Source organism: Ammospiza caudacuta, chromosome 2 (genome assembly GCF_027887145.1).
Source record: "Ammospiza caudacuta isolate bAmmCau1 chromosome 2, bAmmCau1.pri, whole genome shotgun sequence".
Classification (NCBI taxonomy): domain Eukaryota; kingdom Metazoa; phylum Chordata; class Aves; order Passeriformes; family Passerellidae; genus Ammospiza; species Ammospiza caudacuta.
In genome coordinates this window covers 86,559,376-86,620,323 of record NC_080594.1, presented here as the reverse complement: position 1 = coordinate 86,620,323, position 60,948 = coordinate 86,559,376, and the positions used below count along the sequence as shown (strand labels likewise).

At 40.8% G+C, this 60,948-nt stretch overlaps 1 protein-coding gene across 2 annotated transcripts; it reads right to left on the bottom strand.

Annotated features, from left to right (window-relative positions):
- Positions 1-4,349: 4,349 nt before the first annotated feature.
- Positions 4,350-38,173, bottom strand: P2RY8 (P2Y receptor family member 8). Of its 2 annotated transcripts, XM_058799993.1 has the most exons (4): positions 38,144-38,173; positions 34,565-34,650; positions 8,215-8,384; positions 4,350-8,082 (listed from the first exon to the last, which is right to left on the bottom strand). In XM_058799993.1, the coding sequence occupies exons 3-4, from the start codon at positions 8,314-8,316 to the stop codon at positions 7,243-7,245; spliced, it is 942 nt and encodes a 313-aa protein (XP_058655976.1). In that variant the 5' UTR covers positions 8,317-8,384; positions 34,565-34,650; positions 38,144-38,173; the 3' UTR covers positions 4,350-7,242. The 2 variants fall into 2 exon arrangements, with proteins under 2 accessions (XP_058655976.1, XP_058655975.1); XM_058799992.1 differs by having other exon boundaries at positions 4,350-8,384.
- Between the last annotated feature and the right edge of the window lie 22,775 nt (positions 38,174-60,948).

The following is a 60,948-nucleotide window of genomic DNA, read 5'->3' as shown; positions in this document are numbered from 1 at the left end:
TGAAGATGTCAAAATTCAAAAACAGCTGTCAAGAAGAAGATGGTAACAGCTGTGGGATACCAAAATTTCTTTTGTAGTGTTTGTCTACAGAGAGATCTGCTGACATTGGATGTCTGAATGCAATCAAAAACCAAAGCAGGTATTGTTTAGGAAATGAAGGAGACAGTCACCAGTCATCATGAGTGCTTCCAAACAATTAGATGCTTAGGGCAACACTTGATTAGGTAAGTTACACCTTTGTGCATGGCAAGCCCACATTTTCAGAGGTTTGAGTCACTCTGTGAGATGTTTGTTCTGTATCTCGATAGTGTTTGTTTGTCTGTTAATCACATTTCTTTCCTTACAGCAGAGATCTGGAGATTTACTGCTGCTCCCAGCTTTTCTGCTGAAAAGGTACCATGTTTGTAAAATGAAAGTGGCCATTTATGAAAGAACTATTTACAGACATTCTCTAACTGCAGATAGCCTAGTGCAGAAACTGACTTCCTGTGTCTCCTCTCCACAGACACTTATAGTATTTCTCTGCCCAGCTGCCACAGAAGTTACTTCTTTAACCCTTCTTCCATTTTCTACTTATACTTCATATGAGTCTGTTGTCCTTTCTCCTTTGATAAAGCTTCTCAGGTACACAGCAGAGGAGAAAAACCTTTTAATTTCCTCATATTTAAGGCACTCAACAAAACACGTCTCTATTTTCCTGGGTACTTCACCATACCCAACAGCAGCAGTTAAGATTGTGGAACATACTGGGAAAAGCTCCAAAGGACAATTAGCCTGGGAAGCTCTCAGCAGGACAATGGCACTTTTCTTTCTGCAAATTGGGGCATGCTAGAGCCAGGTCATGTGGGCAGTGGTGCAGAAACTGGGGAAAGAGAACCATCACTGTCCCTGTGCTGAAAATTTCTGCAGAAGAAAAAGTGTGACTGCAAGACATCATCCCGAGATAAGATAGTCAAGAAGGGAGTTGAGTTATTTATTTATGCTAAAAGCTAGAAAGGTAATCTGTCTGGCAGCTCTGAACTTCATATTTTATAATTAAAGATGCTTGAGAGTCTCTTCATTTGATAACATATCAGCTGTTTAGACTTTAGGGAAAAACACTAGAAGACTTGCAACTAAGTCATGAAAGACCAGGAGTTCAGCGGCAGTCCAGACTTCAGTTATGCAGGGTTGTGGGTTTTTTGTCAAATAAAAAAGAAAGCTTAAAAAAAGATATTTCAACTAAGCATTATGCTGTACTCTATTATGCACTACATAGTTACACTTTACATGTTCAAGAAGAAAACAATTACTTGCAAAAACTTAATCCAGAATGAAAGTAATCCAAGCATATCAAAACTAATAGTATGACTGAAATTTTGCTCTCAGTAACTCCTTTTGAGACTATGAACTGTGGCATAAATGAAGAAAGCACATTTATTCCTATAAAAGATTCTAGGTGTTTTTTTTTTCCCCAGGATGGATTTAATTGCTAAGAACAATAACCAAGTCTTATATCCTAATCATTCTTGTAAGTGTTATTTTATATTAGAATTTTCATTTGGGGCACTTAAAAAAACTATGACTTTAGATACATCTAAAAATTTTACCAATAAAACTGATTATTTTAATGGACTTTTCCAGGTCATAGCATCTTAAATTAGCTTTTTTAACTTATCAGGTTATTGAAAAAGATTTTGTTTCCTGTTTCCTATTTTTTTTTTCAGAAAAGGTACACTAGAGTATATTTGCCAATGCATTTGTGACAATTCATGCCAGAGAATTGTGTTCTTCCCTAATACAGCTGTGAGTTTTAAAGAGTAGACTAGGCTGCTGTCTGAGAAGTTAAAAAAAAATTCAACAGTGAATTTGCATGCCTCAAATGCACAAGAAGGTGCATGCACAGGTCTGCTGCTAGTCAGCTCCAACAGCAGCAGCCTTTGAGAGAGATAGGTGATGGAAAAAGTGAGACCAGAGGTGAGACAATATGTCAGAAATGGAATTAATAATTATGTGTTTTGAAGCAAAATGGATGAACTGTTACAAGCACCTGGAGAGATCTGTTGAAGAGCAAGACACAAGTTCATCTTTGCCTGATTGTGAGAGATGGCTTGGTTAGGGGGGTTGGACACGGTGACTTCTAGAGGTCTCTTCCAGCCTCAGTCATCCTGTGATTCTGTGATCTGTCAAAAGGACTAAATGACAGCTGTTCAGGTTTGTGCTCCAGGCTCCCCTGACTATGGAATAGCCTCTTCCACAAAGGTAGCTGGCTGAATTTCCTGCTGAATCCCCCTGGCAGCCCTCCAGCAGGCAGGGTGGAAGAGGCCAGGCTCCAAGGTGGTTCTGGCAGGGCTTAACTGGGAGTGTGAGGGGGACCAGAGGGGAGCCAAGGGGCTGTCTTGCTTATGGAGTCCTGCCTCCAGGGGGCCACTGGCATTTCAAAAGAAAGGACAACAGGGCAATCACACACTATGACTTCCTCTTATTACTTCTCCAGCCTTTGACAATTTTAATCCTCAAGGTCTTCTTGGGCCTATGGTGGTTTGCCTGTTTAATAACCTACAATGGATTTCTTTTCCATGTTCTTTTCCAGTTTCTCTGGACCAGTACTATGTGCATCCACAACATTCTTAGCAAAGTGTTTTCCAGTTATCCTATGTGTTGTGAGAAGAGATAGGAACTTGATTTTTTTAACCTCAGATCTCATCAGCTTAATATGTTGTTCACCAATTAGTAGGCAAAGGCAGTGTAAATCATCTAAATCAGCTTTTGCAACTTCATTGAAGATTTTGTACGCCTCTTTCCTACCTACCTTATATTGTCTCTTTTCTGAGATGAGCAGTCCTAAACTATTTAACTTCTAAGATTTTAAATTAATTTCTTAGAGGATACCATGTGCTCTTACCTTGGTCTTTTCTAATCTTTGTTGATCCTCTCTGTGCCAGAGGCCAGAAGTGCAGAGAGTAAACTATGAATGGGTGAACTGTGGATTTTTATGATGCTGAGCTGATGAATGGACTTACAGATTGTGATTCACTGTAGTCACTGATAAGCAACATAATTTTATACACAAAGCTGTGACTGGGTTTCCCTGTGTGCATTAATTCACACTTACCAATACTGAATTCCACACACAAACATTTGTGCTATCCCTCCCATCTTTGGGTAAGCACATATCCTAACCATCACCTTAGAGAAATAACACTGTGGTGGGTATCAATGTAGATAGCACCTCATGTTATTATAAACTCTTTGAACTGGAAAAAATGACAAAAAGTGATGAGTTGACTTCAGGATAATCTCTGGCCCTCTCATGTATCAGCATATATGTAGCCAAACAGACAATGAACCCAAAATGGAACGTAGTCAGTCTAGGGAACATTCATGAAAGCACAACATCACCACCACTTGAGCAAGGTGATTGTCCTGCTTTTCTCTGTGCTGCTGTGGCCTTACCTTGCATCCTGGGTGCCACAATGTAAGAAAGACATGCAGTTGGTAGAGAACATCCAAAGGAGCATGCAAAGATAGTGAAGTGTGTAGAGGGGAAGCTTTATGAGGAGCAGCTGAGGCCCCTTGGTCTGCTCAGCCTGGAGGAGACTGAGAGGAGACCTCAGTGCAGTTACAACTTCCTTGTGAGGGGAAACAGAGGGGCAGGCACTGATCTCTTCTCTCTGATGACCAGGAACAGGACCCAAGGGGTTGGCGTGAAGTTGTGTCAGGTGAGGTTTAGGTTGAATATCAGGAAAATATTCTTTACTCTGAGGTTGTTTGGGCACTGGAACAGGCTCTCCAGGGATATGGTCACAGCACCAGCCTGACAGAGTTCAAGAAGTGTTTGGACAATACTCCTGGGCACATGGTGTGACTCTTGGGGATGGTCCTGTGCAGGCCCACGAGCTTGACTCAATGATCCTTGTGGGTCCTTTCCAACTTGATATATTTTATGATTCTATGATTCCATCACAACTGACTCTGTCTGTTCCCAGTTTCCTCCAATGCCCTGCTCCGGACTGGGGGTGGAAGAGCCTCTGACTGCTAGGCTCCTTCAGAAATGAATAGAAATTAAAAAAAAATATATGTATTGGTGCACTTCTTGCATCAGGAGAAGGACTCGAGTTAGCCAACATCTCATTAAAGTATTGATACTTTTCAAATTTGTGTGAAGTGTCTATGATAATGCCAACTTCTAATATATATATCTATCCTGTAAAGAAATCTGAAAAAAAAAAATTAAAAATCCACAATAACAATGAGAAATAGATGAATTTTATTTCATAACTTGGTTTCCTTGCCCTCTGCTATGCTCGGAAGTTTTTCCCACATGGCAGGTAAAAACACAGGAATGAATCTTAAAACATGTGCTTTTTTTTCCCTTTATTATTATCATTATATTACAAAAAAGTTCAAGAACATTCATAGACTAAATTTATATACTGTCATAAAAAACAACACCAAACACAAACTCTCCTACCAACCCTGAAAACAAACAGAAGACTTTACATTCTTTTCAGTAAAATTACATTAACTACATAATAATGCTTACAAGTAAGCAAGTTGCCCAGGACCCATATTCCCCAAATTGTACAGAATATGGACATGATCTTCTCAATAACTTCACAAATTGCACTGTATATGTATATATTTATATGTATTTGGATGTCAACTTACACTTACTGATCAAGGAGGGTAGAAGTCATTATTCTTATGGTGCTCCAGAAAGATGTATTTCCAGGATGAAAGAACAGTATGATGGGCCTCTTTTAATAATAATTTATTCTCTTCCTCTCAAATAAAAACTCTCCAAGACTTCACAGTATATTCCATCGGACTCGAAGGACTGGTGTTAATGGGTGCATTTTTCATTCCTTTCTCAAGGAACAATCTCACTGACCCAACAGGAGTTAACTAGAAGCTAGTTAGTGAAATGGCATGAAGTGTACTCAAATGAGGTATCCTTCCTGTTCCTTTTAAACATATTCAGAAGAGAGATGAAGGGTTAGGAAGAGCTGCATGAGTTTGGAGATAATATTTTCTGTCCATTGTGAGCATCTTTTTTCACTTGAAAAAGGAGCAATTCACAATTTTTCAAAATATAGCAGTTGATATCCAAAGTGCAAGGTTTCTGCCCTCTTGGCTCTATTTTGTGTCAGTTATAGTTCAGGCACTTTGCAGCATATTTTAGGAGCGACTATGCACTTGAGGACCATGTTCAAGATAAAACAGAGTCAAAGTCTGCATTAAATGTAGGAGAAGTAAAGGCTTTCAATGTAAAAATATTTCCATGTTTAAAAAAAAAAAAGAAAAAGGAGAGAGATTTCAGTATAAACTTAAAAAAAAATTCTGCCACAACAAAATGCAAAAAACAATTAAACAATTGTGATAGTGAGAAAGCTGGAATCATGTGAAAGTGAATAGTGAAGGGTAGCTTCCAGGCAAATTGATGGGAGGGTTTGGGTAAGTTACGTATCACTAAGATTTGCTTTGTACTCAGAAAATGTGCCGATCAATTAAAACTAGCACTGTGAAATGCCACAAAGCATTGAATGTTCACATTGGCTTGTAAACAGTAGTGCTAGGTCAACTCACATTTATTCTATTCCAAAAACTGACAATACTTTAGCAGAAGAGAGGACATTCAAATATCTCACTGTGCATGTTGTGGTTTTCCACCCTCCACTGTGAAGAAATTCATGGTAATTAGTGGTGTAAAATTGGTTTTGAACCATGAGATGCCCAAAGAAAAATGGGACATTTTAAGGGCCTTGGGGGTTGCCTAGGCACAGGAGCTCAGGAATCAGTGCAGCATGAGATGTCTCAACCAGCTATCTACAACATTGCAGACGGCTTCCTGCTCAGTGTTGGATGGAGTCGAAACGCAGCAAAAGGATATTGTGTATTTTTGTCTTGCTTGTGAGGGGGTCTTGTCTGGTCTTCTCAGGTGGTTTGTGTCTATCCTCTGTCAATGAGAGTCAAATGTAGGTAAAAAGCTGTAAATACTACAGGAATATCTTCTCTTTTTTCTGTCCCCAGTGCAGGTTCTGCAGCAGCTGTCTTTCCAGGCATGCAGGCAGTTGTTGCGAAGTGAGAAGGATTAAACATGGCACACAGTATGCAAACTGTAGAAAGACATTTCAGAGGAGGGCTCCAAACACAGGACTGCTCAACCTACCTGCCACAACTTATTTTCAGGATGTTTTATACAACTCCCATTCTCAAGCCTTATTTTCATCTTTCTTCTTTGTTCTTGCCTGCCTGAAAGAAGTCTGTTTCTGACATCTTGCCATCAGGAAAAGTTTTCATCTGGCTTCTGCTGGCAGAGAATGACTCTCCAGTCTGTGGTTGAATTTTCATTTATCCAGCTGAAAATCTGGTTTATAATCTACACTATCTCTGTAAGGAAGAAAACATCACTCCCCAGGCACTATGTAAAGCTAAATTCTGCTGAGGGGGATGGTTCTTCTATGTGTAGCCTTTTCACATTGGTGAAAATGACCAGTTGATACTAACCCCATACAAGCAGCATTGGTACTGTAATAGGTTAATGTGGGAAGGTCCATTACTTTCAATAAAGTGCTCCCCATAGTCCTGAGAAATTAATAACTTCAAGAAGTGCAGCTGTATTTGCAAACATTGTTAGCTTTCCTTTCATTGTATGAGATATTTTGCTGTATAAGATTGAAATAAATAATAATATGAGTCAACCTAGCCTTTTCAAGTGTCAGTGTGGTTTGACTGAAAAGCAGTTGGGTGATTTCACAGTGGCTCTGCATTATGCATTAATGGTAAAATACCATGCTACTTTTATTCTTTCTTTTATAAAAATACAACAACAGAGAAGGAAATATAATCAAAAAACAAAAACAAAGCTTAGCACATTCTTTAGAAAAACAACTCCGTTACTCCCAAACCAGCTTTGGTGTATGCTCTAATTCATGTACAGTAATATTTCACATTCACTGAGAATTGCAAGTCTTTGGTTAACTATAGTACAACCTGAGAGTAACTGTTCTAAACCTATCCCTTGGTCTTATGCAGCAAGGCTATTTCCAGGCTAACCCTGCTTGATTTGCTTCAGTGCCTTCTTGAAGAAATTCAGTTCCTTTAGCACTTCCATGCCCAGAAAATCCTGAAATGCAATTTAAGTACAGCTTGAGTTCTGTCACTGAAGCAAGGTATTTTCAGCATGGCCTTTCAAAAGGAAATGTTTTCTGTGTCTACTCCTGAGTTTCACAGGTGTCTTTCTTCTGGGAATATCTAACGCTAAAAAACACTTTCCTGCCTTTGCAAATTGATCCTTACTCCCTCTAACCCATCCATGGGTCCACTTGACATAGATCTGGCTGACATGGTCCTGCCAGAGAAAAAACTTTCCCTTCTGTTTTCCGAGCTGTCGCTGAGCGGTACCATAGGGCGAAACAATTGCATGAATTTCTGGTAAAATTCTCTCGATGCAAAGTAATAAATGAAGGGATCTATGCAGTTGTTGAAGCAACTGAGGCACAAGGTGAGCTTGTAGGCAGGGTACAAACTGCGGTTGTAAAATAGGCGGCTGATCATATGTGCAAGTAGGATGAAGTTATTGGGGGCAAAGCAAGTGATGAAGGACAGAAGGACAATTATTGCCAGGTATATGGATCTAGTCTTTTGCCTATTGCCATATCTGCTTGATGTCTGAATTAGCTTCCTAATGATACCAATGTAGCATCCAACTGTTACAACAAAAGGGATCAGGAACAGCACAACAAATAAAGTGAGGAGAAAGGCTACCCAAGCTGCAAAATTGGGCAGCATATTCCATTTAAGGACATCAAAACAGGTTATAATCCCTAATTCTTTCACTTCATAGGTCAGGTCTGTAGTTTCTAGTGGGTAGAAGGCTAGTAGCAAGGCAAACCACATAGCTAGGCAGGCACCCAAGGCATATCTTTTTCTTCTCCACTTGACCGACTTCAAGGGGTGTACCACACCCATGTACCGCTCCATGCTGATAAAGGTCATGGTCAGTATGGAAGAATACATGTTGGAATAGAACATCACTGTCACAAGGCTGCAAAGAGTCTTGCCAAATGTCCAGTGATTGCTTCGGACGTGATAAGAAATCTGGAAGGGGAAACATAAGGCCAGCATAAGGTCTGTGATGCTTAAGTTGATCATGAAAATAACAGAAGGTGTTTTGGGTTTGATGTGCCAGCAGAGCACCCAAAGGGAGAACAAATTGCCAGGGATGCTGACCACAGCCACTACTGTATACACAACTGGGAGGGTGATGGACACTGTTTTATTCTGGAGCATTGCCAGTGTCAAATCGTCCAGGTGGGATTCGTTTTTAACCATTTTTCATAAGTGGATTGTTGATCCCTGTAAGCCAGCTGGATCATATCATGAACACTTGGCTTGAAAACCTAGAGGAGAAATGTCAAGTGAGAAAAACAATGAATCATGTATTAATCAACTAAAAAAATTCTTTAGTTTGACAAATTTTCCTTGAATGCACTCAATTCATTAAAATTACTTTCTGAAAATCTTGCCTCCCTTCAAATCACCAATCTGACTTCTTCCTATTTTGGAGCAGCTGGCTTTTCCCTGGTGAATGGTTTTCTGATGCTTAGAATCACAGAATCATTTAACTTGAAAAAGACATCCAAGATCATGGCATCTTTGAGCAAACATCACCATGTCAATTAGATCATAGCTCTGATTATGAAGAGCCCCTGGGTTCTTCTCCACTGGACAATGTCCCAGGCACTCTGCCCCAAGCTTGTAGTGCTGTGTGGGGTTCTTGTGACCCAAGGGCAGGACTTGGCATTTTGCCTTATTGAACCTCACACCATTGACCTTGGCCCATCAATCCCTCTCACATGGACTGCTCTGTAGTCTATTCATTATGTTACTGTAACATAAGGAAAATCACATATCACAAGTTGACATTCAATTGATGTCTGCATGAGAACACTAGTCCATGGATTGTCTGTGAGCTAAATCCATTGCATCTACTCTAGGTGTCATAACCTTGATTTCTGTAGTGCACAGTATCTTCTGACATTTCTTCCCCACAACTAAACTGTGATCCATTTCAAATACGGTGTGGATTTTAAATTTTTTGCTTTTTTTCAATTTAGGGAAAGGAAAACATGCATTCAAATGACTCTTGCTATATTTATAATATAAAAAGAATATAAGGAAAGAAAAATGAGAAGCAGGGTCAGATTGCAATTTCTTGGACTGGTTTACAGGCTGGAGAAGCCCTCTTCTACCCAGAAAAAAAAAAAACTATTGAGCTTCAGTTTTTCCAAAATGCAAGTTAGTTAAAAATATTCTGTTTGCAGCTGTCTTATTCGCATAATCTGTAATTCTGCAAGATTACTTTCAGTTTTGCAGTCTGCAAAGCAGACCCATGCTTTCACTGTCTGCTTTTCATAGATCTTTCTTGGCAGATGCAATAGCTCATGGTTTAGTGTATTTATTTTAAGCAGCATGGAAGCATTCAGCAGCTGCAGGACAGAACTCACACCTCAATGTGTGTGCTTGCTTTCTTAAAGATGTGAGTACAGGGAGGCAATTTCACAAAAGTACACCATTGAAAAAGTGAAGAAATGGCAACAAATACCCATAAAGGCAGAGGACAGATCTACAGTAGGTTCTGCAAAGAGTTACAATAAGGGCTGAAGAGGTGCCAGGCCAAGTCAGCCGATAACTGTGGGCACATCTCTACTACTTAATTACAGGCAGAGAGTGGGTTCAGACACACTCCTGCTTGTGGACTCTCATCACCTGCATGGTTTATTCCAAGCACCTTGTTGCAAGGCAGCCCTGCTGTAGGAGGTTAGGTTAAAAAACATGTTGGTGTCACTTAACCTGATATCTTGTTTAAAAAGAGCTTTAGTTTCTGTGCTCATAGGCCATGAGCAGTGCAACCAGTCAGTCCTCAAAGAGCTCATCCCACAGTGCTGAGAAACTCTATAGTTTCTGGAAATCATAATTCTGACAAAAGCTGTACTTTCTGAGAGAGGCTTTTACTGAAAAACTTGTTTTCTGAACCATTGATGATTCCTGAGACCTGGCAAATGTGAAGTCTCTACTGGAGGCTGCAGTGCAGTAAAGAGATAATCAACTGAGAAAAACCCGAGTGCAGATCCAGAAAAAGGTACAGCTACAGCAGCAAGCAGCTCAGTGGGGGCTTATTAAAGTTCTTTCTTGATCTGATATATTTGACAATAGTGCTTTAAATGTCAGCTACAAATATTCAGAAGTGGTGAGAGTGAGTATCAAGGCAGTTGTATTGATTAAGGTTGCTTCCAGCTGAGATGTTGGAATCCTAGATAAAGGAGTAAGAAAATAGGAATTTCAGAGAAATCAGAGAGGGACATATATCACGCACATGACACAGAGCAAGCATGTTTCAGATAGTGAAGTGATCATCATATGGGCACAATTGCAAAAAGCCCTTTGAGCCAAATCTATTGCAAATGAAATTCAAATCTTATCAGGGGAGATCTATCAAGATTGGAGCTAATTCTTCATTTTTCAGGCTAACTTGAAAAAGCACTCACTGTCACATAACTCTGGGAAAAAAGCCTTAATGCTCTCTATTTCAACTCATCTGTTTGTGACTTAGCATAGCAAATGTTTATTCATTAAGTCTGTTACCTCAAAAATCCTGCTGAAGTAGCATCCCTGTGTGCCTAACAACTCTATACTTCTCAATCCAAACAGAAGATTGTTGTCTATATCAGAGTTACCACAGATCTCTAATAATATAGAGCAAATGAAAGATATTTGCTATCACTGGCCTCTAGAAGCTACTCCTATAGAAATTACAGGTACTTGGGAAGGTAGGAATATAGGTAAAAATTTCCATTAAATCTATCACACTGGTCATAAAGCTATCTAATATGTGTCACATTTTGGTTTGTGTTATTCTCAAATGTATTTTCTTCTGTACTTGCTTTTTTCTGAGAGAACATCTTGATAAGAAGGAGATAAAAAATGCATGCCTGGATGCTGCCAAATGCAAAACAATGTCAGCATTCACGGCCTGACTAAAGGCAAATTTTATGCACTCGTGGAACACTACTGTCAGTAAAACAGAAGTGCCTCCAAATGCAGGCACCTCTTGGAGTTGAAAGACACCAGACTTACTGATTATGTGCCTACAAGAGCTTTCCAAAAATGGTATGTCTCCTCGACACCGTTTTTAGTAATGCAGATGTCCATCACAATGAGCAGAAGGAAGAGGGGTGGTTCCTTTAGAGTCTTCTGCAGGGGAGAAGGGAGCATGCAAAGCACACAAGACTGATGTTGCAGGTCATTCATGAGGGCAGATAGCCTCTTGAGGAAATGTGTTGAGGAAATGTGGAGTACAGAAAATCCTCCTCCCTATTTCATCTTTCCTTTTGCCAGATTCTCTGACACTAATCCTGAATTCCTTGTCAGGAAAGCCTGGACTAGAAGAAATTCCTGCTCTGATTCACCCTCACTTGTAATGATTTGCTTTTTAAATGCCCAGGTGCGTGGAGTTTGGCTGGAATAGAGCCAATTTTCTTCACAGTGGCTGGTATGAGACTATTTTTTGGATTTGTGCTGAACACAGAGTTGACAATAGAGAGATATTTTTGTTATTGCTGTGCAGGGCTTACACAGAGCCACCACACTGCTTTTTGTAGTGCCTTGCTGGCAAGGAGGTTGGGGGTACACGAGGCTGGGAGGAGACACAGACAGGTAGCCCAAACTGGCCAAAGGGATATTCCATTACCTGCATATAAAGTAGAGGGAAGAAGGAGGAAGGGGGACCATTTGCAGTGATGGTGACTGTCTTCCCAAGTCAGCCTTGCATGTGATGGGGCCCTGCTTTTCTGGAGATGGCTGAACACCTGTCAGCCCATGGGAAACAGTGAATTAATTCCTTGTTTTGCTTTGCTTGTGTGCATGGATTTTGTTTTTCTTATTAAATTGTCTTTTTCTCAACCCACAATTTTTCTTCCTTTTACCCTTTCAAATCTCTCTGCAATCCTGCCTAGTGGGGGAGGTGAGCAAGTGACTGTGTGGGGTTTGGCTGCTGGCTAGACTGAAACTACCACAGCAGGTTGAGCTGCTGGAACCACAATGTACCACTCCCATTCCTGCGTCTGCTGGGGTTTAGTTAAGGCTGTGTTTACATTTTCATCTGGGTCAGGCCAACTGTGTCCTTCCCCCACTGCACCCACAGCCTCTGTCTGTCTCTTGTGGTTTGATTTGTAAATGTAATACATCAAGAGAGAAAAGAATCCCTCTTTAGTGGCTTAAAATTAGACTCCTCTTTCATTTTATGAGCTTTTTCCATCCAACTACAGCTTTACAACAGAATTCAAATCAGTGAAGCTTGCATGGATTTTAAAACATACACTCTAAGCTATGGTTTTGTATGCATAATTTTTCAAAATATAATTCTGTTACATAAATTTCCCTGTTAGAAATACATGCTTTTTCTTTAATTTGGGGAGACCTGTATTTAAAATAAGACAGACCAATGGACATACTGAAACAAAAACTAAATAAGGATTCTTCAAGTGACATGATCCAGTCTTAGAGATATTTACATCAGTCCTCAAGCTTGTGACATAGAAGGAGAAATGTTAAGCTTTTCTGCTTGCCTGATTCTGAAACATTTAGTAGATGGATGTATATTAGTCTCATATTAAGTACTAAGCCTCTGGAGTAATGCTCACTAAATCCATGTAGGATTTTTTTTGCTATTCTTTGTACTCACTGGCTCATGGCACTCTGCACAGAAAACTCACTTGGAAATTCAGTGGAATCATGTTTTCATCCAAGCTGCAACCATAAGCTAAGGTGACAGCTGCTTAATGCTTTTCTGATAGGAATAGGGATTTCATTCCCTTCAAAAGTTGATAAATAAAACATTTAAGGTTGTACTGAAAATCAAACAGTAAAAAAATCGCAAGAGATGTGTTGCTTCTTTGCTGTGGAGGAGGAAGAGTAGAGATGTCTCTATTTTTAGAGAACTGCTAAATTAAGCTGATGTGATTTCTCTCTTACATCTATTATCTTCCTGTTCTCAGTTTCAAGCACACCTGTGAAAAAGACTGAAAAGCCCATGAGTGAAGTCAAAATGAAAATTGCCGATTTATAAAAAAATTGAGATTTGTTTTGTGATTTGAGATGGAAAATACCTCTTAAAATACACCCTGCAGCAGAAAGCCTTTCAAAACTCATTGTGTTTCATAATTTTTGGTGCAATACCTGCCAAAGCACTATTGCATAAGGGAAAAAAGTTCTTATTTCATAAAGTCTTTGATATTGTTACACTTGTAGAAAGACACCCTTCTAGCTGAAGAATGCAGGATGGCATGTTTCAGATGTTTCAGGTAAAACAAGCTGAAATGCAATTTCAACTCAATTGCAAATAGATTTAGAATGAAGAAAAGTGAAAGGACAGATTTTATTGCAAGCACTTAGAAAAACCCTGTTAATAGTTTTTCATCAATGCAAATGTAGCTGAAGAATGCATTTTGTTTTCTTTTAAAAGACCACTTTTTAGTATGTTTTAATTTGACATTATTTTTTGCTTACTCAGTTTGATTACAAAGCAGTAACAAGAGATAAAGGGTTAGGATAGTTTATGTCTACCTAATGGTAGATAAAACTAGAGACAACTTGGGGGTTCTCAGTATGGAGTGTTCCTGCTGGGTTTTCAACCCCTCCTGGACTGTGTGAATAACTACTGAGATGAGTAAAAGCCCATAAAACAAATGCTTAATTTCTATTGAAGACTGAGTGTGAGAAGAAGGTGTCAGGAAGGTAAAGAGCCAAGAGTCGATTATCTTGAGCTGTGGGAAAAGTGACAAACACTTCGATATTTCAATACAGTAAGGGGTTTTAATGTGAAGAACAAGAAGAAAAATTGCCCTTTTGTAACACATCTCAAGTACAGTTCCTAAAGCACCATTCATGCGATTCAGAGAAACACTTCTGCAAATGTTCAAGTTCAGCAAACTGAGCAATGCAAATGAGTCCATCGCTGTCTGAATGTTTCCTAAACAGAGCATGGGCCTTACCGAAAGGGGCTGCAGGTTTTGTACTGATGGTTCTTTCTCACCCTTGCAATAAACTTTCATGCAAATTTTAGCTGGCAGTGTTACATCTCTACATCTCTAAAAGCCAAGAGTTTGATTCACTCAGTGGAGATGTGAACCTAAGTCTTCTAAGAAATTTCTTTGTATTTGGGCTTCCTTGTTCTTTTAGCCAATTTGTTTTCCTATTGTTCTGTTCTGAGTATCATTATCACAAAGGTCAGAAACTGTTGCCAAGCCTTAGTTATGTTATCACAAAGGCAGTATTTGATGTTTTAGCTTACCTTCTTTTAAGAAGAAATACATTTGGGAAATGACACTTCTACCCTCTGTGCACTCAGAATTACTGAGCAGAGAAAAGAAAACTGAAGGTGTCGAACTAGCTATGATATTCCTGACCTTCCATGCCATTTAGCTTTTAAAAAACCCTGGTCTTATTTCTTATTTTTCACTGAAGATCACTTAGATAAAGGACATAAGTAAACCATATGTATACCTTCACTGCAAAAGCTGGCACATATTTTACAATGAAAAAGTTAAGCTCTACTCATTATATTAATCAAAAACTCTTTCAGACACAAATGTCAGTCTTTATCTTAGTACACACAGTCAAAGTAAACCCTACGGTGGGTATAGCTCTGACCTCAAACCATCAGGGCAAGGTAAAACAAGAGTGTCTTCTCTCCACAAGGATTTCAAATTGAGAGGTAAAAACCCCTCTCTTTTTTCAGCAAGAAAATATAGAAACATTACCAGCTTTCATGTAGTAGAGGGGTGCATTCCTGTAAGAGCTTGTTAGCTGTATCATTCTAGAGAAAAACTGCTTTATTCAAAAGTGAATACAAATAATGCTGTGATTTCTGCCTACTAGGGAGTGCTTCTGTTCTCCAGCCTGACAGAGTAAAAGCAGGCACTTTCCAAGATTGAACCAAAAATTTGTTTCCATGAAATTTAAAAAATACAGATGAGAGGCAAAGAAACTCCACAAGCAAATGCTGCACTGAATCTTCAGAACTAGCTAAGTAGTAAAATTAAATGTACATATCTACTTTCAAATTTCCTGTGTCTGTCCTGGACTATGCAGTTGTGCTGATTTTAATTCACTTAAACCTTCACCTTTTCGAAGTATAAATCAGCAAGTTCAGGATTCTCTGCTAGTTAGCAACATTCACCCTAATTTAGGTAAGATTTGCATGAACACAGCCACTGTCATCTGTGTCTATGAGCTGGCTCAGAGCGAAACTCATCAATGTGGTCTTTAAAAAACTTTATTTCTGCAGTAGTAAGGTTCTTGGAAATAGTAAGTCTGTGAGCCAGTATTGACAAAAACCTCTCAGCATCTGAAGTATGATTTTACAGTTCAGGTGCTACTTAGATTACAAAATAAATCAGTTTGCAGTTTTATTTACCAGTGCACAAGTAAGCCTATAAAAATGTTGTGCACAAAACCTTAGGTCAGTTGAAACCCAAGTTGTGTAACTACTGATAAATTTTGTAGGCTGGTTTAAATTTCAGTAAGAGTAAGTATCCTAAAGTGGATTTGAAGAGGTTCCAATTTAGGGGCTAATAGCTAGAATATTATATATATGTTGATCTTTCCTACATAAGCAGACCTTTAAAACTTTTAAAAGCTTTTTTGAAGACTGGTATTTTAAAAAAGATTAGCAAAGCAAATGCAACAGAAAAGTTCAACATATCAGCTCAAGCATTCATTCTGTAGGACATACAGGCCTCTGTGATCACTACCCATATGCACACTCATATTTCCCAACAGCACAAGGTAACTTTCCTCTGGGTGAAACCATGCTATCTTGCACAGGGAGGAAGAGCCATGCAAGTGGTTCCCGAAACTGCTGATTCCTGGCAAGGACCCTTCACTTAAATGTGCCACAGAGTTTGTCAGATGGTTCAGGGCCATGAACAATCAGCTTGTAAACCCCCCTTTAAGTCCTCTGGCAGACATCCTGCATAGTGTGGAGTTATCCTGTGCCAGAGGGCACTCCTGCAGGTACCTTGGCCTTGACTTATGGCAAGATGAAGACACATGTTCTGGTAGAACTTTGATGAAATTGCCTGAAGTTTGCCTAGTTGAAATTTAAATAACTCATGAATTGGTTTCCTTTATAAGTTTAAGTTTTAAATATTGACTGTATCCAGGATTGACAGACAATGGCTTCTGGTCATCAACTACTTCCCTCTACAAGTAATTGCCTCATGGAGCTGTTGTGAGAGTCAGAGGAAAGAGTGTAATCAATCATTTCCCTTCCAACCTCAAATTCCAGGAAAAGAATTTAACAGTCATTGGCACAAGGCAGTTGTGGTAGAATATATGACAGATTCCTAACAGAGAATCCCTCAATCCTCAGAAACTTGGTGGTCTTACACTGAATCTGTGTGCTCAAACTGGCATTTTGCAGCAAACAAATATATGTAAGTATACACATGTAAAAGCACATATGCTTTTATGCTATACACAAATATATGTGTGTATATATTTTCTGTTTGAAATCTCTACTTTCTATCTTTTCACCTCTCTTTTCTGTGAAGCTCTCTTCAAGTATTTCCTCTCTTGATCAGTCCACAAAGGAATTGAGGTACAGTTGCTGTGTGCTCTTGAAGATTATCTTTAGAGATAAAAATTGAAAAAAAAAAAAAAAAGAAAAAAAAGATCCTCAGATTATGTTTTTTTTTCATATTTACAGTAAGGATATGACAGTCTGTAGCTGTTAAATGATTTTGCTTATGACTGAGCCCATAAACAGGACAGGCCACGAATTTTTGCTGGAGTACCTGAAAGAATAATTTGGTGTGATATTTAGGAAATGTTTTGAGCAAACAATGTAGAGTAATTCGAACAGTCATATAACATATTTGGGCCAGAAATTGTAAGTAATATTTGCAGGGGTGTATCAAATAACTTGTTTGAGAGTGTAAGCTGCGTTCAGATGGGCCTTTTTCCACTGCTTCCACTGAGACTAGTTGGTCTCAGCAGATTCATTTTTCTACCCCCTGAATAAATAGATGTGTCCTAAAAGTACTGGATCCATTAACAACTGGTGACTGGTAAAAACACAGGATGAATAGTTGTTCCTCCTATTAATTAAGATCTATATGAATAGGCAAAAGTCTTTCCACAGCAGGATTTGTGTATAGGTGGCCTTTCCTGCCTGGTCTTTGCTACAGTTATGGATTTATCATCCAGAGAAATCTAAGTATCTATTTTAGGGTGAGTTGGAAAGTGTTTACTGTACTGGGCAGATCTCCAGTGACTGCAGTATCTGCATACGTAGTCACTTCCACAGTAAATGCAGGTGTTTGAAGCTGATTCCAGCCTGTTTTAAACATCCTGTTGATTCAGATCCTGATTTCCTGGACGCCCACAGTTGCCTGGAATCTGTCAGAATCTGAGCTAGTTCACTAAAACATAATTGACCCCTTTCACATTTGGATCACCCAGCTTCTACTTTTAAATGACCAGGTCAGCTTTTGTGTGAAAATAAATTGGCACAGAACAGGATCAAATGCATTGTTTTACCTGAATCATCTTCTTCCACCTGTGTGTGTCAAAGCCTACAGTCAGTTTTACATTACTTCAGGATTCAGAATAAAAATTATTTTTTCTCCTGCTCCTGCTCCAGTACTTGCTCAGCACATAACATTTAGCCCTTACTGGCAGGCCATGGAATGGACTGACCACTGCTCTCCCCCCAGGTGCCTTCTGCAATGTTGTGGCAGTGAACTCCTGCAGACTGGATGTTCTCCTGATTTTCATGTCAGGAGTGATTGGAACCTCTTCCAAATCACAGTTTGGAGTGATTCTCCCATCAGTGCTAGTGAAAACAGTCTTGGCTGAAAAATTTGAGAGCAGGGGCTCTGAAGGAGCTAAACTGATGTGCACTGTGCAGCTTCTTGCATATCTTATTCTCTGCTCCCGAAAGGGTAAGAGGAGCTAGATATACGGAAAGAATGAGCCTCACTTCCTGTCAAGCTGCACATCTTACTGGAAGGCTTTGATACAAAACCAGGCTGCTGGAGCACTTTGGTATGACTGGAACTGATATTGCATTCAGCCATTCTCCTGTACTTCTTGTCCATACCCACTGAAAATAGGTGACCGCATATATTTCAGGCAGAAATGTGTGCCTGGGCTGACAAAGGGCTAGGAGGCAGAAATGTAGGCAATCCAAGGCAGTGGGAAAGGTGAGCTTATTCCCTAGGACTTTGGACAATGCTTCCTTTCCAGCTGGCCTGAAGGGACTGGTGGTTGGGGCGTGCCTCAGGTCATCTCCGTGAGGAACCTTGCACTGTTGCAACTCTTTCCTTTGCCCAGTTTCTTTTACTGCTTATTGTCACAGATCAAAATGTGAACCCTGAATTGTACTACTGAGCTACAGATGAGCTGCATTTTTCCAAAGTGACGTTCAGTTGCTCGTGTCACATATAAATAGTTGTGGTTCTCTGCTAGAGAAAGTTTCTTCATTTTTTAAAGAAATTATCATCACCATTCAATAGTATTCAAGCTACAGTCATGGCTGATTCTGCCTTTTAATTATGATATATAATCTTTGGAGGCCCAACGGCATGACCAGGAAGCATTTCTCTCAGAGCAGTCCTGTAGGTCTGGCATTCATGCAGCTCACAGAGAAGTCTGAGGCAGCTCTGTGCATTGTATGCACAGCACCTCGGAGCTCTTTGCTTCATAGGTAGAAGCAAGATCATTGTTTTCCAGCTTGTGCAAAATCACTTTGTTCACATGTGGAAAGAACTGAAAATTGGCTTCTCTGCAAAAGCTCACAGCTTACGTTGAGTATCAATAATTGCAGCTGTGCTGCTTGTGGCTGGCACAGGGCACAACATGGACTCACAAGTGCCTGAAGAGTGCAGAGCTCATCTGCCCAAAGGCAAAGTGCACAGGTAACAGGGGCCTCAGAAACAACAGACTACAGGAGCAGATATTACCTAGTTTTAAAAGCAGCATCATATATGCACAAAAGAAAGAGCAAAGAGTCAACCTAATTATTACTTTCTTTGTGACTTAACACTTTTTTTCTTGACTTCTCCTCAGCTTGGCAATCTGATACCAGTTAGAGGTATGACTGGTTACTTACAAGAAGCAGAGATTATAAAATGGGGAAAAAAGAAGGAAAAAATATTTCTGAGAAAAGCTTCGCCTTTAGTCCAGTATCTTAGGGACTACACTAGTACAAATAGCTACAACAGGAATAGCACCTGAAACCACATCTGCTTCATTCCTCTTGATATCCTCAAGTACAGGTGAGATAGGAAGTCAAAGTTCAACTTTTCAGCTGAACCTGGCTGCAAGTGCCATGGTATTCAGGGTTTGGTCTTCTCTCCCACCCTCTTTGCACTTAGTTAACTTAAACACATAAATAAGAGAGAAATTGGATTCTATCCCTGTGTAACACACTCTTATTGCTTGGAGAAGCATGTAAGTGCCCCAACAATGGTCAGATATATGATTATAATGAATTATTCCTATGAAATAATCACAGGCAGAAGTCAAGTGTTCTGCCCCTGGTTTGTGTGGGGAGCCATCCAGGTCTTGCAGGCTGACAGCTCAGCACCCTGGTGTTATCAGCCACTCCTCACAGTTCTGTATCACCATCAAACACCCCAACTAGACTCTGCTCTAAGGCAATTTTGATGACTGGTACAGTTATGCTTCAATAAGATACATATAACACTAGAGCACTAGGAGAGAGTTCTTTGGAGACAAAATTTGGGCTGTTTAAGAGCCCTAGAGATCTCTAAGTGATGTGCTCTGAAATATTATCACATTCCTGAACTTTTAGTGTGCAACTTGAAAGCAGATGCATAGAAAAATGATATAGATGCACTTAAGAATAAAGGAAATGTTTGGTGCAGATGGTGCCATCAAGAAAATATGGTTTGACCTAAACTAAAATGGGGCAATTTCTGTTACTGAAAATTAATGTTATAGCTTTTAAACTAAAAATTAGAGAGAGTCAAGTGGCACAGAAAAGTGTACAGTTCAGGATGACACATATTTAGTGGTGGGAATGTTATTAAATCCCCTGCAATCTTAGTAAAAATGGCAGGAAAGGTGTTAATAAAGTCCAGGAAGGAACCAGACAAACAGTTGCTACGTGTGAAGTGTGTGAAGCACATCACATAAAACAGTGAGCCACAAAAAAACCGAGATGCATAAAAAACCAGTTAAATTAAAAGTGTAAAAATATGCTGAGGCTGATTGCCCTGGTTTTCAGCTGGGAATCTGACCTAATTTAGGCATCTGAGAAGTCTGATGACAGAAAGTGACTGTTAGGAATGGTATGGCCAAGACGCACACTGATACAGCGCTGCCAAAATGGGCCATGTTGCTTCAGGATTGTTGCAGAAGTCAGAATTTCCATGGGCTGAAGGCTGTGACTGGAGGACTGCATCATTAATAACATGACAAGGATGGTAAATGTGGTAGCAATGCGCTTGGGATAGAAAAACCAGCTGTGAGAGCAAACAATATAGAAATAACAAAACCTTTCAAGTACCCCTAAGCAAACAAGGAAAATGCACTCTGGCAATGTGTGTCTTCAGGCACATCAAATATAATTCCTTGTGGAAATTAGCTGTTCAAGACCCAGTGAGGAGGTCCTCACAAGATGAGGATTAGCAGCTTTCAGCTCAGGCCTTGGCCATCCTGAGTGTCCACAGCAGCAGAAGCACTCACCTGGGGTCTCCCCTTCCCAATCAAAGCACCAAAGAGCTTTGGCCTATAGACTATTGCAGATAAATTTCTACAACTTGAACTCTTTAACTGAGAATTTTTAGCAAATGGCAATCTTGAAACCTGTACTCTCATGAGGGCTTCCCTATCAGAAGGTTTTGGTTCTCTTTTTCACTCTGTTGTGGTGCCACAGATCGTGAAGGAGAATTGCTGCTGGAAGCTCCTTTGCTGGCAGATCCTTGATGCTTTGGCAGTGGCTGAGGTGTGATCCCAGCCACCACAGCAGCCACCTTCTCTTCTGAAACTCCAAGGATGCCCTCAGCTACCTGGGAGTAGAGACAGGATAGGCCTTTTGAAAATGCAGCCTGCTCCCCAGCTCACATCAGTGAGCTGAAGAAACATCAGTGCCAACTACTTTTTCACTTCTCTTTCTGAGAACAGCGGAGGTTATCTATTTTTTACTATTGCTTAGTTCCCAGCTCTGCTTTGGGACTCATTGCTCATGCTTGCTCTTGAGAAGTTCGGGGTCTCAGAGCCCTCATGGGGGTTTCCCACAGAGCTGCCAAGACTCCATGTTCTCCCCAGCCCTGCAGAAGTCCCCTGGGACCTTGGCCCCCCACTTTCTGCATGTGCACGTGGCATCCAGCCAGCATCTCTGTGTGGCATCAGCTCAGCAGAGGGGAGCCTGGTGGGGCATGACACATGAAGTCACCCGTGCTTGTGACAGCCACTGAGCACTGTGGCAGGGTTTAATGTGGTTTGGCAAGCAAATGAAGGAAAATGCCAGTGTTTGGAAGCTTTTTCAGGGAACTGAAAGAAACAGACCTGAGTACTTTTTATTTCAACATCTGAGAAAGACTTTTATAAAAGCCAAAGGCAATACTTTTCAGGAGAGCAACTTTTGTTTCATTTCTTCTTCTCTGTGTGTTTCTTTCTCTTATATTGCCTAATCATCATACAAATATACAGATAAAGAGAGAGAAAGAAAAGGAAAGGAGTTTTAAGCTTTAAAATAGATCCATTTTCTTGAGGATTGTGGTTTAATAAAGGCTGTGCATTAAATTTTCATAAAAAGAGCCTGGAAAAACAAAATAAATTCTCAGAATCCCTTCTAGCCCCATCCATCCATCTGTCCGTGCAGGTGAGCAAACCATAGTGCCAACACACTAAAGATAAGAGTGCAGTGATAAAAGATGTTTCACCACACGCTGTGGGGAAAGTTTTTGACAAGTTGGGCCTAGCTTCTCAGTGTAGGTTCCTCTTTCCATTCTCTGAAATTCTTTTAAAAAAATTGCACACACAAAAAAACAACTTTCAAAAGCAGTTTCCTCAGTTCAGCCCTCCCTTCACTCCCACACCATCTCTATAGATGCTTCTTAGATGTACTATTAACTACATATAAAAGTTACTTGTGTTTGTACTGTGTAGGTTGATAGTTTTTAGAGCATTCTGTTACAGCATGATGTAAACTAACCTACACAAAGCCCTCAAGGCTTGTCTTTTAGTTTTGTTTACTTGCTTCTTTAATGTTAAAGAAATCCCTTTACCAAGATCAGCAGAAAGAGAAGACCTAGCCATTCACCAGTTCAAACTTATCCTTTCTTTTAAAGGTTATACAATCACAACAGGAAATATTTTGAAATGGTCACTTCAATCACAAGACAGAGTACTTTTTAGTCTGAACAAGTGTTTATATAAGTCCGCTATTTTTAGGTCGCATCACATGCCAACTCCTTGCCATTGCCATTTACATTAATATAGTTTTTTCTGGGGTTTTTTTTCCCATTTCTTTATACACCTGATGCAAAGCAATATTTGGAAAATAAACTAATTTTGCCTTAAGTCCTCAGAAGGCATCCAAATATTTTATGAATCAGTCCCTTAGCAGTGGCATTCCTGACTAGTTTCCCTGTATGCTTCTGCAAAAGCAAACACAAGCAACAGAGTTTGTCTCCTGCCAAAACTGTCAATGAGAATGTAGTAACAATACTTTGACCAGTATGTCAGTGGCCTTCCCACAATGCCACAATATCCAAAGCAATATGAATTTCTAGATTAGAGTCGGGAGCCTCCTTACTGAACTGTGTAAAGTGATCTGGCACTCTAAAACCACTTCTAAAGTGCTGGGATGAAGTGGACCGAAGGCAGCACTCACAGTGAGCTTCCTCATTATCGTTCCTGCAGAGAGCCATGTCAATAAGGAGATGAAAATGTTAATGGCTTCTTTACATCTCTTTGTGAAAAAACCTCCTTGCAATTTCGAGAGGTAGATGATTAAGAATCATGTCTCTTCTGAGGGCTGCCTGGATTGGCAAGAGTTGGCAAGACTGTAGGTGTGTTCTTGGGGATGATAGGAGAACATTTTAAATTCCAGTGCTCTCTCTCACTTGCTCAATGCCTTCTGAAAAGTCACTTTCCTAATCTCATATAATTTTTTCTTTAAATAACACTAATATTTTTTGCACAACTCAGTTACCTTGCTGCTGATGTCTCAAGGCATATTAGTGTCTTGCTTTGAAAATGCTACAAGAGTTGTAAGGAGAACATTTAAAGTGGCTTTTGAAATTGAGCACTTCCTTGAACTTTAACTGATGATATAATGAGACTTCCTAAATCAATTATCAAAATAAAATAAGTATTTCTTTAGAGCTAGTGGAATTTTTTTTGCATGAATTATAATAATAATACTCTAAGAGGAAAAATCTCCATAAACTGCAGGGTACTGTAAGATTCTCTGGTTCTCAAATGACTGAATGCCTCATATTATAGAATCAATGTATTATTTTGTTTACTGGATTTCTGATGTCTCGTTCTTGTTATTACTGAAGCAACAGTTCAGCTGAAAAAGCTGAAAACCAGGAAAAAGAATTTCTTTAGAAACTGGGTGTAAGAAGAGATTGTGGTTAGATTTGCTCAATCACAAAAGAAAAAAAAAGAAAGAAAAAAAGAGAGACACAGGAGAGCAGCAAGCACCTAGAGGAGTTAAGACAGAATCTAAACCCACAGAGAGAGCCCAGTGCACCACCATCCAATACCTACTCTGCCTTGGGTTGTAGAAATGTAAGTTTTCACACCTGCCTGCCAAGGAGTTTCCATGGCCCTGTCTGAGGTGATGAGTTTCCATGGCCCTGTCCCTACCTCATCAGCTCATTATTAGGCATTTTACCATGAAATACAGAAAATCAGGACACTGAGCGGCAAGAAAGCTAGACAGAAACACCTTAGTCTCTGAGAAAACTTCAGAGGAAGTGTGTGAAACCCTCCACACCCTTTGTGGAGGATTTCAAGGATATCTCTAGATGAAACCATGCATTACCCCTGAAATTTCTGCTGCAGTGAGATGTTTGCCTCTGTCTTATCTCATAAAACCCAGAAGTATCCATACCAGCCAAAAGAGTACTATTCACACTTCCTAAATGTCACACAATGGGGAAGTGGGAGATATGAATTTATTTCTCTCATCAGAGTGAGGAGATTTAAATCTACTCCCCCCACCCCCCCATCAAGCAATAGGATTTTCTGTTAGTTGATTCACAGAAAATATATAAATTACATTGAAATAGGAACTGCATTTTGGATGTCTTCTCCTCTCTAGCATGCAACCTGGAACAAATTCAGCTGCAGGAGTAAAGACAACTTGTAGATAAATAACATTATGATTAATGCATTTCTACAAGAAAGCTTGGCTCCAATTAGGCCAGGTAAACATCCATAGTCTGTAGGGAGTGCCCTAAGTATCCACAGCACTAAAGGACACATGGCATTGACATCTCGCTTCCTTCTGTATCCCATGGAGGATGTAGTCCAATAAGTGTTTTGGCAGTTTATGGTTTACTAGGTTCCCAAACTGATGCAGCACAAGGAACAGTCTTCCTCCCACTCAACAACTGTGATTTCAGGCCTGCAGCCTGAGCTGGGTATTAGGATATATGGGCTTCCAAGAACTTAACGCTTGGGATTCATAGTTTTTATAATAGCACCTTTAGCAAAAGCTGAGCAGCTGAAGACCTCAGTCTTGAGACTCAGTACTGAGTGACAACAAAAGAGTATTTAGGTTCCTAAAGCCTTTTTCAGTGCTAGAATAAACATCAGAAATTGGAAATTCCACCTGTGATGGAAATTTTCTCCTTCAGTGTTGGGTTTCAGTGGATCCCAGCAAGTAGGTCAAGGCACATGAACAGCAGAGGCCTGATGCTAGGCATATAATGTGAGTCACAAATGCACATTTGCTTTGCTCTGCTTCCTGGGATTATGCTCCTTTTGCAAAGAATCTCTTATGCTCCTACCTAAATCATCCATTGGTGAGCATAGTGCCACAGTGGATGGACAGTCCTCATCCTCTATTGTAAGAATCAGAGGCAGTCAAATAAAAATACTTACTTTTTCTGCTTTTATTGCAGTGCCAATTGCATTTCTCTAGTTCAAGAACACTGGCGGATCTTCCAGAATGTACTGCCACTCAATCAGTCTTCTAGATCATGGAGTTAAAATGTCTTGCTAAACTCTTTGAGAACAGATATCCTGTCCCAGCAGACTAGGAAAGACATTCAGCATAGAAAAGCTACCTAGTTCAACTGCACATTTTTGCACCACTCCCCAGGCAGAAATAAGGTGCTTGTGGAAGGGTGTGAGGGTGAGTTTGGTAGGTGTGTGTGATGCTTTCACTGCAAATCACCTGGCTGAGTGTTCATGTATCTTGTCCCCCTGTGACAGACAGGGGTGAAGTAGAGTTGTTTCCAGTTGAACAAAAATTCCTGACTTCCTGCGTTGTTTAGATGGATGATCTCATGATGATGAGTTCAGCCTACAGGGGTATAGGTATCTACTTGCTCTACACCTTGCTAAGATCCTTTACACATCCCCTCTTCCTGGCTGGAATGGGAGAAGAGCAGTAGAAAGATCCCATACTTACACTGACTCCATTTTCTGCCAAGAGTGGCAATTACACAGGGAAATACCTAGGAAGCCAGGCCAGAGAAAAGGACTCCAGTGAGAATGAAAGCTGTGCTCATGGAGCTACAACAAGGCTCAGGCTGGCCTCAGAGCAAAGACCAACCCAGTGTTTTTTTAACAGAACAAGGACATACATGGAGAAGATCACACACACCTTCTTGTGCCAGCACGAGACCGCAGCTATCTCTTGTGACATCCTGTCATTGCTGGCATGACCAATTCCTATCAGTGCCTATGGGGGTGCATCACTGTGAAGGACAAGGTTTGAGGAAAGCAGCAGATGATCAAGTAATTTTCAGCATTGTGTGGTGACAATACGATGCTATCTGTGATGCAGGCTGTCAAAATAAAACTGTCAGAAGGATGAATGGGAAAACGACAAGTTTTTCAGTGGTGAAAGACTGACACCACCTCTCCCCCCACTCCCAGCAAACTCTTCAACTCTATCTTGCTGTTCTGACAAAAAGCTACCCTAAAGTTTGCTTGGCTTTCATAATCCCAGTTGGTTGGCAGGATGCACAGATCAATTTATTCATAGACTGGAAATGAAGAAGAAAAGCACATGTAGAGATCCTCTATTAAAGAGTTAAGAGGAAGGGAGGAGAAATAAGGAAGTAGTGGTTGAAACAATCTGCTTTTAAGCAAAGAGAAAGGTTAAGAAATACTTGATAACATTTAAACGGTATATAAACAACACAGAAGAGCCCCAAACTAGGTGTTTTTATTTTTTTTTTCCTGGGGATGTGGGTGTTCATAACTAGTGGTAACTGCAATGAGAAGTTCAGAATTGGAAACACCACACTTTTAGCCAAAAAAACAAGCAGTTTTCTTACCCACCAGACCAAAACATGAAGTGAAGGGATTATTTCTAATAAGGAGAAGAGAGGCTGGTTTCTAACCCATTTCAGTGTAGAGTAGCACAATTTTTTCTATCTAGTTATTTAATTTAAGAATGAGTGGATCAAAAGTATATTAAACAGAACAAGCACATTAAAATCCTTTGTGATGTTTACCACAAAGGACACCGAGACTGTCAGTGTCAAAAAGATATATACAAACTGATTTGCAAAGAGCATTTACATACTCTGTAATTATGATCTGAGAATGCTCTGTTGGCTTTTAAAAAATTGTACTATATTTTGCTATTTCTTCACTGGGGAAATACTCTTGTTATACCATGATCAACAGTAGTGATTCAGCAGCAACACAATCTTTGTTGCCCTAACATATGCATAAGACATGTTGCAGATGTATTCAAAAAAGTGCTATCATTTGCAATTGTCTGTATGTAGGGCCTTGCCAAAATCTGACATAATTTCTCACCACTGTGAGTTGTTATGGAAAGGATTTAGATTAAGGATGGTTTAGGATTAATTAATTTCATAAGTGAAATAAATGTGAATAAAATAAATACAAAATAAATAGATAAAATTGAAAACATTTCATTTTGATGTTCAAAAGTATTTAGAAGTTTAATTACTGCAAGCTTAACCTTCTGCCTCTATATAATCTCATTTAACTCTGCATGAAACAGTAAGGCAGTGAGTAACAGTCTGCAAGATATTTATTTACCAGCACTACTGCGAGTTATTTATCTTTGATGCCTTTGATGGCAACACATCAAGAGACTTAAGCTTTGGCTCAGATCTGAAAAAAGGAAATAAACCCCCACAAGTCTCTACAGCACATTTCTCTGGAGGAGGAGGAGGAGGAGAGCACTGAGACAATAATGTCTATGCAGAAAGCTCAGCCTGAACCTATTGACTCCCTCCCAGAAGAAAGTGAAGGGGCACAGTGACACTGGGCTGCAGAAATGGATGCTGAGGGCTAGGGCTCAGTGGAGCACACTGCAGATAACAGAGAGAGCCTTCACTGAGATGCTGGGCCAGGCAATTCTTTCTCTGAGTCAGTCAATGAATGCTATTCACAGAAACCAACTGGGCTGCTTGGACTAGAAGTGAAACACACTGATATTTCAGTGTACTTTCTTACCAGACAAATGAAGCCTGTGGGTGAGCATGTAGCCTCATCTGTAGGGGAAGGATGTAATACAGGACAATCCAGATGGGAATGACCTGGGCAACTGTCAGCCAGAACAGGTATCACACATTTGTTCACTTAATCCTTAGCATAGAAACAAGAATGTAAATAAAACCCAGAGTGACACTGAGCCCAGCTGCTGTCCAGCTTTGTTTGAAAAGGATCTTTGGCCTATATATATGAGCCTATATTTCTCCTCTCTCTTTTTTCTCAAAAATGTGAATTGGCTGGATGAAAGCCTGGAATTCAGACATTATAATTCAGACATTATAATTCCACCTAATTTTTTTTAGCTCCTTTCCCTGATTATGGTTTTCTGTGTGTAATGGCCATAATAACTCAGGAGAAGTTTGCAGATGTGTGCAATGCAAATAAGGATAATATTCATTACATATTATTTCACTGTAAGTCATAGTAAGAAAACAGACCAGTGTTTTCTACTGTTTCCAGAGCCAGTGAATCCACACATGTTGGTGTTATCTCCCCTTGCAGGGCAGTATCATTGTCTCATCCTAACTGTTCAAAATGCCTTTCACTTAGCCCTTTTTTCGGTCTGGGGTCAGAACAAGAAAAATGCAGCTCAGAATAGAAGACAAAGTATTTCTTGTGGATACAAATATCAGCCTGCAAATCCTACACCAAATCCTGCTTGACCCAACATGTGACAGACCTAGTTTATGAATGAACCATATATTTATCTTCCATTGAAGGAAGTGAAAGCATCTAGCATTCAGTCCTCTTGGGCCCATAGCTGGACACCAACATATCTTTAATATATAAGCATGGCTTTATTTCTAATACTTGGCACACTTTAAATTTCTGGCTGGTTCTTTGTGAACATACCCCTACTCATTTGCTTTGGATTTACTAGAAAAGTTTAAGCTGATGATACATGCAGAGTGTGAACTTTTTTACTTTGCTGTCGCAGGTATGGACAGGGGAGCATTTACAGCTCCTGTAGCACATTAGTGTGAACAACAAAATCGTTGGCAATGGCAAACTGCAACACTGAAGTTTTTATTTCAAACTTGAGAAAGTCAGATCTCCACGTGCACTTTTGAAGATGGCAAAGATTTTCAGTTTTGCGGCCCTTTTACAGCAAGAAAGACATTGAGGTGCTGGAGAATGTACAGAGAAGGACAATGGAGCCTGGAGCACAAGAACAGCTGGGCGTGCTGGGCATGTTGAGTCTGAAGGAAAGAGGAGACCTTATCACTCTCTACAAGCACCTGAAAGGAGGTTGGAGCTGGGTGGGGGTTCCTCTCTTCTCCCAAGTAACAACTGTAGGAAAAAAGGAAATGGACTCAGGTTGACCTGTAAACCCAGGGGAGATTTAGACTGAATAATAGGAAAATTTCTTCACAGAAAAGGTTGCCAGGCATTGGAACAAGCTGCCCAGGGAAATGGTGGAGTCACCATTCCTGGAGGTAATTAAATGATGTGTGGATGTGACACTTCAGGACATGGCTTAGTGGCAGACTTGGCAGTGCTGGGTTAAGGGTTGGACTCGATGACTTTGAGGGTCTTCTCCAACCTAAAGGATTCTGTTTCTGACCACCTCTTTTTCCTTCTACACTCATGACTACAGTAGTCCCAAACACAAGTTGAAGGCAGCCAGAAAAACAGGCACAACCGAAGGAACTGATTTTTCTCTAATATGATTGATTCCTTTCTCTCTCTGCTCTCCCCTGCTAACTGACACAGCAAAAGTCTTTCCACATGCTGGTGCTCCACATTTAACAAAGTGATTCCCAGGCATGCTGGGAGAGTTTGCAGTTGTTTTTTGCAGTACTGCAGCAACAAAAACTGGGAAGTGCTGAGAATCTACCCCACTCAGTGTAAACATCTCCAAGCCTAGGGTAGATCAATCATAATTGTTAACGATGTAGATTCTGGCTCTGATCTCTTCCCCTCTCATGAGGGGATAATTATATACTCAACCCACAAACTTTAGCAGAACAGACATGTGAGTTGAGCAAACCTATCAGCTTACTATAACACGTAAAACTGTGCCATGTCCTGTTTCTCAAAGAGGTATTGGTAGAAAACATTTCATTTAAAAAGCTGAAAGTTTTTTTTCACAAGTGCATATGGTTTTAAATGTCAAACATTTAACATGCATTCCACCATTAAAAACCTCAGTCATGAGTTTGTGAGGCTATTTTATCCATCAACACTGGATAAAGATTTTAAGATTATGTATCTGCAGTGCTGAGAATTGCTGAGCTTGTAAAAGCCAGACACCTAACAGGAAGCTTCATTCTTCATTCTCTTAGAGGTGTTAAAGACATATTTATGCCCCACAGGAAAAATGGGTGACCAAGAAGGCACATCTTCATGTGAAAGACTGGGTTCCAGAGATTTTCTGTGACAGGGATATACAGATTTAGGTCACAAATCAGGCTGATAAGGAGATGTATGCAATGTGCAAGGCAGTGTTTGTCTTGCTTCTGGTTTAACTCAGTCTCACATTCATGCGCTAGCAGCAAGCTTCTGTTAGCTGCAGTCACGGATACGTTGCAAACTTTTTGACTAACTATGTATTTGTAAAGACCCCAGCAGCTCTGATCTGTCCACTGAGGGTTTAAACACTGTGTAACTGAGATCAGCAGCTTTGCAGAAACGTGACTGAGGGGAAGAGAAGTCCCTTATGAAAATGTCGTGTATTCTCCTTCCATGTTGAGATGTGCGCGAGGGCGTATGAGGCCCAAAGTCCGGCTAGCTAGAGGGGTAACGGCCGACGCCCCCACTGCATCTGAGGCCAAGCCCCCTTGGCGTCGTGGCCTCGGGCTGGGCTGGATCGCGGACTGGATTATATGCGCTGCACGAAACGAGGAAAGGGAGTGACCACTTGCTGAGGATTAACGTCGGTTTATTGAAGGAAGGCAGGTACCAACTGAGGGAGGGCACCGACCAGCAAATGGCCTCGAGCAAGGGGGAGAGGCAAGGTTTTAAAGGTAAGGGGTGGAGAAGGGAGGGAAGCCCAGCTAGCCAATAGGAGAACATATAGGGAGGTGCATAACATAACTGACAAACAAACATATCCAATAAACACAAAGTTAAGGAGGAGCCCCGGGACCCCAGCCAACCACAACCCCCAGAGAGAAGAAGGTTCTCGAAAGCTGGGAGGAGTGGGGAGTGATTGACTGGGCCCAGGGAGGAGGAAAAGCTTACTTATATGGTAGAATAGGGGCGGGGAAAGTTACATAACTTGAGCGATTGACAACTGAAGGGGGCAGGGGTAACCATAGTAACATAACTGTCAGGAGAGCTGTGGCGGGAAAACTGGGGAGGGAAGAACCATTTTACAAGGTACAAAGGGGGAACAATACATAAAATGGGAGAACATAAGAGAAACTTAAAAACGCACTACAACAGATATGCTCACAATGCCTATTCATCTCAGGAAGGTTACTGTTCTGGCAGCCTGAATAAATAAACAGCTGAAGATCTTGAGAGCCAGAATTTCACCAGCAGGTTGTCCTGGTTGCTTTTTAGCTGAATGATCCTACTAGTGAAGTGTAAGTCAACAGGCTGAAGACAGGAAATCAGCCAAGATTCTCTATCTCTAACTGAACTCAATCAGTTGCCAATAAACTGTACAGGTCACAAGCTTGAAAATGGACATGTTTAAGCTTGTCTTTCTCCACTTGATTTCTGTTGAACCAATGCCTTCCCAGCAATTTTCCAAAGACCCTATCAGAAAAATTTTTCTTCGGATTGTTCAATAAATGACGCTATGCCCTATGTAAAATGCCCCGTTCAAATTCTTGTCCTAAATACTGAATAAACTATTTTTGGGCATTTTTATGACATCCAGTGTTATAGCATCAAAGTGCTTCAGAAACACCTACAAATTTCTTATTTGCAGCCTTCCTCTAATATAAGTATTATTTAACCCCATACTGCAAAGAGGAATGTGAGGAATGAAGGGCCTGATTTCTAGGAGCAGGACCTGATTTCTAAGAGCATTTGGCATTAAATAAAATGTTACTGTTCCAAACCACATTTCTATTGACCATACCTGGATTTGTGAGTACTCAATACCCTCTGCAAGTCTAGTTATCTTTTAATAAGCATTTGAAAATTAGGAACTCAGACTTGGTGTTTCTGAAAGCTTAACCCCTTGAAACCAGATTTGAAACAGAATTTCAAGCTCTGTAACATAAGCATCACATAGGTGGAAGGATGAAGGCACCAGTGAAGGCTTTGGTGTCTCAGAATGGGATCTGAAATAGTCAGAAAAATTATAAGGAACAGTGTTAAGTCAGCACACTTCACATGCCACACATATAGATCATCCGGTGAGGACAGAGAATAAGCCATAAAAACATGAAATTTTGGGGGTAAAAATAGTAATTCTCACACATCATACTCTCACAGGGAAAATACAGGGAGACCTTGAACCTCTTTGCCAAAGTTCCTTTTGTTAAAATTCTCTGTTGCCTTCTCTTTCTGGGCCCCAAATATAATTTACTACAATTTTTTAAGATGGTTGATAGAAGAAAAATGCTTCCCTTCCCTGTCTGAACAATAATGCAGTGGCTAATTTCAGCAAATAGATGCCTTAAGCTGCCCTCCAAGTCTGACCATGGGAGTTAGATTATCTGAGCTGGAGATTGCTTTAGCCACAAAGCTTCTGGTTACCACCCATCTTTCACATCAGAGATGCACACTAAAAAATTATTAACACAACAACTCAGGAAAAGATGAAAACACCATGAAGGAGGGCAAGAGATTCTAAAGGCAGCCATCGAGTAAGTGCACATGGCCTGGAATCTAGCTTTAGTTTGGTCTTTGGAGTTATCCAGTGATTACTGTGAAACTGTCTCTGAAGACAAGACCAGAGATAAGTCTTTAGCCTTCCAGCTGGATGGTATTTCAGGCTTCTGACCTCTTTTATCCTCTTTTGCTTGCTGTTCCAGCTTCTACTGGTTGGGTGCAATTCTGCCCAGTCCATAGGTTTAGCATACTACCTAGGAGGGAGGTGGATAAGACTTTAAATACTTTCCAAAGAACAAAGTTGAATGTGCACACTCTTTCTCCTAGGAGCATGCTCTAGAGGAGGAGTTACACTATTTCCTACTCTTTGACCTTTTTAAAAGCAAGTACCTGCATATGTAAAGAAAAAAGTGTTTCACTGACTTTCTTTAAGCGTTCTCCTTGGTGGCACCAGACCAGCTTTCTCAGTCCTGCAAAAATCCATTTGTTCTTATAATTGCTAATGGGTATCTTCTCTATTTTTCTAAGTATCTTAAATATTGCTATCTTGTGTTGTAAGAAGCAACTACTACGGTATAATCCCCCAGAAGTCAGAGGCTGCATCAGAATTTTCCCTGTTCAGAGCTGAAGCTCTGAAGTTCCATCCTAGCTCCACTTCAGGCATTTCACATGTATCCTTTTCTTAAAAAGGTGACCTTTTTGTGACCATCACAAAAGCTTTTATCTGCATCTACTCCCAGGTAGAATTAGTGGCAGAATCATATTTCCCAGAGCATTACACAGTCACTAAAATCACAAAGCTGCTTTGCTTTTTCCTGTAGTTCTACATCTCAGTCAGAATATGTCCTCCAGCAGCAAGTAGATGAGAGCTGAGCAATGAGACAGGAAATGGTCTCCCCCTAAACAGGTTGTTCATTGATTTTTTTTGTGCTGAGTTATTATTCTGTAATATTTACCCTTAGGACTCTGAGGAGTATACAACCTGCACAAGGAAGATTTTACTACATGTAAAGCATGTAAATATTAGTAAATTTAACACTGTCAAAACAGTGCTCAGATCACAAAATTCAACTGCTGGGCTGTTACAGTTCTGACATGGTTTTGTTTCACATCAGCTAATGCTGCCTCAAACAACTCTGAGCCACAATCAACTTCTTGTATCTTTCAGGACCATCCCAGAAAAAGAAGTTTGGATGCAGCCATCATGTTATAGAGGCTGAAAACAGTTATTACATGTGTGTCAAATATGCTAAACATCAGGATATGACTGGTCCTAGCAAATTAAGTGGAAAGTAACTGCTGGGTAAAAGCATATTCTGTGTAATGTAATTTTCTGCTGGGTAAAATAATTTTCTGTAGCCCACTAGAGGGTGCAGACACACCTGTGCTGCCTCCAAGATTTACTTCCATGTTTCTGAGACCTGGATATTTCAGGGGTATCTCCAGAGTGTTTGGGGGAAAGACCTGAAAGAATCACACCTTGCTGTACTCTACAAATCCACTTTGATCATGATCAGCATGTAACCCAAAGTCTCTCTTCCTCCTGTTAACTGCTCTCCAGATCCCACCCTCTGTCCTCATCTACCCCAAGTTTGTACTATCAGTTTTTTGGTCTGATAGTACTTTGGTCTCATCCTCACCATTTCACTGCTGACTTATCCACAGTTTCCCACCCTATCTCTCACCACTGCCTGTGTTCCAGGGGGATTTCCCTTTGATCCCTGCACTGCTTGACTGTCTCGAGGTGAAGCAACAAAAGTACAAAAGGCTTTTTCTCACAGCTTTCGACTGCTGAATGATTGTACCCTCAAAGTGGGGTCTATTCAGTGTATCCAGGATTCTGGAGACCAGGATTTCAATTGTTCATGATTTAGTGAGTCTCAAAGACCAATCATGCTTTAGAAGGTGAGGGAAGAAAGAAAAAATCCTAGCAAGATTATTTCTGCCTTTGTGCTTACTCACCTACTCAAAGCTTGTGTTCCTGAATATTCCCTTATTGCCTCAGCAATTGCCTCATACAGCTAAACTCTGCATGCAACATCCTGCCAAAGAAAATGCAAAACTTTTCATCTTAAATGTTGCCCAGACTTACAAGCAGCTCCCTAAGGAATTTGTCTCGCCATCTCACTGCTGATGTTTCCGTGCTGCAGCAGATCAGATTTCCTCTATGAGTAAGATCTGCAGAAAGGAACAAACAAGAAATCTTTTAAGGGAAAAAAAAAGAAAAAAAAAAAAAAAGAAGAGGACATATCTAAAGATAATTACAAATAGTGATAGTGACAAGCACTGATAATATTTTCTATTTTCTTTCACAGCCTTAAAAATATGGTTCACTAGCTGTAAAACATACCTGTGCAGAACTACTAATGCTTCAGAATATAGACATCTGAAGATGAAGAGAAGATAAAAGAGCTCATAGTTGTTGGCCTGCTATTTTCTCTTCTCATTTGTGCAGATGTGAATCAGGTGCAGGGTATATCACAGTAAGTAGCCCTAGCTGCTTCTTCATGACCATAGCAAGGTGTAATTTCTGTTCTTATTTCAAGATTTAGTCAGCAGTTGGGCAAGCAAGGATTTTCAATTCACCAGCTGCTGAGCCTGAATTTTTCATGCAGTAGTGTGAAAATGTGACAAAAATGTGCAGCTCTTGTTGACCAAACTTACAGATCCTTGGCCCCAACCTGAACAACTCTTGGACCCTCATCGGTCTTGTGCAAAAATAGAGAATCTCTCTGTTAGGATATCAATGACAGCTAAAACCCAGTATTTAATTATTGAGCTGTTGCATGAAGCATGCACAGATTTTTCTCTCTCTTTCTCTCATATTTAGCTTTAGTTAAATATTCATCAACACTGAAAAATAAGATTAACAATGGAAATTTTTGGTAAGGACAGAAGGCTTCCAATCAAAATACAGGAAAAGATACTGGATCAAACTGACATTACTTGGTTCAAAGATGCAGAAAATTAATTGTGTGGGATATTTCTGATTGATTAGCGACAAAATTTTGACAAAAATTGGATTATATTACCCGTTTAAAACCTATTTTAAGTAACAACCATAACTCTCAGGCTGAGTCCCTCTCAGATTTCCTGTCTACAAATAGTAAGCCCAAGAGGAACACCAGCTTGACTTTCCCATTTGAGAGCTGTCAGTAAGACTAATCAAGCCAAAACAACAATCCCACAGACATTTAATTATAAATACAGCTCATTTCATCCAGGAATTCTGGAGGCAGTAGTCAAGGTCCATACTGTAATGCATTTCTGCAATGTCATTTTTCAGAGGAGAGCTACATTTTCAAGCTCCTTTTTCATGCTGTGAAGAGCATGGAACCAGTGTCAATAAATATGCCTGATAAGGAAACCTCCCTTCTGTCCAACTGAAAGCTTTGCAAACATTAGTTCTCAGCAGCAAATCCCCCTGAACTTCTGTTTCAAAATGACTTTTTATCTGGAAACTGTGCAAATGTGAAGTTTGTAAGTGGCCATACAAGTGCACAACACCAGCACGTATTTTAGACGCGTGGTGGCACAGTCTTGTTGTCCCTTCATTTTTGAGCAGGACAGGGGAGTCTACCACAAAACAAGTTGTTGTGGCTGGGTTGTGTCTGGGTTTCTCCCTTCTTGCTGCTTGACCAGAACAGCAGTTACTGTGGCAGACCAAAGCTGCCATACAATGAATCACCTTTCTGCTGTTTGTTTGTTTTCAGTGCTGTTACACGTAACCACTGCACATAACATACTGCACCCTCTGACAGAGGAGTGCACCCTTCTCCCACATCAAACAAAGACACTGATGCTGAAAGAGGGCACCAAGAGCAAACATTTCAAATCACCTGAGCTGGCCTTTTCTGCACTAAGAGTCATCAGTGAAAGCCTAATTATCTGCATGGGCAGATGCATCTGAGTTGAACCCAAACCCACGCTGTAAGACAGAAGGTGAACACACAAGCAGTGAGTAAGATGCTGGCTGGTGACAGGGGATGCCTGGGTTCTCTTTGCTCTTCCCACACAAAGCTGCTGAGCACTTTCCCTTGAGCCATGCCTATTCGGTAACTGGGAAATGTGACTGCAGAACTGTAGGCACACCTCAGCCACCTTTCCTTCAGCAAACTATGGCACAGGCTGCAAGAATTTACCAACTAAGGCCATACAGACCCCTAAGGAAGAGCAAATTCCTTAGCACTGATGCTCAAACTAAGACTCAGGCTGATGCAAGTGCTTCTACCCCTGCCATAGCCTCTTCCCTAGCAGAAGGGTGACATGCTCTCTGGTTGTTTCTAAACTGACACAGCTGTTTGCAAGGGAAGACTGGGGCTCTTGATCAGATTGCCTGCACAGGGCAGCTGCAAAAACCAGGGCACAAGTCTGGCACCAGCTGAGATTCATATTAAGTCCCCATCTGTAGATGCAGTGACAAAACTTCATGTGGATCATTGGGTCTGTTGAGCGTGAAATTCATTACAGAGGTCCAATTGCTACTCTATCAGCAGTTTCACAAGTAAAGTGGAAATTATTTAGGAATTAAGTCCCAACAGGGATGGAAATTTTGTGTCTGAATCAAACCAATGCTGCTAAAAGTCCTAACTAGATTCGCCTGACTACTAGGCATAAAATCCAGAAAGCATTTAAACCAAACATTCAAGGAGTCAATATCCAAACATTAAAACTGATAACAAGCAAAGACTTAAAAACCTGCAAATGCAAAAAAAACCCTGAGTCTTTAAAAAAACCCACAAATGCCATACCAGTGTATGATTTTACTCAGGGATCAGCATGGCATGTACAATTTCCCTTTCTGTATGGTGACACAATGACAGCATATTATGACAATAACTTCCCCACAGATGACTATTTTATGCTCGTTTCTGAACTATTAAACAAAACAAAAAGGTTTTCACACAAATAATCCCTCTGCTTGTCTATTAAGAAGCAACAAATGCCGTGTCCTAAACTGCACTCTGTTGTGGGACTTTCTTCTGGTGCCTGTCTGTCTGATTTCAGCTTTTATGCATCAAAAGACCCTGATGAAATTGTATCATTTTATGATATTGTTCCACAGTCACTTTTGTGTGTGTGTTGGGCTGCTGCAAACTGCCGGAGCAGTCTCAGGATGAGTACAGTACATGACTCTGCAATAGCTAAAGCTAGATATCAGCTCCAGATTTATAACTAAAATTGGTGCAAAACTATCTGGGTTTGATTTTTTTCTCTTCTGTCCCCAATATGTAGAAGCTTATTCTTCCTCTTTTTAAAATCAGAGTTGAAAACTATGATTTTTACTACTCTCCTCACTAAAGCAAACTGTATCTGAGAACCCCTTATTTTCTTAGTGGTTCCTGCAGAGTGAACTCCTTAAAATTGGTGATGCATTTTCTTTCTCTTTTACTGCAGTATTCGCTGTAATAATTCTGACTTCTAAATATTATGCAGCATAATTTCTTAACTATCTTTGCTCCATTTTTAAGCCATACAGTTCTTAATTTATTTCTACAGCTCACAGTTATCTGGCACAAAGAGACACATGTACTTCTTGGATTGCAATGAACGTCGTTCTCACTTCAGATGTAAATAATAGGAGGGAGAAAAATCAGTCTTGACTGAGTCTGGCTCCTCTGAAAAACTATTATGAATAAACAATCAAGAAGTGAAAAGTTGTACTCCTTACCTGGTCTGCGAAGTACAGTGCACCTTGAAAGCCTCCTAAATGACACAGAAGAAATAGAAATAGTTGAAAGTTTTTACTCATCCAACCAGACTCAGGAAATGACTATTTTGAAACTATTAACTCCTTCCTTACTTCAAAGTCTTTCAAGCACAGTTCCACTGCAGTTTGGTAATGAATGCTCTGCCCTATATGAGAAGACTCTGATCACCTCTATGAAAGAGAACTTCTGCGTAACTGTGATCAAATACAGTTTACTGTTGAGTGATGCTTATGTAAAGAAATGCAGAAATGACCTAGAGTAATGGCTTAACCTTCCAACTCTCATTTACAGTATAGGTTTAGAGCAGTGGAGCAACATTCTCATCATGAATTCAGTGTAGTGGTGCCCAAGACAGCAAGGTAAAAACCGAGGTTGTTTGAAGGAGTGGCATCCATTACAGCCTGGACAAGCATTTCATATACATATGGTGTATGATACTTTTATACACAGAGGGTCTCCAGCTGAAAGTCAGGCATCCTGGACTATCAGGAGTTAGTCCTCTGCATGTAAAACCCCTCTGTGCCGAAAAATGTACCTGTTTTCCTTGCCTGAATGTATATGTTTGACTAAAAGGCATTTCTGAGACTGAGCTTATAAACACCCACTAGCCTGAAAGCTATTAAAGGCCAGCTGCCCACAAGAGCACAAGCTGCTTCTGGGGAGTGGACACCTCCATACAGAACCCAAGCTGGCACCTGGGCTTCTAAGCCTGTGGAGAGACCCCATGTTGGGGTTTTCTGAGACAGGGATGGGATTATCTTGCCTAGCTCTGGGCATTTGCACTGCAGATGTCTTCACCAGTTTGCCATTCAACGCACTCTTGAATATAGGCAGTGGAAAGAAAAAGACCTTTGCAAGGCTCTTTATCTGGGAATTTTAACATCCAAATAAGAGTTTCTTCTGTTATATATATATATATATATATATATATATATATATATATATATGCTTGCATGATTTTAATGCAATCAAGATATTATAAAAACTACAAAAAATCCTTATTCTCTGCAATTCTCTTCTTCATGACCATAGCAAACTTAAAAGTTAAGTTTTAATGATTATTTCCAGGAACAAAGACTCCAGAGGCATGCTCCCACAAGACACTGACGAGGCTGGTCTGCACTTGAAGTTTATCTTTTTGCAGTACTCCACAAAAAGAATGAGGATGCTCAAGGTTCTAGATCTGAGCAGGCACTTAGTGCTGTCTTGGAATGGAGGACAAAAGATTTGTGTGACTTTTCAAACTATAGCTATTGATACTGTAGCTTCGTATGCAGAAACACCAGGGCATTTTAATTTGAAGACGGTTACAGGATGGAGACTCAAGTTCTTGCTTTAACTCCTCTCACTTCCACATATAAAAAATTGAAACCAACTGTCAGTATTCTCACCATGAGCCCACAGGTAAACAGGAAGGAGTTTCAGTCTTATAGCTTCAAAGAGTACAAAATATATTAAATTGAACCCCCTAAAAACTCCTGCAAAAAATGAGATTAAATTTGCTTCTTTGGTTGTTATATTTTTAAACAATCTTCTTTTAGTTCAAATATAGCAGGCTAGAAATAGAGCTTTTTATTTTCAACTTTTTGATCTTTAAGGCTACAAATAATTAATATTTTGCAACTCTTAATTCACTACAATTTTTAAAGAAGCTTTCCTCTCTAAAACTGGGGAAAGAAACTTTCAGAATGAAAAGACCCAGCATGTACTTTTGGCAAAAAACCATAAATACTACAGTTCTGAAGTGTTATAATGAATATATTATTAATTAATGCTGCAGTACAATGTACTGTGATATATCATAACATAGTATAATGAAAAGAAAATTATTTAATAAATAAACATACTACTTCTACAAGGTAATCAATTTGATGATGTTCATTTGGCCATGCTAAAACTTCCTCAGAAAGCAATTAAGTGCTAAGAAAGCATTCCTCTAAATTCTGGTCATGTCTTTCAGAATGATTATGAGAAAGAGTGTGAATATTTCTGGGTGAGTTTCCTTTGGGTAGAGTCCACATTTAGCTTCTCACTGAGCTCAGCAGACTCTGGAGTTCACTTTGAGAGTCTTCCCTGGAGCTGTTTCAAGCAGTCTATGAGTATTTGGGATCCTGTCTTTATTGGTAAAAAACCTGCAATTCAACTGTGTTCTCCTGGGAGACAGGGATATGACTGTTGTGTAACATATTTTAGACTAGTCTGGTGGCATTTTAGACTTTTTTTTTAGTGATGTTAGAAAGCTGCTCAATATCTTTCCAGTGCAGAGGTCTTCCTCTACAGTCAATCTGCAACACCCTTGAGGTTGACCTGAATGTGCCTCTGGTTTCTGGAGCCTGGAGGAAGCAGATGCAGATGGGGATCTGATTTGCACAAGGCTCTCAGGGCTACCCAGCCTCAGGCCATACCAACCCTTCGCACAATAAAAAGAGAAAAAATAAACGGCTTTGGGGAACTGCACTAAGGCTGAATGTTATCATTCATTAACAGCAACACTATTCCCAGAGAAGCAAACACTGGATTCTCTTCTGCAGCTGAGGAGGATCTGGAGGAAGGCAGAATTGCAGGCTAAATACAGGACCTGATTTTGGGGTCTCTCTGATGGATCTAGCCTGTCATTCCATAAGCAGAAGAAGGTCTAACAGTGGGATGACATGGCACAATGTTAGCTGTGACATGAAAACAAGAGAGATTTAAGCTGTCATTCCACCCTCCCAAGGGATTCCTCATCTCAACTTGAGCTGAGCTGTGCAGGTCTGGCTGGAGCTCAGCTTTAGATACACTGGGACACAAAGAGATCAGCAGCTTGCACAGGTGATGGTGGGAGGTCTGCAAGTACAGTGATATGGGAGTGTGACAGTGGGCAACCTCCAAAAAGGAGTCCTGTGATTTGGGAGTGAGAAGATGGAAAAAGTGTAAATCTGCATAGAAGTGAGGAGAAGGTGGCAGGAGCAAGGGAGACTGAGAGAAGGAGTCCCTGATCTGTGTAGGAAGACAAGCAGAACAGAGAGGGACGGAAAAAGGTCTGGAGAATCTATCCTGTATCATAGCAAAGGGGAAGGAAAGGAGAAGAGTTTCCTGAGAACTTCTGCTTCTCTGTCATGCAGCACCAGGAGATCTTGAGCAGATCTCCAGGGCTCAGGTGCTTGGTCCATTCTAGGCAGGTGAGATAACCATGGCAATTGTCCCATAGCAAGGTGAGCTTTTTTGAGGCATGAATGGCAGGCAGGCAACCAGTGAAAAGAATGAGGAGACCCGTGAATCAGAACCAATCTGATTATCTCCAATCTGTGGAACACCCACCCACTCTCAGAACTGAGTTGTGATGCCAACAGTGATAGGAAAGACAGAATACATGGCAGGCAGAATACATGACTTTGGTGCTCATTGTCCAAAGGCAACTCTTTTTTGCCCAATGCTGTTGACCTGTGTGCTATAATGCCATTACATATCTGAAGAAATTCCAGTCGTCAGTTATGACTGATTGTTCATTTTAGTGCTAACATGAAATCACCTGTGGAGCTTTGAGGAAAGGAGACATTCCTATGAGTTCTTTAGGAATAAGCAGATATCTCGACCAAGTACTTCTAGGTAGATTCATTACAGATGTTCTAGGCCCATGGAGGGGTGGTATGGTGAGAAAGAAAATGTACCCAACAGTTCTTTCTTGCATATGAGATGTGACCTGGCTCCTTGCCCAATGTCACAGCCTTCAAGGGTCAAAACATTTTGTCTGTCAGTTATTCAACCCCCAAACTGCAGGTTTGTGTAATGTTGACCAAGAGCAAATGAATAGGGAAAAAACTCAAAGTGAAAAATTCACGTCAGTGTTTTCAAAATGACATCTTTTCATTTCAGCATAGGAAATTTCTGTCATAGGAAATGACAGCTGCTGCCTAATTGAGTGGCAATGGTAGTAGTACATGATATGGGTCTTTGCTTTGTTTGAGATGGACCTTCCATCCTCTGGGGGAGCATTTCAGTCATTGGACTGCAGAGCCTTTGGGGGCCAGGATCTCTCCAGCCAGATCTGTTCTGCCACGGCCAGGGAAACTTCCTACTTTTTACACTGATGTGAGTGTCCTGGTCCCACCTCTGAACCAACCTGTCTCAAGACTTCCAGAGTCTCAACATCTCCTCCTCCTCCAAACACACTCACACTTTCCTCTTGGTTTCTATGCAAAACTGGAGGGATTTGCCAAAGCAGACTCCTGGCATATGTTTTTCTTGCAGCAAAGGTTCAGGTGAATGAAGGGGTGAATGAAGACAAGCAAGGGGTGAGAAAATGTCTGTGAAGGAATAGAGGGAGAGTGATGACAGATGGCAGAGGAGAGTTAATACTCTGTTATGTGCAAGGGAACAGAGAAAAGGGGGGAAAAGCCCTTAGGTAGGATGGAGCAGGGGGCACAGTCACCAAATCAGGAATAACCAGGGTCATCAGATGCATTGTGTCGTGCATCAGAGTGCAAGTTAAGATGCAGCATTTGTCTTTGCTATTCAATGTTGTACAAAATAAATCTGTGGTCCAGTGACTGGTGACTGCTCCTGGGAGGGAAGTGATGCTTGAATTGAGAACCAAGATGTGTCTCTGTTTCCTGCAGCTGAAACGAAACCTCACTTTGTGAAACGCCAGAGCTCTGTTTCCAGGTCTGTAGTTGCCACCTCACAGCACTCCTGTGAATCTAGCTGTCCCTAGACCCCCTAAAAGCATTTTTAGGAAAAAAAAATCCCAAATGAAAAAATGTCTCTGGATTGAAATTAAAAATTTAATCAGCACAAAATAAAGTACAAGTTTCTTGATCTAGTAGACATTAATGAGATTTTTATCTCTGATCCTCACCATGGTGTTGTTTTTAAGGTTCTAATCACTCTGTCATTGCTGTTTTGATCTCTGCCTCCATTGTGATGGTTCAAAACCCCTGTGTGAATAAATCCAACTGCACAGCATGAAGCAGCTAGAGCCTTAGCTTGAATTGACTCAGCTTTGAGAAAACCTTTAACTGCCTTTGAAATAGCTCAGAAAATTGCACGTTTGCTGACAGACTGCTGGTCTGACTAACCCATACAAGGCAGATTTCAGTTTGATAATCCTAATAGTCAGTCAGCCAGTCTTTAAAAGTGACTTCCCCTTGCTCTTATTTTTATTTCAGAGTGTTATCCCTATATAAATTAGTTTCTCTTAATTTTCCAGTCATTGTAAAGGAGGAGGGAAAAAAAGTGCAGGGATCGGAACTTCTTACCTTATTGGAAGTATTTTTCCTCCAGGTGTATAAAGTCCAATTCTGTTTGTCATTAGAAAAAAAGAAAAAAGCATCTCAATTTCAGCCTAAGGCTCAGACTCAGGACTGAGAGTGTTAATTCTGTGAGAGAAGTGTTGGAAGGAGGCAGGATCCATGACCTTGGTCTATCAGGTTGCTGCATTTCACAGAGGCGACTTTCCCTCAGACAGAGACAAGCAGAGTGATAAGAAAATTACCCAAGGTAACTTGGGTTGGGAGAAAATGTAGTCAGTGGTCACCATTTTCCAGGCACTGTTTGAGCTGAGCCCCCAAGATCAGGCGGACATGGCCACATCCCACACTGCTCTGAAGCCCTCCAAAGTGGGGGTCAGCTCAAGAGACAAATTTCTGTGATCCTGCAGAAAGCAGGGGTCCCTCTACATTCTTATGATAGAAGGAATTGAGAGTTACCTCAGAACTGAACTCTGTCTTGGGTCTCTGCCCCATAGTTCTCAGGAGATGCTGGTAAAACCACACCAACCAAAGCAGACATATCCTTGGGTCTCAGTTTCAGGGATCATGCCTTGAAACTCCTAGGGACGGACCAACTGAAATCAGTATGGGCAAGGCTTTGGTCAAAGCTGTGTTACTAGGGACAGAGCTTTGGGCAAATTCATCCAACCGGTTCCTACTCCTCTGGACAATCCACCCTTTGAGTCCCTCTCTCTTCAGCTTAGAGAGAAAGGATGTAGGAAAGGACCATGTCAAAGGCCTTACAAAAGTCCAGACAGACAACATCTCTCCCCTAGTCCCCTGCTGTAGTCACTCCACTGACAAAGGCCACCTGGTTCTTCAGGCAGAGCTTGCCTTTGGTGAAGCTGTGCAGATGGTCCTGAGTCACATCTCCATCCTCCATGTGTCTTACCATAGATTGTGGGAGGTTTCATGATCTTCCCAGGCACAGAGGTAACGCTCATAGGCATCTATTTCCCACAGTCCTTTCTATCTTTTTTAAAGATGGGTAAAATATTTTCCCTTTTTCCAGTTACCAGGAAATTCACCTGATTGTCATGAATTTTGGAATATCATAGAGTGGCTTGGCAACTACAATGGCCAGTTCCCTCAGGACTCTGGGATGCATCTCATCAGGTCCCATAGTCTTATGCACGACCAGGTTCCTCAAGTGGCCACAAACCTGATCTCTTACAATGGGATGCACTCTGCCTCCCCAGCTATCAAGGCTCTTTGGTCCCTTGCCCACCAGACTTGTTTCCTGTCAGACCTCAGTAGCCAGACCAGACACTTTGGTGGCTAGTGGGCAGGAAACCAATGCTTCCTGTCTGCCTGTTCCCTGATTGACCAAGGTCATGGATATAATACAAGGTTTGGGTTGGAAGGAACCTTTAAAGATCACCTAGTCCAACCCAAAAGGAAGGACGTGCAAGTGGGAAAGCCTTTCCTCAGGCTGACCATGCTCCTAGATCCCTGTAACCACTGGACAAAACCAGCAGGAGAATGGTCAGCTCTGGCAAAAGTCAATACCTAGGGAAGCAAAATATCATATGTAGTTGAAAAAAAAATTATAATGCTTTGGGGGTTATTTTGCTTTTTGTTTTATCAACTAGAGTGTTTCAGGGTTTGGGTTTTTTTTGTTTTTTGGGGTTTTTTTTTTAAGCTATTTGAAAAGTGAAGGTGTTTTTTTGATTTGTTGCCCAGATGTAAGAGTGACAAACTGAAATATGGCCAGTAGATGCTTCAGAGCAGCCATCTGCTCTCAAGCAGAGGGTGTTGAAAAAGGAGGCTGTGGCTGTTGCATACAGGATGGTGAGATCCCTGCAGGTTTTGGTTGTGTTTTTTTTCTCCTTTGTCCCCATCTTGCATCACACAGCTGCTGGGAAATTGCATTCATCCATGTTTGGGTAAGCAGACACTGTCATGTCTTGTCTGCCATCAGAAATACTTTGAAGTCAAATCTACTTTTACTCCCAAGACAAGGTGTGCAAGAAGCAAGCCTGCCTACTGAGCAGGAAGAGAAAACAACAAGTGAAAGAGTTACCAGCTGGATAGCACCAGCAATTCCATCCACCAAGAATCAGGTTGTCATCTGGGTCTTTAAGAAGACTCAGGATTAGGCCCAACAGGGAGGTTGGAAAAACTCTTTTTTTTTTTTTTTTAACTGTTAAAATGTTGTTTTTCAGACATTACATAAGACATCCTATTTATCTCTAACTTCTCACTCATTACAAACAGATTACAGGAAGGAAGTACTCCACCCAATTTCTTAAATTATCATGCACCATTGCTTAAAGGTGTCTCAAGAGAAGTCTGTTTTTACCCTTTCTTTTTAAGAAAAAGAGGAAAATAAAAAACCCAGATGATCTTACTGCTCATTAATTATTTATTGTACAGCTATTACATTCAGAAAAGCTCTTGATTTTTCCAGACACACATTTGCTAAGAAATCGTTTCAACAAGATACAAAAAAAATTTTTTATTTCTTGCAAAAAGGGAATGGGGTGTGTGAGAGGGGGAGGTCAGGTTGTGCATATTTCCAAAGGGCTTGCAGTTTAAATCAGAAACCTGGATTCCATTTCCTATGACAAATGCATCGGTCTTGTACTTTTACTCTTGTAATTTACTCCTGAGACCATCACACAAAAAAAGCAAGGGTCAAATTATGTTCCTGGCTCTGCCAAGGTGCAAGTAAACCATGGCAGCTCCTGGAATGATTCCAGTATTCCTGACATCCTTATGGGGCAATAGCCTTGCTCCTGACATCCTCATTGCCTTTGCTTGCAAAGCTGTGAATTCAGAATTCTCCCATTCAGGGCAGGGCACGCACTTGGAGGTGACTCAGGCACAAGCCTGCTTGCTTATGGCTCTTGTGTTGGAAGGGCACTGGGGAGGGGAAAGAAGGGAGGAAGTAAGCAGCATGGGTCAGGAAAGTCTGTAGCTGCCACCTCACAGCGCTCCTGTGAATCCAGCTGTCCCTACAGGAGTTTTATAGGAGTGCCCAGGCAGCTGGGCAGGAGCTGTCTGGGGCGCTTGCTGTGACCCATGTTGCTGTGACAGGTGTTTCTGTGACAGGTGTTGCTGCAACAGGTGCTGCTGTGACAGGTGCTGCTGTGACAGGTGGTGCTGAGACAGGTGTTGCTGGGAGAGGTGTTGCTGGGAGAGGTGTTGCTGGGAGAGGTGCTGCTGTGACAGGTGCTTCTGTGACCCTTGTTGCTGGCACAGGTAGTGCTGTGACAGGCGTTTCTGTGACAGGTGTTTCTGTGACAGGTGCTGCTGTGACAGGTCTTGCTGTGTCCCGTGTTGCTGTGACAGATGTTGCTGTTACAGGTATTGCTGTGGCAGATGTTGCTGTGACATATGTTGCTGTGACCTGTGTTGCTGTCACAGATGTTGCTGTGGCAGGTGTCCTTTTAGCTGCAGGTTTCCAGAGGAGTGGCAGCCTGCTGGCTTGGACAGCCACAGTGCTCTGGCTGTGGTTCAGCTCGGGCTCCCTTGCGACACAGCCACAGCCCTATGGAGCTGCTCCTGTGGCTGAGGCTCCCTGGCAGCAGATGTGGACCTGGGAGCAAACCTTGGGCAGCAGGTGAGGCTGCCAGGCCAGTGCCTGGAGGGATGAGAGGTGCAGAGCACCAGGCTGATTTTCTGCTGTGCTTTGCCATACCCTTCAGACGTTTGCGGGTATGTAACATGCTGGGCCATGCCCGGAAATGGCAGATAAAGCACAAACACCATTAGGAAATGTGTGTGCAATGTGTTAACACTCAGTGATCAACAGCGCAAACACTGATGGCAAAGAGGAAACTAAATTTACTTAGATTGAAGATAAACTGTGGATCCTTCTGCCATTCAGTTTTTAACTGCAGGGTCTGTCAACTCATCTGCACTTACCCTTGACCCAGGCAACAATGTATTTTTCTCTCAGTTCAGATATTTCTTTGCTCCATTACTGAATGTTTATTGTATTGTCTTGCGTCATTTCCTTTAGGAATGCAAATGGGAAAGAAGCTTTGGAAAAATTCTTTTAAGCCCAGGAAATGTAGTTCAACAGGGTGCAGGGCCCCTGCATTAATGTACACCTTGCATATCTAATTCAGAGACATTCATATGCTGGAGTGTGCTGATACCAAGAAAGATCATACTCAGCTATTCATACTGAGCTATTTTGTGATGGTAATTGTCTCCCAAAGAAGTTGCAGTTGTTCTGGCAGAGAGCAGTTTGCTGTCTAAAATAGCAGTCTTTTCAGGTTCACAAAAAATCATGAAATGGGCATCTATTCCAGATTAAATGCATTTTCAGTTCTGCAATCCTTTTCTCAGGGAGTTCTCAGCATATCTTCATTTCCAATGCATGTCTCAGCAATGTATCTGCAGATCTTCATTTGTGCCTTTCCTTGAAACTCTTTGCAGCACAACAACAACAACAGGATCAAAGTGGTGACTGTTTAATGCCAACAAAAGCTTATATGACCCCAAACAAACTCTTCAGTTTGGCAATATAGGCTAACTGGATGATTGTTATCACTGTTTCAGGCATATAGTACATCATAAAAATCCTACACAATACAAAGTTGAAAGCAGCAGTGTCCTTTTTGGTTTCCCTGAACTGTGTACAAGAGGAAGTGAAAAGTTTTTAGTAAGAAGTTTTTGAATAACTGTGATGCCATTGCTACTGAGCAGGAAGAGACACGTGAGCAAAAGCAAAATCTCTAATGTAAGCAGTGTTTCTTCAGGAAAATGTAGGTCAGGGAAACAAACAGATCAGTTAGCTGTTGTCTGTCATTCCTGCACTGAAACGTGTGATGTGTCTTCCTAAATTAAAGAGTTGGAAAAGGTGCACACCAAAAGGAGCAGATTTGAACACGTCAAATGTTTGCAATGTCAAGGCCCTCAGACAGTGCCTGAGGCAGCCTGCAGTGCCTGCAGCCTGAGCTGTAGCATCACCTCCTTCTGCAGAAAGCAGCACCTGCAGGGTGACAGAGCAGGGCTGGGGAGCTGACTCTTTGCTGAGAACAGCAGGCAATGCAGGCACTTGTGCTGTAAAACAAAGGGCTGCTGCTCAGTTTATGGGGGAGTTTCACAAAGGGAGCCCAAGGCATCAAGGGAGCCACAGGATTCCTGCCAGAAGCCTGGGCTGGCAGGGGAATGAGCAGGCAGAGGACTGACAGGGCAGTGTGCAACTTTTGGTCTTGGGCATCTCCTCTGTTTTGGCACCTAATGCTGCCACAGTTGTAGGGTGGATTTGGTGATCTCTACTCAAATTGCTTTACAAAGTGAAAAAAAGAAGGCCTCTTTTTTTAAATGGAAGAAAGCCAAATGAGAAAATAATAAACCCATTGTTTTTAAAAAATATATATATTATATATATTTTTAAGGAACAAGTGCCCTTACAAGTGCCCTACAGAAACCTTTTCACTTCTTCATTTTCATCTCAGAAAAGAATATACATTTTCATCCATAAATATTTTTAATAGTTATTTTCTGCAGTATTTAAGATGTCTCCCAGTTGTAATAGCAATTTAGGTATTGGTACATAATATATCACAAAAGTGTGTTCTCTTAGGCATTCTGAGTAGCTGTTCCACCAGTTGAATATTTCCTTTAATGTATGTTTTTAGCCCCAGTCAAGGTATTCCTTCTTTCTCTGGTGGGGAAACACATGCTAAACCTGTGCTGGGAATAGCTTTGTGGCACCTGCCTTGCTCTGTGCTTGAGATGTCATTCTAGAGAACAGAGATGGGCAGTCAGCCTAAAGGCAAGCTCTGCTCTTACACCACCCAGCTGCTCATTTGCCTGTGATTCCCACCACCCCTGTGAAGGCAGGCAGGGCTCACTGCTTGCTCCTTCTCACCCCACAGTTTGCCACAACAGAAACTGGAGGACAGAGGGGAGAGGAATTTGGAGATTGAAAAGCACCATCCCCATGTGAATTCAGAGAAAGTCCCTCTATCCCTCCCTGGGTTTCCTCCCTGAGCATTATGTGGATTTTCACTTTTTCCATCCATCCTCTGAAAAGGACCCACTTATCACCTCAGAAATTCCAATTTTCACTTGCAACAGCTCCTGCTGCTGCAAGGTTAGTGAGGTGTAGAGGGAGTCTTGGGCAGGCATGAGAGAAGACAGGTGATGGTGACTTCCTGGTGGCCTCTGCCATGATGCTGAGCTCCTGAAGCTACAAATGATAAGTCCTCAGCTAATTGTTGGGCACCACAATATAAGAAAGAAAGTGTCCAAGGAAGGGCAATGGAAATGGTGAAGGGTCTTGAGGGGAGATGCTGAGGTCACTTGGCTTGTTTAACATATTTTTGTAGCTCTAATGGAGGCGTGGGATGCAGCAATAGCTATGCCAGTTAAGGTGGCCAACTTGCTGGCCCACTATGAGCCATTCTTCTCTTACATGACCTGGACACCTTTGGGATGCTGGATCCAGTGGCAGAAAAACAAGCCTGTTTGCTCACTGGGAACAAAAATTCAGTCCAAAAATATCTGCAGCAGCATTTTCTTTGGTTATCATTGACCAGTTCAGCACTGAACAAACTCCTAAGAAGCACATAGAAGCCAAATGAGATAAGCAAAAAAGAAAATAATCAAGAAATTCTTGGTTTCCTATGTAGTTGGGCACTATGACCTTGTGAAAAGGCTAAGATCTAAAATAAACTTTTCTCAGGTTTGATTTCTTTTTCCACTTCCAATGTTGAAGTATCTTTAATCTTAATTTAAGGCCTTGATGGAAATTTAAAGATTTTGATTTTTGAACTTGCAGTGGCAGCTAGATTTTCAAATCTCTGAGCACACGTAAGCTTCTCCAAGAAATAAATATTTTGTGTTGCTCCAGTTCCCAAAGTGTGAACTAATTTGTCCTGGATTTTCTATCTTGCAGATTTCTTCTGCTTCACCTCAGATGTGGGGACATTATTGACCTTCCACACACAGATATGAGTGGCTGCCTTAGCTTTTATTAACACATGCAGTGATCTGTTTGCAACCTCTGTTCTTGGAAACATACCTCAAATGTGAGAGGCTGAGTCTTTAACGAGCCCATGGCCATGGATGATAAGGCATACTTCCTGCAGGTTTCAGCTCCATCTATTGTTTTTTGTAACAATGGAGAAAAATGAAATGTGTTTTTGAAATCAGCAATTTTATGACACATTTAGTTTGCATTTCCTACTGATTAAGCATTAGGGAATATCAATTTATAAAGGAGAGAGAAGAAATATGAGCAACAGGATAAAAAATAGGGCTAGTGCATCACTAATTGCAGCTCATTGATCTACACTGAATACATTTAAATTTAATTATTTGGTAGGCTAATCACACATGTAGAAGCCTTAACAAACACCCTGTACAGGAGCATTGACCTTCATGAGCATCAAATCCTGAAACTTTGCTCCCACCTCCTGCAAGATCCTCCTGCTGTGCAGAACTTCCTGGCTCCCCACTTTTGAGATGAGCTGCGCTCCCCTTTCCCTACAGCAACAGCTGGCACCACAAACATCCTGCTGTTCCTGCCAGAACAAGGCAGGAGCAAACAGCTGCTGTCCATGGAAGGGAAGGGACACAGCAGGAGGGACGGCAAAGCCAGATGCTACTCCAAGTGTCTGCAATGTTCCTCTGTTGTAGGGCAGCTTCAGGAAAATCAAATTAGTTGACTCCCAAGTCATTGCTTTCTACCCACACTCTCCCCAGCTTTTATCCCTTCAGCAGGCCCTGGACTGGATGCAATGTGGGGCTTTGTCCCAGAGATTATATTTTCAAACTGCTGCCCCATGAACCCAATGCCAAACTGAAGTGTGCCTCTCTCAGGGTAGTTGAGACTGTGGCTTGGAGAGCCTGGGATGTCTTCAGGAACCTGTCTGGGCTCTGCTCTGACTGAGAGATGCAACAGAAACCAGAAAATTTTGATCACCAGCAGGGACCTGCCTCCCTCCTCTCCCTCACTTCCTCCTTGGCAAGAAATTAAATCTCTTTTCTAGATAGGAGTGTCTATCACTCCCCAGGATTTATCCAGACTCTCCCATTTTAGACTGTTTAATTCACATGAGCTGAATCCCATCCTCCGTGACTTACGCCAGAAAGGCAAGTTTTAGCTCATAGGTTTTTTAATGAGTTGAACTCATTAAAGCCATTGCTGAGCATATTTTCAGGATGTAGGCTCCCAAAATAAGCTTTGGTATACTCAATCTATAGTAACAAAACTACTTCAGACTGAAGCTTAGATAAAATCTGATAACAGACAAGTATAAAAATGATTTTCTCTCTCCCATCCCCATTTCTCAGTGATGTAACGATAAAAGTGGTATAACTATGACATTTCTGTGGGTGTACACATTAGAAAAAGAGTCTGAGTTAGTACCAGTTGCTGCAGCTGATGGTCTAGCAGATTTAGTCTGTAATATTGCTAGCTATGTGTAGAGATCTTTCAAATTAAATGTGGCAGAATTAGAGAATGGGACCAGAAAGTAATGCTTTTTTATTCCTTCACACTTTTACTTGGAAGTCCTACTGCCAGTCTCATGCATCTAGAAATCCTAGATGTGAAAAGTAGTAAGAAATGGTGTCAAATTATTTTATAATTTATTTATTTATAATTTATTTCTTAAATAATTACTTTATAAGATGTCATTCACTGAGATCCATATCTTGAAACCTTTTCCTGCAACTACGGGGATGGAAAACTTTCTCTTAAGAGCCAAAAATAGGTGAAGAAGAAAGTTCAAGTCACAATTAAAAACTAACCAATTAATGCTATTAAAAAAACTATCTGAGGTGATATGGAGTTGAATCTAAACCAGTTTCATTTATCCACAAAAGACTTCCCCCCAGTGAAAAGAAAAAATCCAGCATCATCAACAGTTTGGAATATGACCTGGTGGAAGAATCCCAGGCAGCTGCACTGACACATCATTCTGCTGTTGCAAGATGTAGGATAATCCTTCTCTGAAGGGTATTGTGGCAGCTGCAGCACAGAGATATAGACTGCAAGCTAAATGTTTCCAGAACAACAGGAAAAACCAAAAAGAAAGTGAGCACTCATTAAATGACACTTTTAGAATTAGCTTGGAATGCCAAATTGTATAGCATGAAAACCACTCTCCCCCTGCACAAATGCCGTGAGAAAGCTTACTCTTTAAGTACATACCCATATTCCTCCTCTTCCTTTGGCCTCAGTCAGAGGATGCCTATTCTAGGTCACCTTGCTCTACTTGCCTCTATGGATACAAAGGACTACTAATGTCAATCATACATGCTACAAAACCAGGTATTCTTGATAGTGCTCATTAGAGGAGCTTCATTATTGCGCTCCAAGCTCCACAGTTCCATTTCTTTTGTGTCTGCACACAAGCCTACGTGCAGTTTTCGCTCCGTAACTACAGATAATCAGACTCAATTTACAAGGAGATGAGCCTGGAGTGCACTTGGCTTGACTTTTGAAACTTGGAAAACAGCAGGATGATGGGACAGATTTTTTGAAGACCTGGCTATGCCTGTGCCCCATAATGGACTGGGCTGCCGATGCGTCTGGGCTCCATTGAAAGACCAGCCCATGGGCAAAATACAAAATACTCGCCGGGGAATTTCCATCAGACGTGAGGGTTTTGGGAGCTGCAGGGACGAGCAGATCCCACCAGGTGGTGCCATGACAACAGGAGTTTCCATCCCTGGTTTACAGCAGTACCTCCAGCAGGACCTTGGCTCCTTCAAACTGGAAATTGGAGGGGTTGTTTGGTTTGGTTTTGTTATTGCTTTTTTATTTTGTTTGGGGTGTAGAGTTTTTTTGTTTTGGCGTTTTTGTTTGTTTGTTTTCTGGGTTTTTTTTCAGCAGAAATCAACTCTAACAAATAATTCTTGCAAATCTGTTTCTGCTCTTTGGAGCTGTACTCTACTTTTCAACAAGCAATATAAAGTAATCATGAAGGAAAGAACAAGAAAGAAACTACTTGTATAATTAATAGCTTTCTGACCCTATGTCCATGTACTTTCTTTCTCCTATTCCCTGAATACATGAGCACGTATTCAGTCCTGAGACAAAAGATTCGGTTGATGATTCAGAGTTGAAAAGCTTGGACTTATCAGCCATGAGCAGGAACATTGGTGTTACAATAATGGAAAAGTTTTGGGTTTTGGACAGCAAATATCAAGATTGACAGAATACAGCTTGGGATGGAAATACACATATCTGCAGTCCCAGAGTAGGAGGTGAGCTCTGACATCCAGTAAAACTCTCTCTTTATTCCACTTGTATACACAATTGTTGTTACTAGCATGCCCTTCTCCTCTTCCTCTCCTTCCCCCTCACCCATCTGAACAATATTTTTTCAGAAACCAAAAAAGTTATCTTCAATCCTTGGCCTTCCATCTCCTTCCTGAACTCCCCAATAGGACTGTTTACTCATCTATACCAAGCATTTGACTTCCTTTCCATTTGACTCATTCCTCCCAGGTGTCTATCATCCCTTTCTGGATGCAGCTGATCCTCAGGGCTGAGGAGCTACAAGCTATAGGAAAATCTGGTCATTTTGAAGGCAAGAGATAAGTACTGAAGTACAGGCAGAAGGCGGGAAGGGATTCTCAATGCATCTCAGTTTAGGCGGGTTCTTTGCTTTATTTGGAGATTTGATACAAATGAGAGGAAGTGAGAAAAAACTAACCAGTCCTGATAATTTCACCCAGACAGCCCTGAAGTATAATTTAAAAAGCTTTAGCAAAATTATACAAAGATTGTTAAAGTCCAAGAAGTAATGGCCCATGATGCAGTTCTCAAAGTTCAGTACTGTCCAAAGAACAACTTCAAAGGGAGCCAGTCCAATTCACAAGTGCTGCAAGGGATCAGCACTCACACAAAGCACTAACATAACACAGCCATTTTGAAGCAGGACCCTGAATGCTCAGCTGAGGAGTGACAAGATTTTTCAGATGCCGACAACAAAACCCCTGCACCTACCTCAGAGCTCCTGGGACACTACTGGGTCAGGAGTAGCTGGCTTGGCTCCACATCAGAGGAGATCCCTGGATGAAGGTGCCTGAGACTGAAGCACAAAGAGGCAACATGCCCATCTCAGCAAGTTGGAGATCTGCCTTGGGTTGAGCAGGGTCATAGCCAGAGGTGCTGCTGACTCAGTTTTGGATTCCTGAGGCTGGGGCAGTGGCACCTGCTGAAAACCCCTGTTGTTCACTTCCAGGGAATTGCTGCCAAAGCAGGGCAGGAAGAACATGTTTAATGCCATGGCTTTGTTGTATGACTGAATTGTCAGGTTTCTGAGCTCCAAGTGAAGGGTTGTAATTGAAAGTTCATTCCCATATTACTGTTCTAATAACAGTAATAAAACACCTGAAACACCTCTAAGAAAAGGACATTTTTACTCTGACTCAGAGCAGGTGCCTAAAGCCTTTTCATGTCAATACTGTGGCCTCATGCAGATTTTATGGTAGTTTCTCCTGTACATTTGAACGTGAGGCCAAATCTATTTGCTTTCATGTTATGGCATGGCCACAGTCTCAATCCATAGGTAAAATGATAAAACTGCACTTACACTGTCAACAAAGTTCTGTTTGCTCCCTGTAGCATATCACGAGGAACAAGAAGATGGTAATTTTTACTTTGTTGTATCCAGGTGAGGCTAGAACCTCATCACTGTGGCAAACTGCCTGAAGTAGAAGCCACTTAGGAGGGGTCAGACAGACTATACAGACCAGTTCCTGGAATCCATTAAGACTTTTATATTGATGTGGTTTTGGCAATGCAGCTGCTTCTCCATGAAAGATTTCATCCAAATAACACCCTACACTTGTATGGTGAGGTAGGGATAAATCTATAAAAAAACAAAAAGCCTTGCATTGTTCCTATTAGATCTGTTACTGGAGTGTAACATGAGCTACATCACTGCCTGGAAAGAGACTTTAACATCTAAAACAAGTGATATGAAGTTCATTTGCATGCTCATGGCTGTTATATTCATAGCAATATTTTCTCACATTGAAGTATCAGGTAGCACATTGAAACTTTGTATTGAAATATATATGAGCCACACTACTATCAAATTACATTTCTGTTAGGGTCTAACTGCTGTCTGAAGAGAAAGATTTTAAAACTGTCTGCTTTTATCCCTTCCTGATACCAGTAAGTCCATACCACAATACAAAAAAAGTCGTTATCTTTGTGGCTGTATGAAGTAAATGTAAATTGAGGGTATCTCAGCATTCAAGGCTTTTACCTGTTCCAATTTTTTCTGCCTCATTACAGCTTTAGAGTCCTCTCTTTTCTCTACCATGAAAATCTTTTTTGTTAATATATATATTCTGTGCTGTAAATTTCAGTTACAACCACAAGAGAACAATGTGCTTCCTGAAAAGGACTTGTGCAGAAATCAATTCTTTTTGTTCTAAAGAACAAAATGGTGAGTGGAGCAAGCCTTCTTCCAGAGATGATCAGAAAGGGTTCTGAGTTTCTGGGAAGTTCAGGCACTCTTAAACTTTGAGTTTGGTCTGAGTCAGAACTACACACACAATGATACTCCTTCTTCCCTTGATTTCTCACAAACCAAAGATTCTAAGAAATTACATTTCCTCTGCGGAAACACACCTTGGGTGGTGCCCTTCCTCCAGGAGCTTGATGGTTCTGAAAGCTTCAAACCCCCAAGGATTTTACTGAGTATGCTCCCTGTCTGCTGCACAAACACCTTGCAGCCTCTGCCCCCAGTACAGGCTCCTCTGACCATGGCCACACTGGCCCCACTGGACCCTAAAGCTTTTCACACTGCTGGCCTCATGCTCCAGGACCCAGAGAGCCCTGTTTGGAACCCAGAGGCTTTGCTGATAATGCAATATGCTTCCAAGAAGACTCTCCAGGTAATACAACAGCATTTCTCAGTGATGCAAGAAAAATTCAGTCCAGCTTTGCTGCTGAGCCCCCATTCTCCCAGGCTTAGGATGCTGCCCCTGTTTCTGCAGCCTGGCTGGGTTCACACTGCTGGAAAAGAATCAGGGCAGAAAGAGTATCACTGAAGTAACTTTACAGCTCCCATTTTCTTGGGAACTCCATCCATGCCCAGATCTCAGCCGTGGCCCTTTCCTGAGCTACCCCACAGTCTGTGCCCAGCCTGTACCTGCTGGCCACCACCTACTGCTCCCATCCCTGGGGCCTTGCCAGGTGGCTGCAGGGCTCTGGGCTGGCCATGAGCACCATCCCTGTCTTATCCCTGCTCCCTTGCTGATGGATTGACCTGGCCCTGCCAACCTCATGGCCACTCCTGGCTCCCTCCTGTGGAGCAGCCCACCCCACAGTGGCTGTGACATTCTTATAGAACAGTGGAAGCAGAAAGGGTACTCTTTTGCTCATTTTTTAGCTACTGTCATTTGTGAAGATACCTGGTTTTACAGGTTCCAGTAATTTCCTAAATAAAAATCAGGGCACAAAACTGAGGGGAAAAAAAGCCCCAGAATACCAGAATACAGCTACTCTGTGTGCACACAGAGATGCAAGCACATGGTCAAAAGAGCACAGATGAACAGAAAAGGAAGTATTTTGGACATTTCTCATTAAGATTTACCTTTTCACCAGAGAGGTATAGGTATAGGCTATGATATGACCTCACTAGCTCTGGCATCATATCAAACAGAAGTGGAGGGCAAAATCTGCAAGACTCCAGGATCTGCTTTAGTCCTTTATTGGGAGTTTTTACAGAAGGTGTCAATTTCCTTATGTAACATGTTATCCTTCTTTGAAAAGTCATATAAAAACCAGCGAAAACCATTGGACTTTTTCACTGGCTCCCTGGGGTTTATTCTAAATTGTCAAGTAACTGTCCTGTGAGGAAAACAGTGGAGTGAAGACAGAAACCAGACTTTTTCACATTAACTCTTTCACAAGAAAAACAGCTACCACAAACCCACTTCTGTACTAGCCTTTCTATTTGGAAAGAACCTTTTGCCTAGTTATAATTAATTTCTTTATGGGAAATCCTTGAGAAGCTCTGTAAATTGTCAACCTGAGTATTCATAAGCTCTACATGCAGTGACTATTAATTCAATAATGTCTTCATAAAGTCACATATCTCTTTCCAGGACAGTGAAAGCTTTCCGCAGAAAAGTCAATTCACTCCCCACATTAACCAGCTGACCATGGTGCATCACCACCAGTACAGGTCATCTCCCTGTCCTCCACTGTCCCTACAGCATCCACATCTCACCCATCTTCCCTTGTTCTCATCACCCCAATTTGACTTTCCCTCTCAGCAGTCTGCTGAATTCATATGCAGGCAGGAGGACAAGAACAGCCTCTTTCCCTGCAGCAAACTCATGAAGAACAAGCAGAACAAACTGAGTAGCTCTCTGAGTTTTGGGTTTTGCTGTCACACAGTCCTCATCCTGCTCACTTCTGCTGTTGTGGGAACTTCGTCCATATTTAACACTAGCAAGGTCTTTGGAAAGAGACACTGAGGAAAATATTTCTTTATGAAGCCTAAGTTATTTCAGAAGGCAAAATCTGACTCATGCTCCTGTTAAATTACAAAAGCAGTTCTAAAAACCTCAGCCTTTTTCTGAGATGGATTTATATATTTAAAGTACATAAAACACAGTGGAATTAAACAACTGAGCAAGAGCAAAATACATAGTTAGCTAAATAAATTACCTAGATCAACAGATATAACAATGAAACCCTGTTTTCAGGAAAGAGCTATTGCCTTAGACAGGGATTCTTTCACAGCTTTATTTAACCATGGTCAAGGCTGAATTCCATACAGATATTTTTAAGAAAATGTGACTTATTACAGTACAGCTTTACAAAATTACACAATCAATATAGAAAAATAAAACCACATCTCTTACAATCCATGGGACTTTGGGTAAAATATTTTTTGGTATTTTTGGGTACAGGGGTTTCTCCTTCTGGAATTTGTTTCACTGAGAGATAAAGCAAAGGTAGACCAAAACCCAGATTTAGCCCTGTATAACTCAAAACAATTTTACAAAACAATACAGTTTTACAAACAAATAGGGCTGGACGAAGTCTTATTGCTTCATATCCTCTCCCTGTGGGAGAATCAGTTCAATGTCTGACATTAAATGTTTATCTAACATTTTCTTAGACAGAATAATGGGGAGTATAAATTTTTCAGGCAATGTGTTCACCTTTAATTGAGAAAAAAGAAAAAAAAATCTTCCAGATGTGGCTCTTTATTCACTCTGAAGCCTTGAACTCCTGCTTAACTCACCCTAAACAGAGATAATGAGCTCCTTCCCACTAAGCCCCCTAAAGGTTCTTCTTCTCTAGTCTAGACAAACTCAATCTCTTCAAATTACTACTACTGAACAAATGCTACCACAAATCAAATACTCCTGTCAGTCAAACAAACTGTGGAAAGACTTAATTTTGCTCTTAATGACTTTGTATATTATAAATAAATAAATTATTGTCCTACCTGATTTTTTAATGTACATTGAATTTCTTCAGTCTCTTCTTACTGAATGCATTTCTGCTGTAGGATGTCAATACACAAATCTGTTATACTATTATGCTTACTTCTTATTTTCTTTTCTTTTAATCACTGACAAAGCTATTTTAGAATATTTGCTAAAATTTTCCAGTTCAAAAACCTTTTTTGTTACTCATGGAGCACTGTACAGCTGTTTCACTCACCTTGCATCACAAATGCTGGAGTCACCATCAGAGGCATTTTTCCAGAACTGACATATGGTTTGCAACACTGAAATTCCAATGTATATGTAACTTCCCTTTAAAGAAAGGAAAACTGCAAAGAATTTCTTAAAATATAAAGTACTATCCAAGAAGAAGATGGAGATGTGTATGAGTGAAGCAATATGTTGTATCTGTATTAGCAGCCTGATCTGTCCCTGTTACTCACCCATTAGATTAATTTTCCATAGTGGAAAAAACAGGTAACCTGTTTCAACAGTGCTACTTAAAGCTGGCCACATGAGGAGTCCTAATCTGTACCAAGGCTCATGCTTTGCAGCTGATCAGACAAATATCCAGTGCAGGATGATTCCAATATGACACAGATGTCCAAACTTCTTTGATCATGAAACTCAAGTAAAAAAAAATAAAAATTAAGCATAATCTCTCAATATATGCATGTTTATTTGTAAACAAGTTATATAGATGTACTACTGTAATAACATATTATGTACATTATAAAACCTAAAAGAAATAGGAATTTAAAAGGATGAGATAAATATGAAAGAATCAATATTTTTAAAATTCATATTTTTATTTCATTTGTTAATGATACAAAAACATATTCTTCCTGCATTCCCCTGTATTGTCTTTCACACTCCTTGGGGTACAGACACCCTGTTTTGGAGACAACTAACAAAGACATCACATTAGGTAATGCCAGCAATGTTTACAGGCTCCTTAGACCTCTGTTGTTCCTGTCAAATCCATTTCTATGCTAAAGTTTCTTCCTAATGTTAAGGTGTTTGCATTTGTTTTCCTAATTTATTAAACCAGAAAACTTCTCTGCACTGGTAGTAGTGGCCCATGCTAAGCAGATCAGGTGAGAATCCTTCCTGACTGGTGCAAATGTCTGAAACCGGGAAAAGGCTGTCCTCTTTGAGGTCTAGATGGGATGTTGAAAGAAATTATTACCTCAGCTATTTCATTCATATTCAGCAGATTGATCTTTAAGGTCTCTTCCAACCCAGTCATTTGGAGTCATCATTTAACATGAGCTCCTCTAAGGAAACATCATATATTAAGCAGTAGAAGATAGAAGCAAAATAGATTGGAGTAGTAATATACACTGCAGCTTCCATAAAATTAGTAAAATGAAAACAAATTCTGTATGTCCAGCATGGCTTTGTTCACACAAACAAGAAATACAAAAACCTGAAAGCATCAGAGGTGAAAAGATTCAGAAGTGAGAAGTAAGCTGGGGCTTTCCAAGAAGTAGGAGTCAGAAAGGCTTGATGATTAAAACCAGTACATATTCAGAGTTCTTAATATAGAGTCAAGAGCTCAATGTTAGTTTTATCTGCATTACTCTTGACATAAATTAGAAGTATCTGGTAAAAATAGTGATGCTAATAATAATTTCCCATAATTAATGCAGTTCTGAATTAGTAATACTTAGTAATGTTTTACTTGCAGATATGTCCCTCTCTCTTTCTCTGGGCCAGAGTCTATGCTTCACTCCTTGCCTTGCACTCCTCATCCCTCTTGGGGCTTAGTCACTCAATTCAAGTTACATTCCATTTTTCCTGTATTAGTCTGTTCTCCTGTTAGTGATCTTCAAGGTGAAATTTCAGTTCTGAATATTAGTATTTTTCTTCTTTCTTGTCCATTATCTACATAAGCTAAATGTTATAGTATAGTTATCTATGCATTCCTTGTGTTTTGCCTGCATTTCATTACTTTTTAATGGGGCACTGGAATAGGCTCAGACATCGCTGCTAAACATGGAATTGATGCCAGTCATTTATACTTATGCCAGATCTACTAAATATCTCTGGTCTTTTTGGATTAGTGAGACTTTTAGTGGGCAGGGCAGGCTGAACCTACAGAGGGGATATTG

Coding starts and splice junctions, on each gene's coding strand:
- P2RY8 (XM_058799992.1), bottom strand. CDS start 8,316: ATGGTTAAAAACGAATCCCACCTGGACGATTTGACACTGGCAATGCTC.